General features: G+C 47.8%; 2 protein-coding genes across 2 annotated transcripts; both read left to right on the forward strand.

Annotated features, from left to right (window-relative positions):
• Positions 1 to 2,186: 2,186 nt before the first annotated feature.
• VAX2 (ventral anterior homeobox 2) lies at positions 2,187 to 28,869 on the forward strand. Its single transcript, XM_090280286.1, has 3 exons — positions 2,187 to 2,454; positions 19,415 to 19,602; positions 28,211 to 28,869. Exons 1-3 carry the CDS (start codon positions 2,217 to 2,219, stop codon positions 28,655 to 28,657), a joined length of 873 nt encoding a protein of 290 aa, XP_090136412.1. The 5' UTR covers positions 2,187 to 2,216; the 3' UTR covers positions 28,658 to 28,869.
• A 3,042-nt stretch (positions 28,870 to 31,911) lies between these two features.
• ATP6V1B1 (ATPase H+ transporting V1 subunit B1) lies at positions 31,912 to 55,008 on the forward strand. The gene is made up of 14 exons (XM_090281494.1): positions 31,912 to 32,085; positions 39,285 to 39,340; positions 47,762 to 47,860; positions 48,064 to 48,157; positions 48,750 to 48,827; positions 49,753 to 49,892; positions 50,802 to 50,903; positions 51,490 to 51,587; positions 52,538 to 52,661; positions 52,832 to 52,982; positions 53,239 to 53,321; positions 54,106 to 54,210; positions 54,390 to 54,519; positions 54,617 to 55,008. The coding sequence occupies exons 1-14, from the start codon at positions 31,968 to 31,970 to the stop codon at positions 54,778 to 54,780; spliced, it is 1,542 nt and encodes a 513-aa protein (XP_090137620.1). The 5' UTR covers positions 31,912 to 31,967; the 3' UTR covers positions 54,781 to 55,008.
• The last annotated feature ends 2,435 nt before the right edge of the window (positions 55,009 to 57,443 follow it).

A 57,443-nucleotide genomic window follows, 5' to 3' on the forward strand; every position in this document is an offset into this window, starting at 1 on the left:
CAAAACCAGGAAGGTTCAGGTGCTGTTCCATTCATTTTTCTTTGAACAGAAACCCGAGCCTGGTGTGTGGCAAGCGGAACAGGCTTGGGGGCTGCAAAATCTCGGGTGGAGTGTCTGCTTTCTGCTGAGAATTCTTCTATACTAGACATGTATTGTTGAATAATAAAAGTAAATTTGAGAAAGCCAGGGAGAAGGATTGGAGTGGGACATGAAGATGACAGGCTAGATCAGGGGACCAACATCATACTGGGCCAGGGTGGAGGGCACGCTGTTTCATGTGGAGGTCACTGAGGAGTTCTACTGCTTCTCCAGGGGCCAGGCTCCAAGGGACCACGTGCAGGGCTCACACACGCAGTTTGGGTCCTTGCAACAAAGCTGGGTCTCTCTGAGTCACTCTTCCCAGGAGGGGTTAAGAGTCCTCCTATAACTCTAAATCTCCTTTCTCCATTGCCCCCAGGGTGCCACTAATTCTCAGCATCAGCAGACTGTCCATGCTGCTCTCCCTCTGTACCACCTGCCCCATACCCTGAGCAAAATGCTGCCACTTCCTCTCCCACACCCAAATTACCTTGTGGGAAAGTTTGTTTCCTTCCTTCCTTCCTGTTAGTATGGAGCAGCAGGCCTTCTTCTCTGCCCCCTAGACTCTTCCCTTTCCAGGTTCCCAAACCCTGCACTGAGGCACAGTCGCTCAATGAAATAATTGGTGCACCCCCTTCCACCCACCTTAAGCTGGGGACATTTGAGGCTGGACACGTACACAGGTTCAAGTGCTTACATACACACTGGACACACACTAAGACACTGACCCACGCACACTCATATACCCGCTCACGTGCTCATCTGAGTCACGGAGGCAGCACCAGGAGTGCAGGCAGCCACACCACAGCCATTTACATCCGCACATCCACGGGCCCTGTCCCAGATCCTCAGACTGAAGCATCCTCACTCACCCTAGCATGAGGGCCCAAAAAGGAAAAACAAAGTCTGCTGTGATAGTGCTTTGAGGAAAAGTGTCATGGTCCCTCCTGCGCACACACATATTTTCTGGGCTCTCTCAATCTTTCTTCTAACCTCAGTTAAAGGAAGGAAAATTTGGGCCTCTCCTTTCCTGGCGCTGTCAAAGGAGAAGCTAAACTCAGGTGAGCATGGGCTCCTCAGAAAGTGCTGGGGATCTGGACATGTCTCGGAGGGCCAAGCAATGCCCAAGGTCACCCGCTGCTCAGCTCTACAGACTGGCCTGACCTCCATCCAGCCGCGCTCACGTTGACTCTTGCCTTTCTCCAGCCCAGTGATGGAGAGATCTGGGACTCAGAACTAAGGAGAGGTGGGAGAGGAGTTCAAAGGGTGGAGGTGTGATACAAGGAAATGCACACCTTCTGTGCCTGTCTGAGAGTGTGGTCCCTTGTGTGAAGGCCTCAGAGTCGAAGGAGAACCAGGCATTTGATGCCTGTCAGCCTCGTCCTCAATCGACCCTCTCGGCTCCTGGACCTTGTTATCTGTCTGCAAGTCCTTTTTCTTTCCCCGGGCCAGGAGGGTCATTCCAACAGTCCCCTTGCCTCACTCACTCCGGCTCCTTGACTACATTGTCAGCCTTGCTCTCTCTGGAGCGCCGGGAGGGGTCTTCGGTCTGAATTCAAGAATGTGGCTAGAGGTTTGAATCTTGGGGCGCGAGGGTGGAGCGCTGAACTCTAGGCGTTAAGTCCCCGCCTACAGCCCGCGACCCAGCCAAGCGTGGGAGCAAGGCCAACCTCCAGTTTTCTGTTATGTCTCCCCGGAGTCGTCTTCCTGGAGCATTTTGGTTATTGATCCAGCTGAAAAGCCTCATATCTAAGGCTGTTTGCTTCCCTGGCGACAGGGAAGTGGGGAGGGGCGTAGGCTGGCGGTTGGAAGCAAGGAGTTGATAACTCCAGGAGAAGATGTAGGGCGTTCCACAGTACCCTCGGGCAGCCCCAGCCTTCCTTTGCGGGTTGGGAGTGGGGCTAGACCAGGGGTAGAGAAGTGCCCCCCCAGCGCCCCCCCCCCCCCCCCCCCCCCAGCGTGCTGCGCCTGGGAGAAGGGACCCGGGACACAGGCCCAATCAGAAAGAGGTGGAGCAGCTGGCGGGGGCGGGGGAAGAGGAGGGTCGCAGTCGGAGCAGGGGCCCCAGCGGTGACGAGCCGCCCACTTGGCCAGCCCAGGCTGGCCAGGCAGTGGCGAAAGCAGTGGTAGCTGCCAGTATGGGCGATGGGGGCGCGGAGCGTGACCGTGGCCCAGCACGCCGGGAGTCTCGCGGAGGGCGCTGCACGGACCGCGGCGGGGTAGAGGATTCGAGTGCTGATACCGGCGGCCACAGCCCAGGGGAGATTGCCAGGACCACTGCCTCCAGCCCCGCGGGCTCCAGGGAGAGCGGCGCCGACAGCGACGGGCAGCCGGGGCTCGGAGAGACAGACCACTGCCGCCGCATCCTGGTACGAGGTAAGAGGACGGCTCGCTTCCCAGAACCATTGTACCCCCCCCATCCTACCCCAACTGGGGTCTCCGACCTTCCCGGAGGTTCCACCTCCCAAATAATATACTCATTCCGTCAGTTTTCATTGAGTCATTCTTTCAGTAAACAATATTTTGAGTGTTTATTGTGTGCAGGACATTGACATGAGCGCAAAGGACAAAGCCGCGAATGGGACCAAAGAGGTCCCCATTTTACTGTCGTACGATTCTCGATCTCTCCGGCCAGTCCCTCACCCTAGGCTCATTCCACCTGGTCACTGAGGCAGGGACAGAAGTGGGAGTATGGGTTCCCGTTCCGCGTCCCTCACAGCAAGTGCGGAGAAAAGCTTCCCGGGGTCAGGACGAGGAGAGACCAGGGCCCGGAACGGCGGGGAGGCGGAGGGGAGGCCTGGCTCCGCTCTTCGCTAGGAGAGCTTCTCCGCCTCCAGCCCAGCCATGTTTCCCATTCCCAGCGACTCACCGCGCAGGTTGCTCTCAGGAGAGGCACGGGGACACTCAGGGATGGCCCACCTGCCTGTGCTTCGCTCTTGGTTCCAACTTCCTCGGGGCGCCTGGGCCCAGCCGGTTGTCGGTGAGGCCTTCTTTCTGCCTGGACTTTCTCGTCTCCACCTTCTTCCCTGGCCATTTATTTCTCTCCGCCGAGGAAGCCTTCTCAGCTCTCTTCCTGCAAGCGCCTGTGGACTGCGCCCGAGTACCCAGTTCTCCCTGGCCTTCTCCCTGCGAGAATGAGGCTGTTCTGACCACTACACCTCCTCACCTCCCCCTGCCCCCAGCCAGCTAGCCTCAAGCAAAGCTGTAGTCTCAGCTTTCGCCAGTTCACCCCTAGCTCTGAGAGATGAGGGGAGAAGGGGGATTCTGGCGTATTGCTCTCAGCCCTTTTCTAGGCCATGGCCAAAGCATCTCAGAGCCCCCGGGCCGGGAGACCCAGAGCCCAAAAGAGGCCACTCACTGTAACGGTTCCCCTGGAATCCTTCTCCAATTCCCTCGCCCAGATTCCTCCGGCTGACTTTTTCCAGATTCTCCATTCTTAAATGCCTGTCCTGCCGGCCTCGGTCCTCTGGAGTTTCCTGTCCCAGCGCCTGGGGAAGGGGAACCAGCCCAACTGGAGTTTGCTCCAGCTCCGGGACCCTGAGTTTGTCTGACCCAAGCTGGGATACCTTGGCTTGGTTCAACATAGCCTCCCCCAAGCTGCTCGGTATGGGAGGCTCTGGAAATAGGGGACATGGCTAGGGTAAAGCATGGAGGCAGCTCAATATGAAGTTCACTGATGATTGTCTTGGACATGGATTCAGGGAACCTGGTCTTGGGAAACACTCCTGGTCAGATATGGCCACCTAGAGATGGGGTTGCCCACTGCTGCTCTGAGGGCAGGCCTGAGTTACAGAGCAGGGCATGGAGGGGTGGGTAGTCCCCACCCAGCAGGCATTCCAGCAGGTGTGTGGACCTGTTGGGCAACTGGGATTAAATTAGATGCCATTTCATAGACTGTGGGGTGTCCTGGGTGCAAGGTGATAGCAGCTAGCTTGGAGTTCCATTAAAGAAATCTGCAGGATTCACAGAAATGGCAAATCATTCTGCTAAACCCATACCACTAGATTAAGGCCCTCAAGTGCCCCATCTATGGGTGGGCATTTCCTTCTCCTGAACAATTGTGAGTTAAGAACAATCCACTGTCAGGCAAAGATAGACTTGTGTGCATTGTCAGAATGTGTACTTCTTTTATAAATGCACATACAGCGATGCTGTCACATTTGTACAATATAACGAAAATATAGCATAAAAGGTGTACTTATGCACCTAAAAGAATGAAAAGGTAAACAGGGCCCTCATAAATCTCTTTGTCCTTTCCCATTTAATAACAAGGAGGTTATTATAGGTCTTTACCACTAATCCCTCCTAGCCAGGGCCACCTGCATCACTCCAGGCCTCACAGGGGCCCAGGGTGGAGGCTCTGACAAATGAAAGTCCCCACATTGGTGAAGAGAAGTCAGCAGTGCTTTAGCCCCAAGATGGATGTCCCTTCAGTACGCTCTAAGCAGAGAGTACATTTTGTCCTTGACTTCTGAGGATACATTCTAAGTATATATGGAGGAAATTTTAAAAGGTGGAATGAAGGTGTTTGCCATCATAGCCTTCAGGATGCTAGTGAGGTGAGGATTCTGAGAAAGAGCCCCACTCTCTCTGGGTCTTTGCCCTTCTTTCTGCTTCTTTTCCACTCTGCACTTGCTCCCTTGATGGCTCCATCCCCAGGTAGCAGATCTTCTGGGGAGTCCCATGGCACAGAAGAGTAAGAGGAATGCTTGGGTGCTGAAATTAAGTGAAGTTGGTTTGGGATACTGGCCTGGCCTTACAGCCATTTGAATTTGAACTAGCTTTTTGTTTTTGGGGTTTTTGTTTGTTTGTTTTGTTTTGTTTTTTGCCTCTCTGAGCCTTAGTTTCCTCACTGTACAAAGAAGCTCATCACTCTTTTACCTTGAAGGACTGTGCTAAGGGTCATAAGTGATGTTTATAAAACTGCAAACACCCAGCAGAATCTTGGGAAACACTCCATTGAGTGAAAAAGCGGGAGCTCTGAGGTGACCACAAACCATGCAGGGAGTGGGCCTCCTTTCTCAGACGCCTTTCCCAACTCACCCCCTGTTGACAACATGGTCTCCTCTGGGCCCTGGGCCCAACAGGGTTTGGAGGTGAGCAGCCAAGGGGTCAAGAACTGGCTGATGAAAAGAGAGTTCCGAACGCCTTGCAGACCAAACTTGCAGCCTCCCCCAGTCCTCTTCAGGAACCCTCCTTCAACCCAATCACTCAAGTTTCTGACTGACTCTGCAGAAATGCGGGTCAGGGAGCCAGGGAGACGGACCTTGCCTCTTCCCCCACCTCAAAATGGAGGCTGCTTTATGCTATACATTGCACAAACAAGGCTGCTGGGGTAACAGGCGTGTGCACACGACAGGAACACTGCATGCCCCACCACGGACATAGCTAGTCTTTCCCAGGGACCAGATAGCCCGGCAGGCCGCCCCACACCTCTGTGTGCAGGGCCCTGTGGCTGGTGAGGGGTAGAGATGGGGGATCCTTTTGTTTTATATTTGTTAAGGGCTTACCAACCACGGCAGCTGGAAGGAAGAGGCTGCCTCGTTGAGGTTGCCGCAGCTTTAACTGCACTGGGCAGGTGGGGCGGGCAGTGGCGGGGCAAAGGCCTTTTTGGTGAACCCAGGATCTCCACAGTCACAAGAGGTGGGACAAGTCTCCCCCAATACTCCCTGCAACCTCACAATCTGTGCTAGCACCAGCACACGCAGATTCTCCTGCGTGATTCCCAGATCAATCCTAACTCGGATTCAACAGCACATCTGGATAGAGCCTGGAATGGCTGTCCGCCAGCAACACCCAAACAATGAGCATGGTGTTGGTCCCTACATACCTGAAGTGGTCCTTTGGGCCTGTGGTCTCAAAAACCCATTCAGGCAGCCCCCTCTGCCCCCAAAACTGTGCTGCCACCTTGGCTCAGATTGGGTAGGACTCAGAGGCTGCTCTCAGAGTGCACACCTGGCATAAGGACTGTGTCTCTCCCCACTTGGCCCAGCACCCCATCTGGAGGCAGGAGTACAGGAAAACTGCTGGATCCTTTGAATGAGTGAATGTTGGGATCCCCTTCAAACGCCACCATCCACTACCTGATCCGCTTTCACCTGGGAGCTTTCCATGGCTGGGGACACGTGAGGACAGAGGAAGGCCAGGGCCTCTGGCTTTGGCTGAACGATTCCTTCTGCGGATGTGAGTGTGGGGCAAGGGGGCATTGAATTTAGTAGGGTCTGGCTCCCCTGAGAATCTGGGGACAGTGCTGGACCCACGTTCCAGAAACGCACACATGGAAACTTTTATGGATAGCAGGATGGTGGGCACCTGGCAGGGTCCTGCCTGCCACAAATGCCACTGAGGATGCCTGGCAAGGTGCCACCACTTCAGGGAGTGGCCTGTGGGAACAGGCTCCCCCCTCCAGCAGCCCAGTGCCTGGCATCCCCTCGATTTCTGCTTAGATTTATAGCAGCCACTGGACCTAGGAGGACTCAGCCCAGACTTCACAGGCCTCGTCCTGCAGGTCGCAGTGGCCTAAACAAGGGTGCACCCGGCGGGCATGTTGGCAACAGAGGAGGCAGGCACAGTGTTGTATAGGAATGAGCACTGGATTGAGAGCTTCTGCCCTCAGCCATCAGCAAGATGATAGCTTTACTGTCTGAGTTTGTTAACAGTCTCAATAACCTAGGGCCAGCTCCCCAGGCAGCAGCTGAAAGGTTTAAATGGTTCATCCAGGGGACTGACTACACTTTGGGATTTTTGGGTTTTGTTTTAATTTTTAGTTTGGGGGGTTTGTGAGAGAATTCGGTTTCTTTTTTATTTTTCTGGGATTTTGTCCTATGTTTGTTATTTTTTTCCTTTTGCTTTGTTTGCTTTTGGCAGAAGGGCACAAGTTCTCATTGCTGGTCTATGATGGGCCCTATCATTTCAGTCTTTATTTTCCCCTTTATATACATACTCTCATGCCCCCCCAATACACGAGAGAAGCAGACCAGCTACCAAAGGGGTCATCTTGTGTAATGTGTCTGTGTGGAGTATTTTCATTTTCAAGGAAGTGTGCAGAGCGTTCAGCGGCTCCTTGTATTCTCAAGCTAGTTCTGCTGCCTTGGGTGGACAGAACCATGGCCAAATATCTCTCTCACACACACATACACACAATTGCAGGATTGGAGCTTACAGGTGTGGCCCACAGGCGACCTGGCAGGCTGGGAGACTGAGTGTCCCAACTGTGGAGACAATGAGTACTTGGGACTAGAGAGGACCACAGGCAACGTGTGTCCCTGTGCCTAAACTGGCAAACAAATGAGTCTTCACCCACAGCGCAACACCTGCAGGAAGAGAAGGGGTCTAAGGGCTTTAATGCGATTTCTTCAATTACCCTTTACTGGAACCTGGGGCCTTAGTAACTCTAAGCTCCCCACACTGTTTGCCAAGTTTTCTTGATTTGTATTTTAAATGGGTGGGAGCGTAGGAAGCATATGAATTTTGCATTTTATTTCCTGTTTGCTTAACGTAAAATAATGATTGACCTGGCTCTCCTCGGAAAGCCTGTAAGAGGGCTACTTGTCAATTTGTCAGGTGACTTTACACCCCAATTTGAGAAACTCGGAGAGGATACCAGAGCAAGTGGGCCTGCCCAGGAATCCCTGGGACTCAGGGTGGTCTAGGTGCCCGGTGTGCCCTCTCCTCCCCAATCCGGGCGGGAGGTTGGAGGATCTCAAATGGGGTACCAAGGTAGGATCCTACGCGGCTGAAAGAGCTGGCAGCGTCGGGAAGGGATCTGGCCTACAAAGCCGAGCGGTGGGCCCACCCAGAACTGCAGCAGCGGCATAGCGGCGGGCCGGGTAGGGGGAGCTGGGGTTGGCTATAAGGTGCACGCCGAGGCGCGCAAAGCTCTTCCAATCCTCTTGCCCACGTTCGGCCCCCCTTCCGCCCCCCCACCCTTCGCCCCACCGCCTTGCCCTTCGCTTGCTCGCTTGCTCTTTGATTCATTCCACAAACATTAGCGGGTACGTAATATATGCCGGAAAGAACCGGCTGCAGATGCTGGCGCTCGGCTTACCAACCCAGAGACTGACTCGTATCCGGGGACCTGCGGGGTTCCTGGGCAGCCCCTGCAGCCGGACCCGGGTGACCTGGGAGCCCTGTGGGCACGAAGTTCAAGGGAGGCGGGTGCCGGGAGCCGGGAACCACTGATGTCGCGCGGAGACCACGTAAGAGGTTGTCACCTCGCCCGCCAAATCTATCCAATCGTTCAGGTGCTTTTCTAGCACACAGTGGGCACTCAGTAAATATTTGTGGACTGAATGAAAGGAGACCACGCCAGCAACATCGTAATATCACTAAGTAGAAAGCTGCAACGCCTTTCCCCAGGAGAAAAGTCTGTTTATTCTAAAATGACCGCCTTATGTTTAACATCAAAATGTCGTTCCTAATGAAATTGTGATAATGCCAGAACACAGAATAATTGTTAAGATATGAAGTTTATAACGCCATATTTTTGAAATTTTCTGCAATCTCCAGCTTTTGGAAACCACTGAAATATAAAATCCGAAAAACGTCAAATATTGTTCTTTTACTGGTAGCTGGATCCCTAGGGAGGCGCCGGGTAACAAGGCCGGTAGTGAGTCTCCCGGCTCTCTGGGGTTGGTTAGTGTGCGGTGAGAGAAAAACCAGATAAATCTGCATCCCTCCTCCCCGCCGAATTCACAAGCCTCCAGTCCTTCGCTGAAACTTGAAGTTACCGGGCTAATTATAGCCAGGGTCTGTTCTGAATTTTGCTACTACCGCCGCCCACCACGTCCAAGCCGGAGCTGCGGGGAGACGAGGCTGGGCGGATGAGGAGGCGTCGAAGGACCCTGCCTCCCGCAGAGCCACACTTACAGGTAGAAAGAGGATTTAAAAACAAAAAGCAGCCTTGGCTCCGGTAGCTCACTGGGTTGCAGTGGGTACCGTGCTGGAAAAAGTTTAGGGTTCTACCCCTGGTCGGGAGTGTACGGGAGACGGACCCGATCGAAGTTTCTGGCTCCGTCTCTCTGTCTCTCTCTGAAATCAGCAAATATATCCTCCAATGAGGATTTGCAAACAGAAAGGAAAACCCGAAGTGCGACCGAGCGGAAGAAGGCTCCTAGAAATAGCACACCCTGCCCCCCTTCCCAAGTTTCAGGGGTGCTCTTCCAGGCATTTCCCATTTTAAGATACAAACATTAGCAAAAGCGGAATCATTTCATATAATCTGTTTTGCCGTTTACCTTTTTAAAAAAATGTAATCTGCAGAGGCCATCTTTTCAGGCTCAACTATTTCATACTATTATTTGGCTGGAAAAGCCAAATTCTCCTTGTCTCTCGTGGATGTTTCAGTTGTTTTCCCAAATGTAAACAATGTAAAATTAATTCGCAAGGAAGAGGTCTCTACGCACTTCTTTGAGTATTTCCTAGCAGTGGAATTACTGTTTGAAAACGTTTACACACACTAAAATTTTTTAAATTAAAAACATGTTTTCTTTAATTTTAAAATAGTGATTTATATAAATCAAATATCAAAAAGTTGTTAAGTACACGGTGAAAAATCTCTCTCCCAGCCTTGTCTCCCATCCTCAGGTTCTCAGGCTCAAAAGCAGCTTTACTTTTTTTAATGCTTTCTGAAAAGTCCTTTCAAATAGTTATTACACTTATGCAAGCCAGTGCAGCTATAGCCTTTTCTGTTGCTTTTATTTTTAACTCATATGGTGGCATCTCTATATTTTTCTGCACCCTGCTATTTTCACTTACCAGTATATCTTGCGAGGTAAATAATTTCTTGTTCATTTTTTTGTTTGTTCATTTGTTTTTACAGATGCATAGTATTCCATTTATATGGATTGGATGGACCATGATGTATGTTATAGAACTAATACTTTATTGGTAGACATATAGCTTTTTTCTTATCTGTTGCTGTTCTATACAATGCTGCAATAAATAAATTTGTTCCTTGGTCATTTCCACCTGTAGAGGTATATCTGTCAGAGAAGTTCCTAAAAGTATCCAGGTCTAAGAGTATCTATATTTATAATTTGAAAGATAATGCCAAATTGCCCTCCATAGATAGTACACCCCACCTCCCACAAGCAGTGTTTGTATCTCCAAATCTGGCCATCACAGTTTATACTTTATATCTTAATAGTTATTGTCAAATTGTTCTTAAAAAAATGTTTAGCAATTTATACCCCCACTTTAGCCCTCTCCCCACATGGGACATATATATAACCTTTGTCAATCTTATAGGTGATAAGTAATACCTTGCTGCCGTTTTAATTTTAATTTTGTTGAATATTAATGAGATTTTTATTTTACTTATTTTAAAATTATTTTTTATTGTTTATGCTATTACAGCTGTCCCCATTTTTCCTCTTTAGTTTCTTTTCATGTTTATTGGCCAGTTGTATTTCTTCTGCTGTTATCTATTAATTCATTTCTTTCAACCACTTTTAATTTTCAAATATCCCTTTCTTTTTTGATTTGTAGGAACTCTGTATTATGTATAGTAGCTCATTGCTTTCAATATGTGTTGAAATTTTTTTTAGTTTATAATTTGTCTTTTAATTTTGTTTTTGATGTCTTCTGTTTTCTGAAGTATAAAGTACTTCAGAACCAATCCATGCTGTTTTGTTGTATCGTGTAAAAGTTGAAAGTTCTTTATTTTCCCCATATAAGGCACTTTCATTCCCAAGATGTAATCTCCTCAACTTTCCCTAGTAACTGAAAAAAAATAAATATGAAAGTTATATGTTACAAAAGTGGGATTTTTTTTTTTTGCAAAGTGCTTTTTTCCACACAAAGCGCTTTTTTTCACTTAATAAACATTTGTGGAAATTTTTCTACATAGAAAAGTATTCCATTATGCATATGTAATACATTTATTTAAACAATTCCCTTTTGATAGATATTTAGCTTGGTTCTACTCTTTCACTATTACAAACAGTGCTTCAGTTAACATCTTTGTATCTCAATTTGAACAGATGATTGTTAAAAGTCTCATTTATAAGACAATCTGAAAAATGTGAGAATAGGTATTATATTTTATATTAAGGAATTATTGTTAATTTAGGGTTTGTGATAATAGTATTGCCATTTCTTCTTTAGGAAACTTATTTTTAAGAGATACATATAGAAAATTTCTGGATAATGTGATATGATGTCTGGGATCTGCTTAAAATTATGAGTTAGAGAAGAAATAGGATTTTTCCATGGTTTATCATTGTTGAAGTCAAGAGATAGGTATATCAGGGTTCATCATACTGTTATAATTTTGGATATGTTTAAAATTTCTAAAAATAAAACATCATTTTACATACATCTGGTATCAGTATAATCACATGATAAATTTCTAGAAGTAAAAAACTGAAATCCAAGTACATATAGTTAAAATTGTGATAGACACATCCAAATGCCAAAAATGTACTAATTTATACTCCCAGCAATTGTGTATAAATGTGTCACTTCTTCACATCCTCCCATCCCAGGATATACTCAATCTTTCAGAGTAAAACCTTTCAAGTGAAAAAATCTTATTTTTATTAGAATTATAAATTACTAGTGAGGTCAAACATTTTCATATGCTTATTCTTCGTTTTTATTTTCTATTCTGTGAAATTTTTATTCATGAACATAGCCATTTCTGTAGTGGTTTGCTCATTGTTTTCTTATAGTTGTAAACACTATTTATATACTAAGGAAATGATCCCTTTTACTGTGATGTTTTGCATATCTCTTTTTAAAAAAAGTTTCTATGAATTATTTCTCTTTTCTTAAACTTTGCTATGAGTTTTTTCCTGAATTAAAGTTTAAACTGTAATCACATCTATTTGTCATTTCCTTTTTAGTTCTCAGTTAGAAAGTTCTTCTCCAAGCAAAGATAAATAGATATCTTAAAATTTTTGTTACAAAAATATTTTTGTTAGTCTTTGAAACAAACCAAATAATAAAGAAATACGCAAAATAAGAAGGGAGAAACCTTCCCTTTCTGACTAGCATCCACTCCCTAGCGCAAACAGAAGAGAGAAGTGTTTATTCTGCCTGACTTGATCCTAAGTAGGTATAAACACACACACACACACACACACACACACACACACACTAGTTTTACCTTTTGTTCTTCATAAAAATTTGCTGTTCTCATGTAGCAGTATATAACGAACACTGGTTCAGGTCTGGATATGGAAATGTACCTCTTTTTGTCTACATAATAGCTGATTATACTGTGATTTAATCAACATATTTCTGCTGATAAACATCTAACTTTTTCTTCTTTATTCTCTTACAAACTATGCTACAAACAGTGGGTCTGTCTTCATCAAAGTATACCAATGTCTAAAGGGGGGAGAAACCTCTACAAAGTTTCTAGGACAAAGAATTTATGAATTTCAATTGTGCTAGGCATTGTGAAATTGCCCTCCCAAAGAACCTCATATTGTATTAAATTGTATTCTTACTAATGGAGCTTGAGAGGACCTACATTTTTCCTTATTCATCTTTGCCAGCACAATTTTCCCAGCCTGATAAATCAAATATGGCATCTGCATATAAATTGTATCTCATTGCTCTTCTTCATTTTCTCTGATTCCCTCTGAGCTTGAGTATTTTTTACATTTCTTAGCTGCTTACATTTTTCTTCTCTGAATAGCCCATCATATAATTTTCTCAGTTTCTCACTGGGCTGCTTGGCTTTACTCGGTGGTCTATAGAGACTGTGTGTGTACTAGAAATTAAAACTCTGTTATGCATATTTTATCCCAAGCTGTTATTTGTCTTTTAACCATCTCTCATCCTGCAGAAGCTTTTATTTCTAGGTACACAAAACTGTTAGTGGCTTTCCTTTTTAAAAATTATTTTAAGGTATTTTTCTATTTTTAGAATTTTATATTTTACATTTAAAATTTTAATCCATTTGTGTTTATTTTTGTATGCAGTGTGAGACAAATTACTTCATTTCAAATAATGAGCTAATTGTCCAGAAGCCACATCTTTAATTCTGCCTTTTCTCCAACTAATTTGAAATGTCACCTTTATAACATACCAAATCCTCATTTATGTATGGATTTGGTTCATAATCTTATACTAGCATCATACTGTTTTAGTTGCTTTAGAAATGTGACATATTTTGCTATGTCATAAGCAAGTATTTTCTCCCTATTCTTTAACTTTTTTAAAAAAGTATCTTTCATTTTCAATTTTCCCAATAAACTTGGAAATTAGTTTTTCATAAGGAATATTTATACTTACATAAATATTGTATTTGCAGATTAAGGCTGGAAGGACCATGTGAAGAAACTTCCTCGGTGCTAGGGGATGTAGTCAGGTAGGGTTCTGTGGAGGTCTCTTGGGAGGGGGTCCGGAAGGGAGTATCATTTTGATCCTAGAAGTCAGGAGCATTAATTATTATGAGGCAGGGGTCAGCACCTCTCCCAGGTCAAATACTCCTTGGACAAAATCACCCTTGCTGGCACCCCTAGGGCTCACCCCTCTTTGAGGAGAGCTGAACGTCAGCAAATCTCAGGACTCATTCCATTTAGACTCATGCATTTCACCCTAACAAGCGCCTGCCTGCAAAGAGGCCCCTGAAATTAAAGCTGTTCCTACTTCCTGGTGCTTCCCCCAAACTCTACCCAGAAAAGGAATGATTCTGGGAAGGAGTCTGTGTCACTATGGATGGACTAGATTTTGCTGCAGAGACAACCCAAAGTCTCAGAGGTTTAACAAAACACAGTTGTATTTCTCACTCTTATGATAAATCCATCACAAGTGAGCAAGGGCTCATCTTCATATGCAGAAACCCAGGCTGATGAAGCTCCATCTGGGCTCATGCTTCAAGGACCACCACAGTAGAGGAAGGGGATGTGGCATGTTAAAAAACTTTTTTTTATTTATTGATTCTAGAGAAAGGGGAAGGGAGGGAGAGAATCATCTATGTAAGAGGGAAATATCATTCGGGACCACACCTGCAACCTGGACACGTGCCCTGATCAGGAATCAGATTGGCAACCTTTCAGTTTGCCAGATAATGCCCAACCAACTGAACCACACCGGTCAGTGCTAAACCAGATTTTAAAGTGTTCACTTAAAAGTGCCTGCATCCATTTTTCTTGGCTAAAACAAGTCATATAATAATATCTCATTTCAAAGGGCAGAAAATCAGTGCAACCCTACCTTGTGCCAGGAAGAAGTTAGAAACACTGATGAACAGCATTCTTGGTTTACCCACTAAATTGACTTTCATGAGTGACCTTCTCTGACTGTCCTATCTAAAATAGCAAACATACGCATCACACATGCATGCATATGCACATGCACATGCACAAACATACATAAACACTATGGTTATTGAGTTTTAGTTATTTGGTGACGGTCAGTAGTATCTTCTAATCTTGTTTTATTGTCTTCCCAGCATTTGTCATTGCCTTACATATTAGTTTTTAAAATATATTATCTGTTTTTTTCCCCAATACAAGACCTATGGGAACACAGACCTTGTTTATTTTGCTCTCATTTCTATATCCTTAGATCCTATAATAGAATTCGGCACATAGTAGGTGCTTATGAAATACACATTGAATGGTTGAATGTATATACTTAAAAATATTATTTAATAACCTTTTTCACTTAATGTCAGTTTATATAGACATTGCCTCTTTTTTTAAATTACATGGTATTTGATAGTATGAATTACCATAATTTGTTCAGCCATTTGTCATGTGGGGAAGATTGAGGATGCTTTCAAATTTTTAATATTTTGAACAGTGCTGCAGCAGATATCCTTGGAGCACATGAACCTGTGATTTTCTCAATAAGTACTTACTAAAATAAAATTTCCAGGGAAAACATTAGGTGCATTTTTAATCTTAACAAATGCAGCCTTAAAAGTCCTGAAAATTTATGGTGCTACCAACAGTGAATGGGAGTGTGGATTTTCTTACCATACATCACTGCTTTATTGATATTCTTTTAATGTCTTTCCAATCTTATAGGAGACAAATGATTTTTCCATTGTTGCTTGAACTTTAATTACCTAATTTCTGTGAAGCTGTGCTTATTTTTCCATATGTTTATAGGCCATTTGGCATCTTTTTCTGTGAATGGCCAAGATAAATCACTTGAGCATTTTTTCTACTAGACTATTTCCCTTTTTAAAAAACCATTTGTTTGTCATTGCATTTTATATATTCTGAATATTATTTCTTTGCATTTTTAAAAAGGTATTTTCTTCAATTCTATTTTCTTTTTTGTATTTTACCTTGGTTTTGGTGCTTTTGTCGTACAAAAAGTTTTTAGCTTTAATATAGTCAAATGCATCCTTTGTTTTCCCTTTTCAGCTCCAGATTTGCATCTTGCTGACAAAGCTCTTCTCAAGTTTAGAATTATAAAAATACTCTCCAACATTTCTTTTAGTGTCTTTAACACTTCATAGTCTATGATTTGCTCTCTAATTCATCTGAAACTTATTGTTATTTATGATATCAGACAGGAATATAATTTAATGTTATTCCAAACAGATAATTTATAGACATTAGTCTACTTAACTCCACTTATTAACTAGATGTAATTTCCCCATTTAGAATGCTCTCTTGATCATAAACTTCATCATATTCTGTACTTTTGATCCCATTGTTTCCCAGTATCTAGTCATTTGAATGCTATCTTCATCAATTCTGTTATATTCTTGTTCCATTTATTTAATATTGTAGCATAATGCATTTTAAAGTTAAATATCCACTTTAGCTTCATCCTGAGCTCATAAAATCATAGCTTTACCCTTTTTTCTAGTAAACATTAAAATAAGTGCTTAACCATTGAAATGACATTGCCATTTTAAATTATCTTACAAACCACAGTGGAATGCAGAAAAACTGGGGAAACACCACCATTGCATTCTTTCCACTAATGTATTTGTCCATTTCTGTGACAGAACATCATTCTAGCCTCATGGCATTCTTTGTTGTTGTTGTTGTTGTTGTTATTGTTGTTAATGTCTTAATCTGAAATAATTTCAGGCTCACAAGATCGTAAAAATAGTACCTAGAGTTCTTGTGTATCCATCACCTAGCTTCTCCCTGTGGTGACATCTCACATATCTGTAATCATTATCAAACTTGGGAAATTGACACTGGCGCAATATAATGGATGAGTCTACAGACCTACAGATATTATTTATTTTTGCATGCACTTATATTTTGTTTTTATATATAGTCCTATGACACTTTGTCACATTTATAGATTCACGTAACCACCACCACAATCAAGATGCAGAGCCATTCTGTCATTATCAAGGAACTTCCTCATACTACCCCTTTATTGTCACACAGTCACTCCCCAATCCCTGATAACCACGATCTATGCTTCACCTCAATACTTTGTCATTTTGATAATGTTGTATAAATGAGATCAATCATATAGCACAGAATCTTGGGAACTGACTTTTTTTTCACTTAGCATAATGACTTGGAGATTTGTCCAAACTGTATGTCTATCTATAGTCGTTCCTTTGTTCTGTAGTGTCATAGTGTAGCTATACCACAGCTTGTTTACACACTCACCTGTTGAAGGACATGTGGGTGTTTTCCATTTGGGAACCATGACAACAACTAAAGCTGCTATGAACATTCATGCGCAGGTTTTGTTTTGTTTTTTTAATTGTGTGTGCAGGTTTTGATGTGAACCTAAGATCTTGTTTCTCTAGGGTACATGCCCAGCGGTGTGATCATGGGGTTCTATGGGAAGTATATGTTAAACTCTTTAAGAAACTGCTGGGTCAGTTTTCAGAGTGGCTGAACTAGTTACATTCCTATTAACAATGTCTGAGAGATCCGGTTTCTCTGCCACGTCACCAGCATTTTGCACCCTCAGTGTTCTTTATTCTAGCTATTCTAATATGTTTCCCATGGTTTTGATTTGTCTTTTCCTAATGGCTAGTGATGCTGAGCATCTTTTCATGTGCTTATCTATATGGCATGTTTTGATATCTGGTGGGCAAGCATGAGATTGCCTTCCTTACACGGTCCCTGCCTCCCCTGAGCCTGAGAGGAACAGCTGACCTTGGCTGCTCCCCAGATGGCACTGCTCCACTCAGCTCTGCCACAAGGAGGAGAGGGCGGGTGCTGGTGGTGGTGGATGGTTTGGCCTCTGCGGTTGGGAGCACAGGCTCAGAGCTTCAGGTAAGCCCTGGGAAGCTTACTGGGGAGTGAATGTGAAGCTTTCCACACCATACCCCCAAGACACTGTTAATAAAAATCAGTGCCTCTGGAGATGGAGTCACTTGAGGGTTGGGAGGACATTCTCAGACTGGGCTCACAATTGGAAAGAATGGGATCTGAGCAAAGGGGACCTAGTCACAAAGGTTCACAGACATTACCCCACCTTTCTGGAATGTAGAAAGAATTGGAGGGGGAAGCTTGAGTTGTCCCAAACGGCCCGTGGGTCCCACCAACACTCAAGAGCAGGGTCCATTTGTCATGCTCTGCCCGGCACTGCTGTGCAAGACCTGCACAGTGGTGGGGGGAGAGCCACCTCTGAGCAGTGACTGTGTCCCCCCACGCAGACTCACCTTCTCCTGGAGGGTTCGCTGTGAACACAAAGTGCTTGAGGACCTCTGAGATCCAGGCCAGGACCTGTGAACCAGAGCCCATGATGAGCTAAAGTGTCCCCTGGAGGGGTGAAGGAACCCTAGCAGTAAGCAGGAGGAGCCAGTCTCAGATACTGGGGCCTGGGGGTGGGGGCGGGGGGCATTGAAGGGAGAGGTCTCAGATTCACCCTCTAGAGCAGGTTCTCAAGGTAGGCTCTACAGTCCCCTGGCTCACAAAAAGCATTCAGAGGTAGACATTCCAAATGTAGGTCCTTTCCCATGTCTTCCAGGACAATGATGAACCCATCTAGAAGGTTCCATTTTACCCCATGACCAAGGTTGTCTTCATTATAACTTATCAATTGGTCATTAAGGCTGGCTAAAAGAAGGTACTTATAAAGTAAAATGAGGGATTTTCTAGAATTTCCTGAACAATGTCAGTGTGACATCAGATACATTACTTAATATTTGTTTCTTTCTTTCCCTATCTGTAAAATGGGGATAATAATAGTCCCAACTTCACTGAGACACTGAAAGGATTAAAGTGCCTAAAACAGTGCCTGGCTCAGAGCAAGCACTGCAGAGGGGTCAGCTGTTATACGGTAAAACACAAGTGGGGGCTGCCACGCCCCCTGCAGAGGGTTGGAGTTCCTGCACCTGTGGAGAGTGTCTTGATCAGGGCTGCCTTGAGTTGGTTAAGGTTTCCCATTGATGCTAATCTTCCTAAGCAATGGTAAATGTCTGTTAGTTTAGCTTTATTATTATTGACATCATGTGTTGGGAGTGAGTGGTTCGATAAATTCTACAGAATACAATGCTGCATGTTTCCGCACTCTAACTTTTGACATAAAATTTTCTTATAACTAGATTTTAAGCCATCCATGTGTATGGTTCAAATATGGATCACCTTTGTCCCTGTCATTAAAGCTAATATATACATAAATAACAGCCCCTGCCCCAGACATTTGACTTTTACTGAACACACTGTTGCTGTTGCTGTTGCTGTTACAGAGTTCTTTAAGCGGGGCCATCTGGTGCATGTGGGCTGCAGGGTTTTCAACCTCTCTTAGTAGGCTCTGGAATACCGGAGACCCCATGCATGAGGGGCCCAGGAGGGTGGCCCTGCTATTCAGAACTAGGTAAACTAGTAAGCAGTAAGTACCCTCTGGAAGGCACCCCAGCTTGATGTAAGGCAAAGGCCCTTGGGCTCCTCCTGGGGACCCCAACTTCCCAGGCTGTCCTCTCCCTCACACCAGCTGGTCTCTTCATGGACCTCAGGAGCATCTGCGCAGAGTACTCACCTGTGTGTACACACGAGCCTGCGCGCGCACACACACGCACACACATAGGGCTTAGGACCCAGCTTGGAACATCTCCTCCAGTAAGCCTTACCTAACTGATCCTACCCGATGCTAACCCATCTTTTCCTCTGCACTTGAAGACTTGGTATATCTCTTTCCATTTGTTCCTTACTCTGCTGAGAGAACAGAATCCTGGCTGAGCCAGAGTGAATCACTTCTGCCCAGGCTATGATAGTAGACCTGATATTTGTACTAAAGCCCATTCACATACATACATCCATTAGATGCAACGCATTGCATGGAATGATTAGGAAGCTCGGTCCAGAGACGGTAAGCAGCTTGTCAGAGGTCGTACAGTCAGGTCCACGCTCAAGGATTCCCCATGTAATTAAGATGTTTGTTGGTGGCCTAACTCCCTAACTAGAGAACTAACCTGCCTCCTTAATGACCCCTGCAGATGCCAAAGGCACCATCCGGGAAATTGTCCTTCCCAAGGGCCTGGACCTGGACCGGCCCAAGCGGACCCGCACATCCTTCACAGCGGAGCAGCTGTACCGCCTGGAGATGGAGTTCCAGCGCTGCCAGTACGTCGTGGGCCGGGAACGCACTGAGCTGGCCCGCCAGCTGAACCTCTCAGAGACCCAGGTAAGAGGGCATCCGGGTGCTCCACCACTGCCCTGGTGGCCTGGGAGCTCCCTGGGTGTGGGAACCAACTTTGGAGGAGCTCAGACATGCACTAGGGACAGGCATAAAGCTACAGGGAAGCCAGAGAAAGCAGACGCAGTGCTGGCAAGAGAGAGCTGGTGTGTGCTGACTTTGGGGTGCATCAGGCAATTTGGAAGAAATAGGGGGAAAGGCCAGAGAAACCTGGAGTGAGGGACACTCGCAATGCAATGAGTGGCTCAGGGGGATGTTGGCACATGAGAGAAACTGTAGAAAGGGATGGTGAGGGGTTGGGTTAGGGGACAGATGAGATTTTACACAACAGGGACCTTATTTCCCCATTCTCACATTCTCCTACCCTCTGTCACCTTCCCTTCATCCCAGTGTGGCTCAGAACCTCTTATTCGAGAGAAGGGTCTGAGTACCCACTTCACCCAAGGAGGGCTTAGCATTTTAACAATAATGTGCTTAACCCAAAGGAAAAACTTCTGTAAACCGAGTACCTACTCTGTGTGAATGGAGGCATTTCAAGCTGGCAGTAGAGCTACATCATGATAACAACAACAACAATAATACTCACTTGGTACTTACTTGTGCCAACAACTTTTATTGTTGTTGTTGGGGTTTTGTTTTCTAACCAAGAAAGTAAAGATTTATTAAGGAGAGAGCACCATGCCTAGAGTCACAGGTAGCACATGCTCAGAGACATGGCTCCCCAATGACTTCTGGGAGGATGGATTATGTAGGGAAAAATCACTAGTCATGATGACTCATAGAGTTAGGGTGGTGGTGTCTACTGACTGGTTGGTGCTAGGGTAGAGGGTAATTGATCGTGGCATCTAGTCCTCATGTCAGCCATGGAGTTGTTCTGTCCAATTCACAAGGAATTGTTCTGTGGGATCAGTTCACTTTCTTGGATCCAGAGCTAAAACACACCTGAGGCCAAGATTTTATTTTGAGTTTGATTGAAAACTCTGTCTCAGTAGTCAGTAGACTCAGGACCTTGTTCTTAAAACTACTGGTTGTTGACCAGAACCTTGTCGTCCTGAGGGCTTAATTATTAAACAGGGGAGACAGAGGTGGGTGAGCCAGGGCACTAGGTGAGGCCAGTTTGAGTCAAAAGAAAAGATCAAAATAAAAGGCCAGATTAAAGAAAATTAGGTTTCTGCTCAGTTACAATTCTGGATATGTCGATGACTAATCCCTACCAACCACCCTTTGACGTAGCTACCAGTATTATTTTATTTTACAGATGAGGAAAGATTATACCCAGAGTCACACAACCAGTAAGTTCCAGAGCCGGGCTTTGGAGAAGTCTGGCATCTTCATGCTGCCTGTAAACTGGGCAGTCAATCTGGAGCTTGTCAAAGAGTAACTCAAGAGACCCTTCGTTAACTACAGCTCTACTAGTTTAACCTCATCTATGAGGGAGATCAGTCAACAGATGTATTGCAAGCAACGCCAAAGAAGGACTTATAAAGAGAAGAGAGGGAAGAGAAGAGTAAGGAAACCAGGAAGCCGGAAGGTGCACTTCCTGGGGAAGGATGTGGGAAGATGGCTGAGGCTTCTCCCTGAGCTGCAGGCTGCTGTCCTCCCCCTGGCACTCCGTGCACTGCAGTGAAGTCAGGCTCATCCAGCGCCCTCATCAGAATTCCTTCAGCTCTCCCAGTCACATTGACAAAGTGCTGTCTGGTCCACCCCTTGTGGTGGGGTAGTCAGATGCGCCTGGGCTTCCTCATCCTCCTGGGGTAAACCTCAAGTGGGGCAGAGAGAGAGGTGGGAAGGGGCGAGAGGAGGAGGAAGGAAAGGCAGGGAGGATGGGACCTGCTGGACAAGGCCAGATGTCCTGCAGGCTCAGGCTGACCCTCCCTGCCTGGACCTGTTTTCCTCCAGACGCCTCTGTAGAGTCCCAAACAACCCAGCAGAGGGCCCCTGGCAGCTGGGCCCTCCCTCCTGCGGAGCTGCGCACCTGGGGCTGTGCTCACCGAAGCAGCTGCTTTGGCTGAGCCAGACCAGTGCTCCTGGGGGACTTAAGGGAGACACCTTCAAATCCTGAAGTCTGGGCACAGAGTTGCTCCTCATTACCTGCCCACTTTCTTTGTCCTAACTACCCTCTGCCTCCCCTAATGTTGTCCCAAACTCTCCCCTGAAGCTTTGCTCTCCAAGGGCACCTCAGATGCCTAGGCGAGCAGCTCCTTTATGGTTCTCCTCATCCCCCTGCCCTGCCCCCCATACACCTACACTGACCTGCCTTTGAAGGCCAAAGCCAAGCCCCTCCTCTTCTAGGAAGCCTTCCCTCCTCCCAAGAAACCTTTTCCACGTGGCCTGAACTGTAAAGTGTGTGTGTGTGTGTGTGTGTGTGTGTGTGTGTGTGTGTGTGTGTGTTGTGTTGTTACTGTTGCGTGTGCGGTGTGGTGTGGTGGGCACCAACCAGTATGTACTTCCCAAGGATGAGAATGTGTTTGGAGGCCATGTCTCTTCACACCTCCTTGAACAGCCCGGCACAGAGCTGGGCATACAGTGAACCCTCAAGGAATCCTTACCTTGTTGATTATTGCTTACCATCCCCCTTCTCTTTCCCCAATCCCGGAATTTTGCAGGTAATATAAAGTATAGCTAACCTTTATTGAGAGCATCCTGTGCACCAAGCACTGTTCCGAGGGTTTGCCATCGTCTAACTCCTTTAGTCCTCAGCACAAACTTGTGGGATACATGTGAGGTTTCTCTCCTGTCACCACTTCTGATACTAAAGGTGTGGCATTTTCCAACACCAACAGCAACCAAGTCTCCAACACCAGCTGGGTGTCCAGTTCAATTCAACTGAATTCTTACACTAACTCCTGGAGTTTGCACAGACCCTACAGGTTAAGGGCTCAGTCTTACAGGACAGTCCCACGTCAGAATCCAGTCACAAATCCCAGGGCCCTCCCCCACCCCACCCACTTCTGACCAGCTATAAATCTGGGGGTAACCTCACCCTCCTCTTTATGTTTGATCATTCACTAGAATGACTCACAGAACTAATTTCACTTACATTTACAAGTTTCTTATAAGGCAGTGGTTCTCAACCTTCCTAATGCCGTGACCCTTTAATACAGTTCCTCATGTTGTGGTGACCCCCAACCGTAAAACTATTTTCATTGCTACTTCATAACTATAATTTTGCTACTGTTATGAATCGTAATGTAAATCTCTGATATGCAAGATGTATTTTCATTGTTACAAATTGAACATAATTAAAGCATAGTGATGAATCACAAAAACAATATGTAATTATATATGTGTTTTCCGATGGTATTAGGCGACCCCTGTGAAAGGGTCATTCGACCCCTAAAGGGGTCTCGACCCACGGTTGAGAACCACTGTTATAAAGGATACCACTTGAAATTTACTTAAAAAGATGCAATTCTAAACAGCCACATGGAAAAGATACATAGAGCAACGGGAGGAGGAGTTCAAGGAGCTTCTGTACCCTTTCTGGGCGTGCCTCCTTCCCAACATTTCCATGTTTTTGTGTTCACCCACCCAGAAACTCTCTAGATCTCATTGTTTAAGAGTTTCTATAACCTAATCTCCAGGCCCCCACCCCCAGAGATCAGGGGGGGGGCTGAAATTTCACCTGTCTAATCACATGTCTGGTTTTTCTGTAATCAGCTCCATCTTGAAACTATGAGTCACCTCACTAGCATAAACTCAGGTATGCTCACAAGGGGCTTGCTATGACCAATGGGAAGACAATCCTGTCACTCAGGAAGTTCCAAAGGTTTGAGGAGCTCTGTGCTAAGAACCAGGGACAAAGACCAAATATATTTTTTATTATACGAGAATGGGTCTTTATTATTGCTACTTTAGAGAGAAGGAAACTGACGCACAAAGAAATTAATGTAGGCACGTTCATTGGCTCATCTAATTTTTATAAAAATGGCCTTATGGATAATATTATTCCCATTTCAGAACACTGAGCCTCAGAGAGGTTAATTAACTTACCCAAGGTTATAGAGCTAAAATTGTGTGAAATTTTCGGTATATTCATCCATACTTTTGTTCAAAAATATTATTGAAGCCCTGGCCAGGTTTCTGAGTTGGTTAGAGCATTGTCCATACACCAAAAGGTTGTGGGTTCAATTCCTGGTTGGGGCACATGCCTAGGTTGCGAGTTTGATTCCCGGTAGGGGCACGTTCAATAGGCAGCTGAGCGAAGTTTCCCTTACATTGTTGCTTCTGTCTCTCTCTCTCTCTCCCTGCCCACCACCAAAATCAACAAAATATATCCTTGGTTGAGAATTAAAATAAATAGATACAAATAAGTAAGTAAATAAATTAATTAAATATTATTGAATATGTAACAGATACTGTTCCAGGCATTGGGGATATAGCAGAGAACAAAACAGACCAGGGGCCTGCCTTCACACAGTTTATATTCTGCATAAGAAAGACAAACAGTATTTAAAAGTGACAAGTGCTGTTAAATAACAAAAATTAAGCTGAGTAAAATTTAAAGATCTTATTGGCTTTATTGAATAATTCTTGAATTTGGTAGCATCCTATCTGGCAAGTAGAAGAATCTTTCAGGAGCTGTGCAAAATGGAAGGTTTTTATAAGCAGGAGGGGGTTGTTTCAGGCATAGGTTACCTACCTATGGGGAGTGTAAGGAGGTTATCAAGTGTATTATCTCATTAGCGGTGACCAGGAAATTCCATCCAGACTAACTGATTAAGGTTATATTCCTGGGAGAGAATGAAATTGCAGTTAGGTTAGGTGTTGAGTCGCAGTTTGCTGTTGTGTGCTTTGCACAAGTGAGTTCATTTGGTGCCTGGCGTCTCTTTTTTAACAATACTATGAGGGAGATAAAACATGATATGATAGAGACTAGAAACAAAATCTTTTATTGGGGTGGTCAGGAAAAGCCTCTTGAGGAAATGACATGGAGCTGAGATGTGAATGATAGGAAGAAGTAGACAGCTAGATGAGGAGCCACAAGAAGAGAAGTCAAGACACAGGCTAACTGAAGATCTGATGATGGGAACTGGCATAGAATGTTCTAGAAGTGTCAGAAAGTCAGTGTGGCTAGAGTTGGAGGGTAACAGGGTAGGTAGGTCGGGCAGATCACAGCATGCTTAGAGGTGGTAAGGTGTTGAATGAAGAGTGGCATGAGATGATTGGCAGCTTCAGAAGCTGCTCTGGCTGCTATCTGGAGAAAGGGAATAAGAGTGGACCAGTTGGGAGCTATTGTATGTTGTCTTGAACAGAGTGGTGGCAGTGGGGAGAAGTGAACTGCTCTGAGATGTACTCGCATTTGGAGGTAGGACCTGCTATGATGTGCTCATGGATAATGTGCACAGGACAAGGGATAGGGAAGTGGTTTGGGCTTGAATAACTGAATGAATGCTGAGAAATGGTCAATGATGCTACTTAACAAGTTGAGAAAGTTGGAAAGGAACAAGATAGTGGGAGAGGAATCTAGAGTTTTGTCTTAGATCAGTGAAGTTTGAGATCCAAGTTGAGCTATCTGGAGGGTATGTCAGCTCTTTCTCTGGGGGCTGGCTGGTTTTTCCCTGATTTACCTGAGGGTCTTGGTCAGGACTCTTTGGGAGAAAAGATAGGAGATTTCTTCAAGCATGCTCAGATAATGGATAGACTCCCAAGGGATACAAAAGGAGGCAGAGTTATGTGGAAATCCACAAGCAGGAACCACGGAATAACCAGGTCTGGTAGAGACTGGAAGCCAAAGGTCACTGTGGACCCAAGACTTCAGCTCCAGGCGCACAGACCTCCTCTCTGGTGCCTCACTGAATCCACAGCCCCACTGCTCTCCAAGTGCCTGCTTCTCTCTGTGCCCATTCACTTCTCTTCTCTTCCTGCTGCCAACCAGAATCTTGACCCTCTTCCCTGGATACGAGGAGGCCCCAGGAGTGGTCCTAATTCAAGCAGAGAAAACATAGGGCTTTCTCAGGACTCATTCAAATTTCTAGTCTCTTCCTTAACGTCTTTGTGCCCAATTAAGTTGAGTTGTCTGAACATTTAAATGAGAAGCCTATGGACAGGACAGGGTGGACAGAACAGTGAAGCCCTTTCCTCCCCTCCCCACCACCCACAGAGCTCTGCAGGCTGAAGGGTCTTTCTGTTGTGGGAACAGTGAACATGACACAGCATGGCTGATTTCCACCTTGGACTTGCCCAGCACCTGCAATTGTGCAATGAAGGAAGGCCCTGGAGAGCACGAGGTTGGCTCACAGGGATCTCTCTCAGACCCATCAAAAGCACTCTCCACCCACCCCCACCCCGCTGGGTGCATGCGCTAAAAGCACTTCTCCTATCGGAGATAAGAAGGGTCCTACCTAGTCCAGTTCCCCTTGTTTGTTCCCCTTGTTTTTAGAACCCCCCAGTACACTTGGTCACCATGTTTTGTTTCAAGGAGAATGTCTTGGTGTTTGATTAAAGCAGTGTTTCTCAAGGTATGGTCTTCAAACCAACTATAGGTAGAACCCCTTGGGTTTCCCATTAAAATATAGATTCCTGGCTCAGATTCTACACTCAGCCCACAGGTTTCAAGTCAGAATGTCTAGGGAAGACCCAACACCTTACAAAATTTTCAGCTGATGTGGTCACCACGCTGCTTAGAAGACTTCATATCTGCCAGCACTATACTGAGTCCATATTGTTAGCTTAGTGAGTCTTCACAACAAACTGATGAGGAGGCATTGTTATGATCCCCACTTTACAAATGGGGAAACCAAGGCACAGAGAGGTTAGTTAACTTGCCCCATGTCATCTAACTAATTAAGGGAAGAACCAGAACTGAATCCAGACTGTCTGACCTCGAGGTCTTCTTCACTTATATCATTTGCTACTCTCCCAAAATACTAAGTCTATCATAGCACTTGCTGGCCTGTCCACCTCTCCCACTACTGGTGTCTGAGCCCCAAGTGGGTAGAGAAGGAGTTTTACTTATTCTTGTTGTCTCGGCACTTGGCACTGCTGGCATGTATTAGATGCCTGCTATTTATATGTTGTATGAATGAGTGACCAGAGTGCCAGGGTCAGAGCAGGAAACAAGAAAAGAGGATGTGGCTGTGGAGTAAAGGCTGGCTCCAGGATTTCCCTCACTTGGCTGGCCTAAGGGACTTTTGCCGGACCAGGAACCAGGTGCCAGACTAAGGACAAACTGCCAAGTCCCAATTCTGACATGATCACCACTTAGTTTGGGTAAGAGCAGCTCTGGCCCTCCAGCACTTGTCCTCATCCCTGTTCCCATCCCCTCTGCCCCAGATGGCTTCTTCCAGAACAGCAGAACAGGTGGTCTCTTCCTGGTCCATGTTACAACAACCAGGGCCACCCAGATATACAGGCACCGCTTACCTCAGATTAAGTGTGTGCCCACAGTTACAGGAAGCATTCTCTTAAATATTCATGTCATTTCCAAATCAACAATGAGTCTTGGAATTAACAGTGACCATGCATGAGCCTGAAGAAGGGGATGGATGCTCTTCCAGAAAATGCCTCCCCAGTCTAGGCAGCCAAGTGGAAACCACCTCCTCCTCTGGTGTGCAGCCTTGGGTCACACTGTGGTACCACAAAGGATCAGGGTGAAGTCACCAAGCATTCACTGAGTTCCAGAGAGGGAGGAGGCAGGATGGCAGGAAAGACCACAGCAGGCAGGGAAAGACGAGGGGAAGGCCACAGCCCCGGAAGTGCGTTGCGCTTCAGGATAGGACCTGTGTCCGCTGGAGGAGTGCCGCTAAATTGAGCAGGTCAGAGTCTGGGCAGGCGATAAGCCAGAGCCTTCCAACTTCCTCTGGCTCCCAGCCCTGCAAATGTTAAGGTTTGGATGTGAGGCACAGAGATCCTTGAACAGTGGTTCTCTCACCTTGGGATCACCTGGGGAGCTTCAAAGCTCCTGGTGCCAGGGTCTCAGACACCCCCATTCTGTGTGGACCAGTCTGAGGTTAGGAGTGAGTTTGGCTCCCCAGGTGGACAGAGTTGAGAAGCACAGCTGGAGAGGTGCTGCCACAGCCCAGGGGAGAGGACCTGGGGAGCTCTCTGGAGGTGCGGTTTTCTGCTTGGGTAAATGGAGGTGTCCTCATGGAAGAAGCAAGGTGGGGAGAGGCCCCTCTGTGGGGCAGTGGATCGGAGTGGGATCTGTACATGTGGGGTTTAACAGGCAGTGGGACAGTGGCCTGGAGCCGGAGCAGGAGTTACCAGCACATAAAAATGGTGGCTGCAACCCTTAACTCGGCTGAGGGGGAAAGATATGTTGAGCCAAGAAGGACGCTTCATTTGTGCCCTCGCAACTCCACCCTCCATCTGCATATTCATTCCTCCATCCTAGGTCAGAGTCAGCAGTGAGGGGGTGGGGGGTCCATGATTTGGGGGACCAGGGTCCCCTTGAATTTTACCCAGGGCAGGCTGGTTGGGAAGACCTTAATGACAATCTGAATGCTCTTCTTTCCCCTCTCCCTCCACCTTTGCTCCCCCACTCCCTACACCCTTGCACTCCCCGGCCCCTCCTCTCCTTCTCCCCTCCCACCTGACCCCTTGGCTTTGATTGCCCCCTCTCCCTTCCTGACACCCTTGCCCCCACCATGCCAAGGTGAAGGTCTGGTTCCAGAACCGCCGCACCAAACAGAAGAAAGACCAGAGCAGAGACCTGGAGAAGCAGGCATCCTCCGTGTCCCAAGCCTTCGTCACTTCCAACATCCTGCGGCTGCTGGAGCAGGACCGGCTGCTGTCCGTGCCCCGGGCCACCAGCCTCCTGGCCCTGACCCCCCGCCTGTCAGGCCTGCCTGCCGGCCACAGGGGCACCTGCTTGGTTGACACCAGGAACTCCTCCCCACATGTCACCCCGCTGACCTCAGCCTCCACGTCCCCTCCGCTGCCGCCCCCTCCTCCTGCACTCTGCTTCTCCACTCCACCGCTCCTGGACCTGCCCACAGGCTACGAACTGGGCTGCTCAGCCTTCGAGCCCTACAGCAGGAGCGACAGCCAGCTAGAGTGGAGAGTGGGCAGCCCTGGTGGCGCCAAGAAAGCTAACGCTTAAGCCTCCACCCTGTGTGGCACTTTGTCCCCAGCACAGCACCACCCCCACCTCCCAGCCAGACCCAGTGGAGGTGGGCAGCCACATGCCCTGATCCACCTGCCCCCCAGCTCAGCGACTCTCGACCAGGACCAGACAGCCTTGGTCCCGCAGTTTGCGTGTGAGAGCATGGTGTGTGCGTGCGTGTGCGTGCCTCTCACTGAAATAAAAGGAAAGCAATGACGAAGGGAAACCGAGTCCCCGCAGCACCACCACTGCCCCTCAACCCACTCTCGTCCTTCTCCTGGCTGGGAAGGGGTAGACCTCAAGAAAAGGGGGCAGAAACTGGGGCAGTGTTCACAGCTGAGGAGGGTGGGGATGGGGCTACCTGGCTCCCACTTGTGAGAAACACTCACAATAAAACCCCGGGACACAGGACTTCAACAGCAAAGCGAGGCGTTTATTCACGAGTCTGCAGAAATGGGTGTGCAGCCAGAGACAGGCACACCGTTGTCAAGACAGACAGGAGTATTTAAGCTCTAACGCAGGGTGCCCTCCCCCGTTTCCCCACTAGCTGGGTAGTCCAGAGTTACAGTCTAAGCACGAGGTGTCTATAACCAATTGGTTCTACTGAGTCACCATGGTTCTATCTGAGTCACCATGGTTCCATAACAATGCCCTCGGGTTAGGAATGGTTCCTGTGGGAACATTAAGTCCAGGAGATCTATGGCCCTTGCTCCTGGGAAATGCTTAAGAGGGGAGAAGCCAGGTCTTAGCGGGGTGCTGGCAGCTATACCTCAGTTGCCTCTGACAAAAGGGAACTTCATGATCAGGTACACGGCCAGTGATGGATACTCTGTTTTAGCACAGGTGTTGGCTCAGGGCCTGCGAGGCTGCAGGCCGTGCTTGTTTGATGGCTTCCTAACTCCAGTTCCATCTGGGGCATGTAACTCTTGGGGCAGGTGACAGCTAGCTCAGGAGGGGTGCTCAGTAATTTTCTACTCTAAGTTTGAGAGGCACTTTGTTCTTTTTCTACTTATCACACACTCCCATTTAGAACGTCTACCTGGACATTCCCAGGCCCCTGATAGCACTATCGCTTTTGTGGGTTAAGCATTGTCCTTCACAAGCTCCTTTTTCAAATGTAAAAATACTTGAGAGGGGAGATGTTAAATCCTTCAAGAGGGTGGATGCAGAGAGCCTGAGACAGAGCATCAAAGATAAACCCAGGTGAGACCCATCCGCTTTAGAAGGCCCAACCACCACAGACACAGTGATGAGAAGCACTTAAAACAATTTTTTTGTTCAAATAAAAAACTTTTATTTAACTTATTTTGCAATAATTGTAGATTTATAGGAAGTTGCCAAGATAGAAAAAAAAATTCTTGTACTCGTCACTCAGTTTCCCCCAATGGTCACATCTCCTGTAACAATGGTGTAATCTCAAAACCAGGAAGCTGACATTGGTGCTGTGTGGGTGTGGGTCCCTGTCATTTCATCCCTGTGTGAGATTCACTGACAAGCACTGCAGTCAAGAATCAGAACTGCCCATCATCACAACGTTTCCCATGCTAGCCTGTCACTGTCACACCCAAGAGAGCTCTTTGAAAGAATGGAAGCTGTGAGAGAGGAACTGGAGACCTGAAATGGGTCCTTCGGCCAGAGGATGTGGGGTAAGATTTGGACTCTGTGGGGAGTGACAATCTGCTCCAGGCTTCTCTGGGAAACACACATTCCGTTAAACTGGCTGCCCTGAGTCACCCAGAATTGGGTGCTGGGAAGGAAATCCTGAGTCTGGAATGAGACATCGGTGACTGGCACGGAGCTTGAGTTGGGAGCACCTAGCCGCCACCCAGCACCCACCCTGCCTTGCCCAGCAGACCTGGGTCGCTCTCCGCTGGCCCAGGGGAAAACATAGCTCCTTTAGCCACTGGGCACAAAAATTTGTTCCTCCCTTTGTACTTTCTGCCCTGGGCTAAAAATGTCTGGGGAATCCAGCTGCATGGGACCCTGGAGGTGAAATAGAAAAATATGAGACAGGGTTCTCTGATCAGATGGAGAGAGACCTGCCCTGGTTCTCAGGGAGCTATCAGTGCTGTGAGACAGAAAGGCTTAAAGAACCCAGGTCTGGGAGGAAACAGAGGCTCAACTCTGGGGGCTCAGAGACCAGTGATGGCAGCAAAAAAGAACTGTCCAAAAGCATGTGGGGGCTAAAAAAATAATAATAATACTTTTTTCCCCACCTTGTATGTTCTTGTAGTTGGGCTATTAATCAAATTACCAAAGATTAACAGGAGAAAATAGAACAACACATGCACAGCAGGAATTCATATAAGCATGAATATTGCAAAGGCAATGAGGCAAAATTGGGTGCATATGTCATTGTGGATAACTGCGAAAGGGGAGACCAGGGTCTTAGATTTTAAAAGTAAAAATGGGTGATTTGCAGGTAGTTGGGAAAGAGTACAACACACGTGGCAGGTGCATTTTGTTAGGCAACCCAGAAAACAATGGGACGAAGGCCGTGTAGGTAGGCTCCAGCTTGGAATCTTCCTTTCTAACGCTGAGCTGATTATGCTAAGGTTCCTTTCCTGAAGCAGGTTTTCCATTTTTCCATCTCATTTCTTAGGCAGGAAAATGGAGAGGGTCAAAGGTTCTTTTTGAGTCTTGTTTTTAAAAAACCAGCTTAAAATTAATATCCCAAAAGGCAGCTTTAGGGTGGCAGAGCTTTGGTCCCCTTCAAGGGCATGACAGAGGAAAGAGACCAGATGTGTGGTGAGTCCAGGGAGCTGAAGGATCAGGGAAGGCTTCCTGTAGGAGATGGCACTGAAGCTGACTCAAGAATGATCCTCCATAGATGTTCAAAAGAAGATGATAATGGGATTGTGCAAGGGAAGAAGAACTCCGGATGGTCAGGGCAAAAGGTGTAGGGTGAGGGCAGGTTATGAGAAGATCTGAGTGGGAAGGTCAGGAAGAGATGTAAGGGGCCTGGGGCTGTGAGAGCGCCTGAAGTTCCAGGGGGAGGAAATGAGTTCGCCCTGGCTGCAGTTTGGGGGCAGAGGAACAGCCAAGGACAGGAGTAAGAGAAGCCAGCCAGACCCCTCTGCCCCTCCCATCCCCCATCCTCCTGCTTCAGGTGGCCTAGGGCACCTCCCATATCTGGAAATGCTCCAGGAAACCAAGTTTCCCTGTTTACAGTTGACTAGGGGGAGGAGAGGTGGGGAGAGGGGAGGGGTGACTGCAGGGGCAGGCTGGTCAGCTCTCTCCAGCTCCAGCTGAGTCTGGAGCGCTGGAGCTGCCTCTGCAGGCTCAGGCACTCTGCTCCCAGCTCACCATGGCCACAGAGGTAGACAGAAGGCCTGGGGGGCTCCCCAGCAGTGCTTGTGACCTGGGCACAGCTCGTGAGCACATGCAGGCGGTCACCCGAAACTACATCACCCACCCCCGTGTCAGTGAGTATGACCCCCAGTGGGTGGGGTTAGGGTGGGCTGCTGGGTCTGCAGGTACTGCTTCTTAGCCTCAGGGAAAGAGGAGGACCAGAAAGCCGGGGAGGCCTAGGGGGCTTTTGGTCCTGTGGAGTGATGCCACAGGCTGCCTGAGCAAGGGGCCACCTCTGCAGGTGGAGAGAGGGGTCCCCAGCCCAGGCTACCCCAGAGGAGAGGTTAGGCAAGTAGTTATAGGAACTTCCCTGTCATCACTCTGATCCTGCATGGAACCCCAAGTCCAGAGACAGCTCCCAGCTGCCCCCAAGAGTGTGTGTCTGAGTGTGTGTATATGTGAATAGGTGTGTGTTTGGGGTATGTGCATGTGTACACCAAAACACTCAGCATGAAGAAATGTATGATCAAGCCTTCTTGGGGCATGTGTAGCAATGCAGTTTGTGTGCATTCTCAGGGTGGGGAAATATGTGACACTGTGTGTCATATCAATGCGTGCCTTGTGTGTATGTTCTGGAGGAGGATGTCTGTGCCTGAGTGTGCGTGTTTCCATCTTCACTTGGGTGAGGATATGTGTGACAGCTCGAGTGTGTGTGTGATCAGAGTGAGGAAATGTGGGTATATATGTCATTTGGACAAAGGGGAAGGGGGAAACTGTGCACACTTGCACACTCAGGTGCAGGTGTGTGTATGTGCATGTATGCCCAAGTCTGCGTGCTCACGGGGAGAACACAGTGAGTGTGTGATCAGGTGATGTCACGTCTGTATGTATATAGTTGGGGGGAAGGCAAGTGCCTGGCATCTGGGTGTACAGGTGTGTGTGCTGGAGTGCACGAGAAAGCACAGGGAGTTTGCCTGTCCTGCAGGGATGGGCCAAGCTCAGAAGTCTAGGACAGAGAACTGGTAAGGCCCCCAGAACCAAAGGGAGCCCTTTGCCCCTGCCATCTCTCCTAGTCCAAGGTCACCCTTCCTGGCCTGGCAAATTCTAGAATTCTCAGCCAGCCCAGCTTGCCGGAGTAAACCAGCCTGTCCAGAGGCTGCTACTGGGGTGTGTATGGGGAGAAGCTGGCCAGGCACAGCCACCCTCCCTCCCTCACCACTTACATAGTGGGGGGGGGGGGGGGCAGAGCAGGGTGGCCTGATCGGGCAGCTGAGAGCTTAGCCTACACTTGGGAGTGGAGCTCCAAGAGGAGCCCAGGAGGTGTGAGGCACCTCCTTAGGCCCAAGGGGCCTTGAGGGGTGGAATATATTCCAGCAATGGAGAAACTGAGAGGGATGTTCCTGCCACCCTGTCCTGTGGAGGTGCAGAGAGGATGGAGGCCCAGATTCTCCCCTGGGGCAAAGGCGAGGTCACCAAGGCCCAGAAATATGCAGTGACTGCCCTCCTTTGGGGTCAGGAGCCCAGGCCTGGAGAGCTGTGAGGGGTTGGCTGACTCTTGCCCAGCCCTGCAGGCTTCTCCTTGGCTCCCTCCTCCCCGTGGGACAGTAGAGCTGCCAGAGTCTTGAGTGGGGCGTGGGGTCTGGAGCCTGCACCCACATGCTTTGTTTTCCTTCTCCTTGGAATGTGCCCTCCCAGGAACCTGCAGGTTGCACCCCCACTCCCCCAGCCAGTTCCCATCCAGCCAGCTCCTTATTTATCGTCAATAAGCCTTGGGTCAAGTTTGACCCCGGCTGGAACCCAGGGGTGGCAGTAAACCTACCCCCCAGCCAGGTTTGCAAGTGTTTGCTCCATGTGGCCCCCACCCAGACAAATGTGTTTACACACAACAGCTGACCCAGTGGCGAGGTCAGTGCAGCAGTGCAGGGGAAGTCCCTTCGGTCTCCACTGTGTTATTTCAGTGACAGAGGCTGCACACCACTGTCCTCAGGATACACGCAGGAACCAGCCCCAGCCCAGCCTTGACACCCACCCACCCCCAGGGCAGGTGGGGCGCCTGCAACTCTCACCAATTCCCCTTCTTTCCTCCTCCTGAACCTGAGGCGCAGAACCCAGAGCTCGCAGGGCTCCTGTGTCCCTCTCTGCCCTCCTCCCCCAGTCTGGCCTTCTACCTGGGACCTCTAAGCACTTCCAGGCAGGAGAACTTTTTAAAATAAATTAATTCTTACCTGAGGATATGTTTATTGATTTGAGAGAGAGAGAGAGAAACACCTGTGAGAGAGAAACATCCATATGTTGCTGGTTGCCTCCCATATACTCCTGGACCAGGGATCGAACCCACAGCCTTTTGGTGTACAGGATGATGCTCCAACCCACAGAGCCACCTAGTCAGGGCTGACAGGAGAACTTTATGTAGAGACAGAAAGAGCGTAGGAGGAGGGCAGCTGGCTCCCAGCCCCAGGGCTCACTGGGCTAGTGGGTAGGGTGAGTCCAGGAGGCCTCCTGGAGGAGGAGGAGGCCTGAGACACTGCAATGGCTGGGGAAGGAGTGGACCAGAAAGGAGGGGACAGTGTGGAGTGGAAATGGAGAGTGAACCCCAACAATATCCACTCCAGGAAATAAGGGACCCCTTTGCCGCCCTCAGAGCTAGAGTTATTCCCCAAGGAAAGGAGGTGGCATGGCTTTATCTGGTCTCCTGGGGAAGAAGTTGCTAGGCTGATAGGGGGAAAGGGGAGGCGGGAGGGGTACAGCATGAGCAAATGCTATGAGGGACAGGCCGGCAGCCTGGCTGGAGGGATGGAGCCCAGTCAGGTTGCCCAGGGGCTTGAGTACCACAGCAATGGCTGCCTCCATTTCCTCAACTGAAAGGCCAAGGAGGCTACACTGAGAGTTCCACAAGGGTCTTGGGCTAATTTTAAGAACCATCAGATTCCAGCCCCTCCCCGCCCCTTCCCCAATTCCTCCAGCAGATCAGGGAGGAGGTGAGGAACCTGCTGCCCCGGGCTTGCCCCTACCCTGGCCTCACGCATGGGCGCCTGCCTCAGGCCCCCTCCCAGGACGCTGCGGGTGTGTGGCTGGGCTGTCCTAATTAGTGGGCTGCCAGAGGCCCCCGCTGAGCTTTTGACAGGGAAGGCGGTGGGGAGTCAGGGTCAAGGAGGGGCTCCACTAGCCTGCAGCTCGAAGTGCAACCCGAAGTGTCAGCTAGGACAATGGAGAGGGGGTGGGTGGGCAGAGCAGCTGCAGGGAGAGTCTGCAAAGTCTCAGGAATGCGTATTGAGAAAGTGGCCCTCCAAGGTCTTCTGGTTCAGAACTCTGCCTGAGTACTAACCCCAGCCTTTACCTCTCAGGGTCAAGGGTGTGTCCTGGGGCTGGGGTAGTGTCCATTTCCGTGGGTGTCACAGGATGCTGTCCTGATTTGTGATGTGCCCCAGGAGAAATCAGCTGACCTTTGGGCCTCAGTTTGCTACTCCATGCTAGGGATGCAGTGGGCAGAGTTGGGGGTGGGTACACACAATAGGCCTGGCTTTCAGTCAAGGACACCAATGTTGTGTTCAGCCACCACCTTGGCTGTGTCCAAACCAGATGGCCTCTAAGAAGAGCTATAGACTAGTCTGACGGGGGATACCCTAGTCTGCGGGGAGAGATTGTCTTGTCAAGGAACAGACAAACTGGAGAACAGGATGCCCCTGAGGGTAACAGCCTGGAGCACTGTGGAACTTCAAAGGGGGAGAGGGCCCAGTTGGCCACAGTCAAGGGCAAAGCCTTAAAGGATGTGAGTAGCCAGGTGCTGAGCAGAAAGAGCCACAGAACTGATTATCTGCAGTGAAGGGCCGGGCTGCAGAGACATGTATTCACCCAGCAACTATTTATGAGTCCCACCTAGAGCCAGGCACCATGCCTGCTGGTGAATAGATGAGGGTCTTAGAGGCTGTGTGCTGGTCACCCATGTGGCCTGGGCTGGGGGAGGCACAGAACTGAGAAGCTGGAAGCCACAGGGCCTGGCTCTGCTGCAAGCAGGCACTTGCCCCAGTTCCTAGGCTCCCCCCAAACCAGCCCCTCCTCCTAGGGGGCTGAGGGTAGGGCAGCAGATTCCCTCTTTGTATCCTTTACCATCACCACTTCCCCCTCCTTGGACGCCCCACTCCCAAGAGAGAGTTTTTGGATGCAGGGTTAATGAGGATTTTGCGTGACAGAAGCTGTGAAGTGGGGGGAACCGACTGTGGACACGGGGAGGAAGCTGAAAGGCTTGTCTCCCTGGCAGAATCGGAAATGGTTCCTCCGGGCTTTCTGAACCTCAGGCCTTGGCCCCTCTCTCACCTCGCCTCCCTGTAAGGCCCACCCACCCTGCCTCTTCCTTCTGCCATCTCAGTCCTTTTGGCTGCCCTGGTATTTTCCCTACAGGGCCAGCCAGCAAGATGCCAACTGTTCTGGGGCATTTTGAAATGCAATGGTCTCCCCGCCCTCATGCTTCTGCTGGCGTCCTCACAACCCTCACAACCCATCCCCTCCTCCCTGCTTCTCCATCCTTCCCCTGCTGGACTCACCTGCTCTGCTCTGCCTCCCACAGCTCTGGCAATCCAGAGAATTTCATCAAAGTGCCAGGTGGGCCAGAGGGTCACTGTGTGGCTGTTGGCAAATTTCCTTCTTGGCTGGGAGGGCGATGCCGCAGCCTCTGCCCTGCCCCCTGCATCAGTGTCTTCCTCTGCCCCCCTTAGCTCAGTGCATTCCCTCTCTCATCCCCTCCACCCTCTGTCTTCACAGGAGCAGCAGGGACTGAGGAGCAAACTCTTAGACTCTGTGACAGGACCCTCATCTGGTTCGGGGTTGAGAAAGTGGCCATGGGGGCACACATGGGCTTTGATGTGGGAGATATGGGGATGAGCTGGTGGGACCAGGTAACACCTTTCATAATTCACCCAATGATTCTTCACTGAGTGTCTACCTTATGTCCACACTCTTCTAAGACATGGGGACTCAGCAGTGACCACTGCAGACATCCCTGGTCTCATCTCTCATGGGACTAAGTCTTGCACCCGGGAAGTGAGCCTGTGCGAGCCAGCCACACCGCCCTGCTCTCTGTTCCCAAAGGCAGCGAGTTCTCTCCTGCCTCTCTGCCGTATGTGCCCTTCGCCCAGCTCTCTGGGCTGATGACTCCCCCTGACCTAGAAGCCTCAGCTCAGGTGGCCCTTCCTGAAAGGTGCTTTTGCTTCCTCTTGAGCACCCAGTCTTCCCACCCACTCCCACTCACCCACCCTGTTCCTTCCCTTCATAGCACCTACCACAGTTTGTAATTCAATTGTTTTATCTTTAGCCCCTCTTTTTAGTTGGAGGCTTCCTGTTTTATTTGCCACCTGTATTCATCTAACCTAGTAGGCACAGGGCATCTGATAGACATGCTTGAAGAAAGGAAGGGAAGAGGGAAGAAAAAGAAGATCATCCAGGGCAGGACAGTGAGAAATCCAGAGCCAGGTCCCCCCTTGAGGCCCTCCAATGTCCAAAGGTCCTCCAAATAGGTTCAGGAGCAGCCAGAGAGGTGGAGGGAAGTCATAGAGGGACAGGGCCTCCCGGAGCTGTAGGGGGACAGTGCATCCAGGATCAGGTCCCCTTTGGGTTTAGCAATCCACAAGCCAGAGGTGGCCTAGAGAGCAGCCAGACTAGAGAGGCTGAGGGCTGAGTGGAAGGGAAGAGAGCACAGGGGTCCTGCCTGTGAGAAGCTGGGCTGTGAAGGCAGCAGCTGGAGAGGGACTGGGGCTGTGGGAGTGGTTTTAAATGGGAGACACCGGAACTGACTGGATGGAGAGACCACGGAGAGGGATGTTTTGGCCCTTCACTCCAAGAAGCAGTCTCCGCGAGCATCTGACCTCAGATGGAATTGGGACACCTCCTCGATGGGAAAAAAGGAAAGAGTGGCTCAGTGGATTGCTAGTTTGAGGGCAAGCCCAAGAAGAACTTATCTTCTGGTGCTCTTGTCCTGTTCTTAAGTTTTCCTAATCATTGCTGAGCTTGGAAAGGCCTTGCAATTATTCATGCAAAAACACCCTTGCCCACTTTGTCTTCCTAGCCCAAGGCCCAGTCAGAGGAACTTATATCCCACAAAAATAAGGAGTCTTACCACTGAGGAAGACTGAGGGGAGTGGGGTTGGCTTCCCTTGGCGTGGAATGGCTTGGCACCAGGCTGGCCTACAAGCAGAGAGCAAGTGGCTGGAAGCCAATGGGGTCTATTGAGAAAGACAAAGAGGGTCCCAACCCTCCCTCCCCTGCCCCAAGCATGCGTTGTGACCCTGGGCCAGGCTTCTCATCCTCTGGGCCCTGTGTTCCCCGCCTGTTAAAAGGACGGTTGGACCACTCTCCCCAGGACATCCTTCCAGCCTGTGAGTGACTCAACGACTTCACAGACACCCTGCCCATCCTACCCTGCCAACTTCCATCATCTCAGCTGTCTCACTGGCACTTTGCAAGGACCCCAGTGAAGGGCTACAGTATCCCAGGCTTATGGGTGAGGGAGGATTCCAGGGCCCCTCAGCCAGCTGCTGGAGGAACCAAATCAGGCTTCCTGCCTGGCCATGCATGGCTTCTACTGGGGGGCCCAACACTGCAGTCCGGAAGTCCTCCCTGATGTGGAACCAAATTGCTCCCTGTAAGCACAGCTTGTTTCCCCATTTGTGGATCTCTGCAGCTGCTAGGACTGGGACATTCTGCTGCTTCCCCTTCTTTGTCACTTTCTCCCCTCCCCTATGGGTACCCAGTGGGCCTGGGGAGCCAGGGAGTCTGCGTGGCAGGGCCGCGTGGCAGAGCAGGGGTGGTGGCTGGTTTTTCTCACTGATGCCTGTACCCCCTACACACACAGTGTTTGATCAGTTTGGGGTGACAGGAAGAAGTGTGGCCCTGGCGAGGGTCAGGGGAGGGCGGTTCTTCCCCACAGCTGGGGGCCAGAAGCTTCTGGAAAACACTGTGGGTCAGAGAGGAGTGAGTGGGTGAGGTGGGGGCTCAGGCCAGCAGGGAAGCAGCCTCAGTGATGAAAAAGGCCTCTGTATGGCTGAGTAGGGGAGGACTCTGAGGGGCCTTTGCCCTTGCCCTGGCCCTCCCCCAGCCTCCTGCAGGTGTCCAAGACAGCAGGGGTCCCTGCAGGCAGGGGCATGACCCTTACAGCAATGGTGGCTGGCTCTGTCACATCTAATGACTCTGATGGCCCAGTCAGGGGAGGGGATGGGGCTGGTGCTTAGAAGGAGGGAAAGGAAGGCCTGCCAAGGATGCCTCTGTGTGTATGTGTGTGTGTGTGTGTGTGTGTGTGTGTGTGTCTGGGTGTGAAACCTTCACCCACCCACCCTTCCCTCAGCCTACAGGACTGTGTGCAGTGTCAATGGGCCCCTGGTGGTGCTGGACCAGGTTAAGGTAAGACTTCCACCTCTTCCCAGGCTCCAAGGCCAAACCCCATAGGTGCAGGATTTGCAGAATTTCTTCTAAATTACCCTGTCACTAGATGGTCCCCAAGGGCCTCTCCTGTCCTGTTCCTTCTGATCCCTTCTCACTTACCCCCACATCTTCCTCCCCAGCTGTCTCCCAGCCCCTTGAGTTTCCCCTTTCCTGCCTTTTTATTGGGGACCCCACTCTGAGCCTTCAGGGATCTGCTTCTCTCACCAATGAGCTGGGGGATCCAGGCTGTTGCGCCTCTTCACAGTAGAATGGCTTTGTCTAACTTCCTCATAAGGCTAGGCTCTCCCACCTGCCACTCTCATGGCTCTTCCTTCAAAGGAAGGAGGAGGAGGTGGCAGATCATTGCCAGCTAACTTTTCTCCAGAACTTGAGGCTTTCAAAGGCCTTTGGAATCTTAGCCTGGGAACTAGCAGTGTGGGTGGGAAGTGAAGTGGGCCTCCCAGAAGGAAATGGGATGTGGGCTACTGTGTGTTCCCTGGGGACTACAGGACCATGGCAGACACTGGCAGTATTTTGAGTCCTATGGTGGGGGATTCCTGAGGCATAAGGAGCCCTGCAATGGTATGGGCCCTGTACCTACCAGTTGAACCTCCACCACAACTCCCCTCCCCCCTCCACCATCTCCTACCCCACCCCCAGGTGAGCAAACTGGAGACCTGAGTGCACCCTGACTGCTGCTTTCCCATTCTGTTGGGGCACATGTTCTATCAACAATCTCCTACCCCCACCAATACCTTAATATGGCCAGGGCCTCTGGGACCCCAGCCTGGCCCCTTCCTATCCTCCACCCCACAGCCATGCAGCACTGATTCCTTCACTCCCTGCTTCGGAACCACTCTGGGCTCCCTGGTGCCTTCATCCTGCACACCATTCCACTCTCACGTCCTCTCTCTCTCCCTTTTCCTCTCAGAAATCCACACTGTCTTTGTAGCTGCCGTCTGATGTTTCAGGGCCTTTGCACGTACTTCTCCCTCTGCCTCCTTGACTACCTTCCCTCCATGCCTTCCATCTGACTCATTCCCAGAGCCAGTTGAGAGCCTGCCTTCTCTTAGAAGCCTCTCCCAGCCCCCTTGGCAGTGAGCCTGTGCCTCATTTCAGCTTTGTGTACTGCCTTGTGGTCAGCATCCCATTCATCAAGGCAGTTGGTCGTCAGGTGGCCACGTGTTCCTTCCTGCCCTCTCCCCCCACACTGTGCCCTCCTATTGGGCATAGATGGTGTTTTATTAATCCTGAGCTCCTAGAGGCCCACACTGCACTTTCACTGAACACCCAGAGTCCATCATTGGTGCTTGGTTTGTTCAAAGGAAGGGTGAGTAAGTGAATGAGATGGATGAAAAAAGAAGTGTTAGCATGACTAAATATGGACTTGTCAAAACCCAACCAACTACATTAAAGAAATCAAACCCACTCATTTCTGGAAAACAGGTTCCACATTCCATAGACATTACTGTTTGGCCCATGAGTGTTGGGATGCCCTAGGAGGAAGTGTAGTGCAGCAGTTGTGTGTGTGCAGTGCAGTCACACAGTCTGGCTCAGGCTTCTTGACTTTTTATCCTGGTTGCCTCTCACTTTTTCTGCTAGTGGTCTGTCAGTTCTAGATTAGGAGTACCAGCCCCATCTGGGAACTGGTTAGAAATACCTGGCCTTGAGCTCCATCCCAGATGGACAGAATCAGCAGCTCTGGGTGTGAGGCCCAGGAGTCTTTGTAAAAGCCCAGCAGGTGATATGAGGTTTCCTGAAGTGTGAGAACCATCTGTCTAGGATTGAAAATCCCAGTTTCCTCAACTGTCAAATGATCGATCGTAGTGCTGTTGTGAGGGTCAGATCAGATAAATGTATAATTATGGTTCCTCCTTGGCTAGCAATAGCTCTTCCTGGCATGCAGAAGTGCTAATATGCCTGATTAAACAGTGCCATTGCCCCCTTGCCCACCTCCAGCACACTCCCCACTACACCTGTCAGTCTATAGGACTCAGTGCCATATGGAGAGTTAGTGCATACGTAGACACCCATTTTCTCAGGTGTAAAATGGGGCCAGACTAGGAAACTGAAAGATCCCCAGACCTATGGTTCTATGATGATCACATGCAACTGGTACTCTTGCAGAAGAGGATAACTGGATGATGGAGACACCCAGAGAACCCTGGGCTTTCGAGGGGAAGGAAGGGGATTGGTAGTTTTAGTCCCATAAGTTCAGAAAGCAACTTTATGCACCCTCTTCACTATCTCACACCCCTTTCCCTGTTCTAGGGTTGCTTGGGCAAAACGCCACAATTCCTCTTCTACAGCGCCACCTTCTGTCCGCATTGAATCACACAGGCAATTAACTTGCTTCCATCCTCAAACGGAAAAATATTGGAGGAAGAATTTTGTGTAAATCAGAGATTTTTAGCCCAGGGAATTAGGGCCTTGAAACTGTATGCAAACATTTGAAGGAATGCATTCATGTGCCTGGGCATTTTTCTGAGGGTTTTCACAATTTCATCTGGCTTTCCAAGATGCAAGTTACTGCCGGTCTTCCTAAGAATTTCTGAGTCCTCTGAATGTGTTCAGCAATTCCCCTGTGCTTCATTAAGGGCTGGTTGAAAACTCAGTTGAATCTCCAACAGAGGATTGGATTGCCTTGTACCACCTCCACTCCCTGCAATGCTCTTAGTAACCAACCGTGAGCGTTGAGAGAATCAGACTTGCTCAGTATGTGGCTGGGAAAAGGGGCTTCTTTGGGTCAAAGCTCATTGTTGCACACTGGAATTCTCACCCCAATTCACTGCTCTCTGAGTGGCTATGACCACCCCTCCCTGCAAACGAATACCCAACACAGAAACACAAGGAGCCTGGCATTCTCTTCCTAGAGGCTTCCAGACTACACCTTCCATGCCTGGGTGTGATGATTCTGACAGTTCTCCTTATTGTCTGACTGTAATCTCTCTGCTATAGAAAGTTCATTTGCTCTGATTTCGTTTTTCAGGGACACACAGTGTGCCACTTTCTGTCCACTCTCCTTTCCTCCCATTCTCCTTCGTCCACAAAAACCCACATTTAAAGGATGGCTTTTTAACACCCTGCTGCCTGGTTCTGTTGGGCCCATTGGCTGATTTCTTTTGGGCCCACTCTGGCCTGTGGTCTGTCCAACAACTTTCCTCCTGAAGTTAGGAGCCCACCATCAGCTCCGCAGACAATAAGGCCAGTGGCGGGTTCCGAAAGGGGGGGCCACGGAAGGAATAGAGTCGGAACTCTTAATTGAACTTCCCCTAGACACGCAGTCCTTGCTCTGGGGCTCCCTCTTGTGGTTCAGAAGCCAAAGACTGCTGGCCGTTAGCAGCTCTATCTCCCTCCAAGCATTCCTCTTGGGCCGAGCCCCTCCCCCAGGCCCCACTCCAAAGAGTCTGAGGGGTGGTTTGGAGGACAGTCAGGTGGTCTTCCAGACATCGTCTTCACAGGACGAGGAGGGACCTAAGCCAGAACTTCCCTCAGTAACGATCTGAGCTCCTGTCTTAAGTTTGGCCTCAACAGGTATGCCCTGGGTCAAGAGACCCCATGCTGGTCACACCCAGTTGGGAAATTGAGCCATTTGCCCTGATTTCCTCGCCATTAAGGTCACTAGTTTGTAGAGAGCATGGGGATATAATGATAGAAATGATGGTGAATAAACCACGTGAACATGTTCCAAATTTTTATTACAGTTTTTTTTTTGGTTTTTTTTTTTACTCATTCTTCTTGATAGCAGCCTAATAGGCAATAGTATGGATGTCCTGTTCCTTATGGAATAATAGTTTAACTATTAGTAGACTTCAGCATGTTTCCAGATCTTGCTGTTACAAATAGTACAGCAATATATATCCCTTTTATACTGATGCCTTTATTGCTATAGAATAGATGTCCTGCCATAAACTGCTGGTTCAAAGTGTATATTTTTTTTAAATACACATTGACAGTTTGGGACTTATCCCAGCAAAGTGTGCTAAGTCACATTCCTACCAAACCAGTAAGAGAGGATTCACTTCTGAACACCCTTGCCAGCCCTGAATATGTTCTCTCCTTTAATTTTGTCTGTCGAAAGATGAAAATTAGTACTGTCTGGCCTTTCCCTGATGACTAAAGGAGTTGAGCTTCATATCTGGATTTCACTCCCTTTCTGTGAGTTGTACAACTTGAGTCATGGGAGTTCTTTTTTATTGTGTATGGTATCTTTACCATACAGAATCTGCAAGTGTTTATATAATCAAATATTTCTATTTTTTCATTTATGGCTTCTGGATTTATTGTCTTAGTTCAAGACATCCCTCTTATCCTCCTTTTAGCTGGATTACCCAGAAAATAAGGAAGAAAAGCTCCTCTTCTAAGATTTTTGTTTGGTTGGTTTAGCTTTATATTTAAATCTTTTATAGGCCTGGAATGTATTTGTGTTTCTGATGTGGGCATCTTCTAAGTAGATACCCAGTTATGTTAGCACCATTTGTTCAATAACTTCTATTCCCCTGTGAACTAATATGTCCTATTTTTGTTATAATAGTCCCTAAAATCTGGCGCCTGTCTCTGGGCTCTCTAGTCTGTCCCACTTACCCATTTGTCTGCCCCACAGCAACACTTACCGCTTGCCTTCAGTAGCCTCAGAGCACATTTTAGTATCTGGTAAGGCAAGTCCTCCATCCCTGATCTTTTATATAACTGTTTTGGGATATTCTCACTTTTATGTGAATTTTAAGGTTATTATAAGTTCCAGAAGAAACAATAATCCATTGTGAATGCATTTAATTTATATACTCTTAAAGGGATTTATATTTTTATGATAGTAAGTGATTCTGTCTTGAAAAACAATGTTGTTCTCCATTTGTTCACGGCTTGTTTTATGTCCTCCTTTAAGATTTTATTATTTCATTGTACATTTCTTGTTAGGCTTATTTCTAATATTTTATGGATTTTGGTCCTATTGTGGTTGGAATGCTTTTTTTTTAAATTTCCTCTTCTGTTTATAGCTAGAATAGGAAGAAAAAGAGTTTAATTTTTATATATTTACTTTGTATACAATCAAATTCTCTTATTAATCCTGGAGTTCGTTGTTTTTGTTTTTATTTTAACTGGAGCCTCTTGGGTTTTTCTAGGTATAAAATATCATGTGCAGGTAAAGGGAATTTTTTTTTTTTCCTATTGGTATTGCATTTAATCGTTATGTCTGCTTAGCCTCCTCTAATCTGAAACATTTAAAAAGAGACTTTCTTTGACACTTTTGAAGAATACAGTCTCCTTTTCTCACCACTTTTTAAAAAGAATAAAACATTCTCCATTTCTGTTTTTGGCAAACCTTTCTTTCTTTCTTTCCTTCTTTCTTTCTTTCTTTCTTTCTTTCTTTCTTTCTTTCTTTCTTTCTTTCTTCCTTTTTTTTTCCGTCTCACTGTATAAACTAAAATTTACAAAACAAAATTAAGTAACAGTGGTGATACAGGCACCTCTGTGTTACTGATTTTATTAGAAATAAAAATGCAGTTAGAATTTCACCATTTACCAGGATGTCATTTTTGGTTTTGGAGAATAGTGTAGCGTTCAAGGAGTTGTCTTCCGCTCCTATTTTACATGAAATTGTATTAGAACTAGCTGCCAAATTTTATCAAACAACTTTCAAGTTTATTTACATAATCCCATGGAGCTTTTCTTTTAATTTATGTTGACAAACTCCCCATTATTATGAATTATGCTGTTAATTGTTGACAAATTCCCTAATGTGGATTGACCTAAGCTTACATTCTTGGAATAAACCCTACTTGATCATACTTGTTATTTATTTAATACATTGATTGATTTACTGAGCAACAATTGATAATTTCTGCATCTATCATATGTAAGAAATTGGTCAATAGTTTTTTGAGAGCTATGCTCTTTATTGGTTTAGGATTTGGGGTGTTTTTCATTTTGTAGTTTTGTTTCCTTCTCATCTTTATTATCTGTTCATCTTACTACTTTGTGTAGTTCCTCCAGTGCAGGATAATGAAAGTGGGCATTGCTGCCTTTCTCCTATTTTTAAAGGAAATGTTTTATACATTATACAGTTCAGCATATATTTTCAGAAGGTTTTTGGGATACTTTGGGGGGGGGTTACGGAATTTCCCTTTTATTCTCTGTTTTCATAGAGTAATTTTGTTCTTGTCTTTTTAAAAAATTAAATTTTATTGGGGTGACATTGGGTAATGATATCATATAAATTTGAAGTATACAAGTCTTTAAAATATCATCAGTACATTACAATGTGTGCTCACCACCCAAAGTCTGATTTCCTTTCATCATCATATATTTGACCCCTTTACCCTCTTCAACCTCTCCCAACGCCTGTTCTTGTCTTTTGTTTTTAATCATGCATAGTGTTTTTCTACTTTTTCTAAAAATTTTAAAGATAATCACAGGTTTTAAAAATCCTGTTATCAACTAATAAGGAAATTGTATAAAGAGACTTTCTAATATTAGACAACTTTGAATCCCTGGAATAATACCAGCTTGGTTTTTATTATTTTTATTTGTGTGTGTTTATCTCCATTTCTTGTGTTTAAAATTTTTTTCTTTTATTATTTTGTTTGTAACTTGCTGAACTTGGTTTGCTAAAATTTTGTTTAGGATTTTTGTATCTATATTCATGAGTGAGACTACCTATAATTTTCTCACAATTCTTATTTTGGCATTAATGTTATGCATGCCTCATAAAATGAATTAAAGGCCATACCTTTTTTCCAGTCTTTTGAAAAGCATAAATAAGTTTCAAACTATTTGCTCCCAATTGTTAGACCTCACTGGTAAAATGACCTGGGGCTAGTGTTTTCTTCATAGTAAGATTTTAACCTATTTATTTAATATTTTAAGGATTATAGGAATATTCTGACTCCATTTTGTTTTTAATTGGTTTTGGTTTGAGTTGAATTTCACTAGGACTTTATTCATTTCATCTAAGTTCTGAAATATATTGCATAAAGTAGTTCATAATTTATTTTATTGTTTTTTAAGTATTATTAGTATAGCTACTTTTGACTTTTTTATTCCAACAATTATTTATTCATGCCTTTTCTCTTTTTAAAATATCAGTGTTGTCAGAGATCAGCTTATTTTATTAGGCTTTTCAAAGAACCAATTGGCTTGTTGATCTTCCCTATTATATGTTTGTTTTCTATGTTAATAATTTCTCCTACTTTCTTGGAGTTCTAATGCTTTTTTTTTTCCTTTTAAATTTCTTCTACCTGTTTGTTTTTAATGTAAGCATAAAGTTTTACATGCATCACATATATGTTGATATATAGTTTTTCATTATTATTTAGTACTAAATGTTTTCTAATTCTAAGCTCTTCTGTATTTAGAATACTTTTAAATTTTCAAATGTATAAAGGTTTTCTGTTCTTTTGTTATTGATTTCCATCTTACTTTTACTATGATCAGAAAACATGGTGCAATTTGATGTGTTCTGTAGGTTATGGTGTGTTTTTAGTCTTTTCTATTTCATCTGTCATTTCAGTTTTGATTGTCCATTTGTCTAATGTCCAAGGAGTATTCAGAAGTGTACTTTGATTTTCCAGAATATTAGTAACTTTGTGGAGAGAGGTATTGTCTTTATTACCATTTATTTTTATTGGACTAAGATTACGCCTTACTCCCTAAATTAAGACATCGAGCTGGGAAGCAAGGGGAGGAAGCCTGGATGATGCTTTACATTCTCTCTAGTAGTTCCCTTGGGAAGAAACTGCTGGTGCAGGGCTTGGCTCTCTTGGTGCTGATGAGAGCTGAGGACCAGTGTCAGTGTGGAGAGTCTGCTCTCTCAGCCCAGCTTCCCTGACCCAGCTTGTAGCCTCCTCTGGACTTGAGTAAAGATTGGGAACCTGGTTCCTGGAGTGTACACAGTGTGTTCACCATGACTCCCAAAGGGAAGGAACAACTATGCCATCCAAGAGACGTAAACAACCATAATAACTACTGGATTGTATTGAGTTGTTACAAGGCGATGGGCATCAGTTGATAACATTACATATATTATCTCTTTTTCTCCCCACAGCAGCCCTGTGAAGTAGGTATTATTAATATTATTATTATCCCCATTTTAAAGATGAGAAAACTAAGGCTCAGAGACATTACATAACTTCCAAAGGTCACACAACTTCTAAGCAACAGAGCTCAATTCCAACTCTGGTCTTCCATCTCTAAAGTTGGTGCTCTTACCCATTCAGGTATACTGTCTCCTGAAAAGAATTCAAACTTGCACCTTCCTAGCCCCTCAAATTTGTTTCCAAGAGTGTCTGAGCACAAAAGGGGAGACAAAAGCTTGGGACTGGACCAGGGATGGGGTGGGGAAGGACAGGAACTTCACCTCTGGTCTCAGTGTTGTTCTGGGCTGCTCTCCCCTCCTGCTAGTTTGCACAGTATGCTGAGATTGTCAACTTCACCCTCTCCGATGGGACTCAGAGAAGTGGGCAAGTACTTGAGGTGTCTGGAACCAAGGCAATTGTTCAGGTAAGTGGCATAAGTGAGATGTTGGCTGGTTAAATAAATGAATAAACCCAGTAAGTTCCCACAGCATCTTATAAGCTCCCAAGACAGAAAATGTCCTCTTTCCCTGAGAGCACCTTACCCAGAGCTGGGCACAAATAGGAAAATGGAGGCCCCATTCTCTCCAGTAAGCCCCTTATTAGAGTTACTAACCTCTTGTTCCATAGGTGTTTGAAGGGACTTCTGGGATTGATGCTCGGAAGACCACCTGCGAATTCACAGGGGACATCCTACGGTCTCCAGTGTCAGAGGACATGCTGGGTGAGTGGTCAGAGTGGGACCAGGGTGGGTGGGCTCCTCTGCCAGCCATCCAACTTCCTGACCAAGCATTTAGCACACTGCACTGTCCTTGCCTGTTCACATGTCTGCTTCACCTGCAAACTCTTCGAGGTCAGGGGTTGTGTCTTCTCTCCTTGACCCTCGCCGCCAGCTCAGGGCCTGACATGCAGCAGGTGTTCCAGAACTGAGGAAAGCAGCTTCGATAAACTAGAGGCCCAGTAGGTAGACATTGGTCTAAGGTCAGCCTGAAATGGACTGCATATCCCCCGGTTTTCTCCCATGATCTGCTATACCTGGCCCTCTCCACTTTCCAGCACCCAAATCACCCCATTAGTACAGTTGTTCTGGGTTATGGCCTTGCCTATAAAGGTTTCCAAGAAAGAAAGGAAGTCTCCCAAGGAGTGAGTCACTGTAGCCAGATCTCTAGGGGTAACTGAGGGTTGAGGGGGAAGGGGACACAGGGCATTTGAAATGTGGGGGGCAGGTGGAAGCTGGTGGTGGTGTGGGGGTGAGCAGCAGTGAGGGACCCAGGGCTGGCCCTGAGCATTCTCCAACACCTCCTGCCCACCGCCAGGTCGGATTTTCAATGGTTCCGGCAAACCCATTGACAAGGGCCCAATGGTCATGGCGGAGGACTTCCTCGATATCAATGGTGAGTGACCAGAGGCTCTGGATGGCTCTCAGGATCCAGCCCCCAACCACCTTGCCCACCCCCAGTCATCACCTCTGCCACCAAACACAGGCCCTGGCAGTAGGTAGGCCAGGGCTCACTTCCAGGGCTGATCAGACTAACAACCGCTCACATGTGATATGAGCAGCAAAGGCCTCTCTGTTCCCAGAGAGTCACAGAGCCTGAAAGCCTGCCACCAGCACCCCATGCCCAGTTACAGTAAAATGCCACCACCGTTGTGCAGGGTTCCACGTGCGCCCAAGAGCATCATCTCCTGCCTTCTGGTTCCCTGTCCCAACCCCTGAAAACTGGCTTGGGTGGCTTGCACAAGCAGACACAGCCCCTCCCAGGTCCCAACCACTCAAAAGAAAGCTGTCCTGAGTCCTCCAACTCTATCGCATCTGCTTACTGAGGATGTAACAGAAGCCCATGGAGGTCCTTGCCTGGCTCAGGGCCACACAGCGAGTCGGAGGCAGAGCAAAGATCACATATCCACTCCAACAGGAGGTCTCTGAGACACCCTCAGGCCGTCCTAGCCCTGCATAGCACCTGTGGATCTTGAGGAGGGCCCTGGCTCTGATTGCAGGGCCTCAGCCTAGCCTCCCACCCACCTGCCTGCTGCTTCCAACGCACCAGGGCATCGCTGTCCAAGGGGGCACTAGACGTGTGGCTGCTTAAATACAAATTTATTCAAATGAAATAAAAGGTCATTTTGAAATCATATTTCACATGTTCAGTAGCCACATGTAGCTAGGGCTACCATATTTGTCGGTGCAGTTAGAGCCTGTTTTCTAACATGGCAGAGAATTCTGTTAACAGTGCTGCTCTGGAGTCAGAGGTAGTGTTGGGGGGGGGGGCAAGGAAGGACTTGAACCCTTGAGTATAGGACGGTTGTTTCCATCTGCAGGCCAGCCCATCAACCCTTATGACCGCGTCTACCCTGAGGAGATGATCCAGACGGGCATCTCTCCCATCGATGTCATGAACAGCATTGCCCGTGGGCAGAAGATTCCCATCTTCTCAGCAGCTGGGCTCCCCCACAATGAGGTGCGGTCTGTGGGAACCTGCAGGCACAACCAAGGGCAAGGGACAGAGCAGAGGCGGGAGAAACCTGCAGGCACAACCAAGCGTAAGGGACAGAGCAGAGGTCAGGGCTGGTGGGTGAGCAAGAAGGACTTCTGTGCTGAGTAGGCAGGGGTTGGCCAAGCTGTGTTCATCAACATCAAGACTGGCAGTTGTCCTCTGGCAGCTCAGGGACACAGGAAGGTCTTCAAGCCTCTGCTCAAGTGAGTGGGGCACTCACTGGCTCACAGGAGACCCCATGGGTAGCCCTGGTGCTGACAGTCCTGTGCAGAAGGGCTGACAGCTCTACCCACTGGTCCTTGTCATGCGGGCTTTCCTCCCTGCACTGAGTGAACCCCTCTCATGCCAGCCACATGGCCATCTGAAGCCTCCCTACCCCTGCCACCAAGTGTGCAGAGCCCTGTTCCTCTTCGAGCAGTTGGGGTAACAAGGTTTGTAGATGCTCCTCCCCCGACCACCCTCACCTGACCACTCCCAGATGTGCCCCAGCTCATCCTCAGAATGGTCTGAGTGACCAGGGCCATAAGCATCCTGGCCCTCCACCCTCTACACATACATCCTGACCTGTGCAACACTGACTCCACACACTGCAGGCCTGGGGCAGCTCTGTGCCCAGATAAACCCAGCAGACAGGGGGAGGCATGGGGTGCTGAGGCCCTTGCTCTTTGGAACTGTTATTCTGCCTACTCCCCAACAGGCACCCTCAGCCTTTTAGTAGCTGCAGAAAAGGGCAGCCCTTCCCGTGAGAAAAGCTGTAGGACCTCGGGCAGCCCACTGAGGGCCCCGGTGGCAGGACAGACTGGAGATTGCTCCTCCCACCCTCCTCAGTGTGGAGGGCTCTGACATCGTTCCTCCTAACCCTGTCCACCCCAGATTGCTGCCCAGATCTGCCGCCAGGCGGGACTTGTGAAGAAGTCCAAGGCCGTGCTGGATTATCATGATGACAACTTTGCCATCGTCTTTGCAGCCATGGGGGTAAGAGGAGCTGGCCAGGTGGGCAAGTTCTGGACGCTGTGGTGGGCAGCCTTGTCTCCTGTGTCCCCTGGCATGGCCTGACCTGATTGGGGAGGCACAATCCTTCTCCCTGAGAAGCTGTCAGAATCTTGGCCCATCCTGGGGAGAGGCAAGAACATGCTGAAGGGGAGCCCAGGGCACTGTGTCCCTCAAGGTACCCCAGAGACCATGGCAGCTATAAGATGAGCCCAGGGTAGCATGAAGGAGGGACAACTAGGAAATTTGAAGAGACAAGACAGAGAGCGTTGGGAGGAAGTACAAAGGCCTGAGGTATAGGGGTGGGCAGAATGTTAATGGGAAGTATCTGGCCAAAGAAGGGACAGGATGGCTCTGAGCAGAGCTCAACCTGAAAGCCTGAATCTCTCTTTGAGGATCTGAGGAGACTCTGCCCAGGACTAGGCAACAAGCCAGCCCTGCCCTCTCAAGCCCCAGGGTCACCCCAGTGACTATGTCACCTTTATCCCCAGTGGCTGTTATGAGAAAGAACTGGAGTGGGGCCTGGACCCCAACTCCAGCACACCCCCCCTCCACCCCGTTGTGTGTCCAGGTAAACATGGAGACAGCCAGGTTCTTCAAGTCTGACTTTGAACAGAATGGTACCATGGGGAACGTCTGCCTCTTCCTGAACTTGGCCAACGACCCCACGTGAGTCCCGTCCTAGTGCCCATACGGCCCTCAGGCAGCAGATCTCATGCCCTTCCTAGTCCCAGAATGCTGGGGCTCAGGGATTTCCCAGACCTGCAGCCATGGGCCAGGAGAGACAGAGGGAGGTGGACCAGCAGCCTGCCTGCTGCCCTCAGTCACTATGCTCTTCCCACAACCTGCGTTCAACACGTCCCAAGTCAGGGCTCCTCATCCTGGAGTCACTTCCACAAAGTCACCACTAAAGAGATCTTTCCCTAAACCATTTGTTTAGAAAAACTGCTATTTTAGAAGTTCAGAAAATGTTAGCCTAAGTCTGGGGGTCCAATGGTTGGAAAAAAACAATTCTAATAAACTATTCTGGGTATTGCTAGTACTCCAAAAACCAAGTAACAGAATTCTGGAGGCTGTGACAACATCCCTAAAGGAGAGACCCATGGGCACAGAGCCTGGGGACTCAAGAACGCTCAAAGTGGAAGGAGGCAGCCAGGGCAGAGCAGTGCACACTAAGCAGTGCTCTGAAACAGTGAGAACGGCGCCAAGTGAGTGGGAGTACTCCAGCTGGCCCCAGGTGGATGCCCCAGCGGAAGAGGGAGCTGAAGTGGAAGCCCAGACCCGCCTTTCTTGGATGTGCCAGAGTCCCTCACCTTCAAGCCACAGAAGTGGGCTGCTCTCCTCCTCATCAGACACTCCTAGTCCTGCCTGTCCCACTCTCACACAACTCACCTGCCCCAGCCTCTGTTTCTTTCCTACCTTGAACCACGGGACGAGAGTGCAGGACCTGGTTGGGTGACCCACTTCCAGGAACCACAGCCCTGACCTGGGGGCTGGGAGTGGGGGCTCATCTTATCTGCTCCTCTGCTCCTGTGCACAGTCCCAGCTTCCTCGTTCACTTTCCACCCAGTACTGGAGCTGGACAGCACAGGCACTCTAACCACTGACCATGTTTCCAGGATCGAGAGGATTATCACCCCTCGGCTGGCACTGACCACTGCGGAATTCCTCGCCTACCAGTGTGAAAAGCACGTGCTGGTCATACTGACTGACATGAGTTCCTATGCAGAGGCCTTGCGGGAGGTGAGGTGGCTGGTGAGGGGTATCAGGTTCATCCTAGCCCCTGCACCCCAGAGCTTGCCCACACAGGCCTGCCCGCACTCCATTTCTCCTAGCCACCCAGTCCACCATTCACCATTCCTTGCCCCAGCCTCTCACCTGACTTCTTACCCCAACGCCCATGGATGTTGCAGGTCTCAGCTGCCAGGGAGGAGGTGCCTGGTCGCCGAGGCTTCCCTGGATATATGTACACAGACCTGGCCACCATCTACGAGCGGGCAGGCCGTGTGATGGGCCGGGGCGGATCCATTACTCAGATCCCCATCCTCACGATGCCCAATGATGGTGAGCTCCTCACTCCCTCTGCTCCCTGCAGGCCCCCTGCCCTCTGCAGCCCCTCTGCCCTCCCTTCCCACCTGGACACTTATCGGGCTCATGCTTCTTTGCATAGATGTGCAGTAACTCTGTTCCTCCATCAGGTTAGACACTGTCCTTTCCTTGTCCCCATTAACTCCTATCACTTCCATGATGGCAAAAGAATGCCCTGAGTGAGGGGAGACCTGGGCCCCATCTACACTGAGGCCAATGAATTTCATTGTAGATATCACCCACCCAATCCCAGACCTGACAGGCTTCATCACAGAGGGACAGATCTATGTGGACAGACAGCTTCATAACAGACAGGTACTGTCCCTTCCTAACCCACTTTCTGCTCTCTTCACCACTCTCTGTGCTTCATCTCTCTGTGAATTAAGAATGGTCAGGCAAGGCTAACCCCAAACAGGACATAACGCCCCAGGAAGACTGTGTGGTTTACAGACAGAAGACAGGTCTGGGTAGAATCCAACCTACCAGCTATGGGAACTTGAGAAGATAATTTCATCTCTCTGATTCTAGGTCTCCTCTTCTCTAAAATGGGAATAATAATGCTTCACCACTCAGTTGCATTTTGGAGGATAAAATAAGTTGGCATACAGAGAGCATCTAGCAGATAGTAGATACTAAAGAAATACTATCTCTCTTCCCTGTCCAGTAACCTGCTCTGGTGAACTGAAAATAATGGGTAACTGACACGAGTAGACGGTGAATAATGTGCCAATGGGTTCAAAAATGTGTCTGTGCCATCTGAGGTTAAAGGCAACCCTTATGACTTTTTCCTCTGCTTGGCAAGTTCTTTCTTTGTAGCTATTATCTTAAGCTTCAATCTGGTTTTGTCCAAACAATCAAAAGTTTTGAAATAGTGAGACTTTCATGAACTGATGTCGTGTCATCTCCCCTCTACACATGTAGACAGCTACACATCCAGGCCCTAGACTTTTTGAGAGAAGGAAGGCGGTTGTGAACCACTTTATAGGATGAATGAGGACTAGTCCCCTGACACCTCTGTGGGGAAAGAGAGGAGACAATCAGGGTGGGAAGGCAATGAAAGTCTGGGCCATGCCTTCTGCCACACCTTCTCCTCCCCCAGATTTACCCCCCCATCAACGTGCTCCCTTCCCTGTCGCGACTGATGAAGTCTGCCATTGGTGAGGGCATGACAAGAAGGGATCATGGAGATGTCTCTAACCAGTTGGTAAGAAGAAGCGGACCCAGGGGCTAGAGGGGATGCTGGTTTCAGATGCCTAAGGCCTGAGACATGTGTAGACCATGAGCTTTTCTCCTGGCACAATCCCTCCCCCACTAAGTGATCCGCCCAACCGCCTCAGGTGAGAAGCCTGTGGTGACCGCCCACCCATTCTGCCCCTCCCCCAGTACGCCTGTTACGCCATTGGGAAGGACGTGCAGGCCATGAAGGCAGTGGTGGGAGAAGAGGCGCTCACTTCGGAGGACCTGCTCTACCTGGAGTTCCTGCAGAAGTTCGAGAAGAATTTCATCAACCAGGGTGAGGCGCGTAGGGGGCGGTCAGGCAGTAACCCTCTTACCTACACACACACACACACACACACCCGTGACACCTCACACTCGTGCTCTGTCTCTAGGCCCCTATGAGAATCGCTCAGTGTTCGAGTCGCTGGACCTGGGCTGGAAGCTGTTGCGCATCTTCCCCAAGGAGATGCTGAAGCGCATCCCGCAGAGCGTGATCGATGAGTTCTACTCCCGCGAGGGGGCGCCGCAGGACACTACGACCGACACTGCGTTCTAGCCCCGTCTGCAACCGGCCCGCAGCACGGTTCTGGGACACCTGCCTTCTGCATTATGTCTTCGCACCTCCCCATCTTCCATGGTTCCATGCACCTGAGCCAACCGCTTCTGTGACCCCCCCTCAGCCCCTGCCGGCTATAGGGGCCCGGATGCTCCATCCCTCTCCCTGGCTTCCTGGCACTGGGAAAGAACAGATAGTCAAACATGTATTCTACATCTTGTTCTGATAGCAGCATTTGTATTTTTATTTTTAAAGCCCCCTAGATGCGAAGAAACTGAAATTTAAATCTTATCTTGTGTGAAAACAAGACTGGCAAAACATTGGTAATTGTTAAAGCTGGGGATGATAGGTACATGGGGTTCATTAAACTATTCTCTCCATTTAAAACAAAACAAACAAAAACAGCTACATTAGTGTCTTAACAGCGGACAACAGAATTTCTCTTTGGGAGATTGTTTATCATTGTTAAGAAATATCTTGGTACATCTCTTGGGTGGAAGATGAGCTCAGGGGCCATGTAAAGGACAATCTAGGCCACAAAAATTTGTCTGACGCTAACCAGCTCTGTCTGAGAGAGGCCAGGGAGGAATTTGGTGTGTTCCAGACAGAAAGAGAGGGGAGTTACTGGAGAGAGAGCCTGAGGGACATGGGGTGAGGTGGAAGACGGAGGAGAAGCCCCTAACTAAAACTAAGTGAAGAGAATCCTAAAACCCAGGATGCTGGATGTTGCTTTGAATGTTATTTGCTCTTCTGTAATATCCCCCCGACTGTCTCCTCTGCCCCTTCTACAACGAAGTCATGAATGCTTCCTAAGAGGCAGGGCAAGTTGAAGGATGGAACTTCAGCAAAGGTCTGAGTTCCATTTCTGGGTCAATGTTGTGGAATCACCCAGAATTCTTGGATCAAGGATGGACACCAAAGAAGGACTTGAGAATGAAAGTCCCATCACTGTGACAGTTCACAGCCATTTGGGGAAAGCTTTTGGGTGTTCACATGGCATAGGGTTGTTTTTATTTAATAGCAGTTTTATTGAGATATCACTTACATACTCTATGATTTACCTATTTATAACTGTAAATTCAACAATTTTTAGTACAATATATTCACAGTTGTGCAGCCATCGCCACATTCAACTTTAGAACATTTTCACTGCCTCAGAAAGAAACCCTGCACTGCTAGCCATCACCCCTCAAACCCCTCATCTGCCCCTTCCTCAGCCCTAGGCTTTGCCTATCCTGAATATTTCATATACATGGGATCATACAATATGTGGCCTTTTGTGATTGGCTTCTTCCAGTTACCATATTTTCAATGTTCATTCAAATTGTAGCATATATCAGTACTTCATTTCTTTTTGTTGCCATATAATATTCCACAGCATGGATATACCACCTATTGTTTATCCATTTATAGGTTTTATGGACATGTGGTTGTTTCCACTTTTGGCTATTATAAGTAAAATGCTGCTGTGAACACTCATGTACAAGTTTTTGCATGGGCGTATATTTTCATTTCTCTTTGGTATATACCTGGGAGTGAAATGACTGGGTGTCAGATGGTGACTTTATGTGTAACATTTTAAGGGACTGCCGGATTGCAGATCCACTTCCGAAATGGCTATACCATTTTACATTCCCACCAGAAGTGTATGAGGGTTCTAATTTCTCCACATCCTTGACAACACTTATTAGCTGTGTTTTTATTATAGCTATCCTAGTGAGTGTATCTCACTGTGATTTTGATTTTCATTTCCCTTATGATTAATGTTGAGCTTCTTTTCATGTGTTTATTGGACATTTGGATATCTTCTTTGGAGTAGTGTCATTCAGGTTATTTGCCCATTTTTAACTGAGAAGGGGTGAGAATAGAAATTGTTCAGTAACAACCCTGATTCAAACAACACTGATTGGTTGACTACTATATATTATAAAAAGTTAAAAGGCAAACTGAGGAAAATATTGACAACAAAAATATACAAATGATGACTAGGTTCATAAGTATGGGAAGCCGGGGTACTTGGTGGTGGCAAATGTAGCTCAGCCCCAGAGTGAAAAACCACTGGGAGCGTGGTGACACGCAGACCCACTCCACACACTGGTTTTCCCACGGGGGACCAGGCCTGCGTTTATATAATAGTTAAAAAGCTTGCTTTCTGCTAAAGGACCCCCTCATCCTGGGCTGAGAACAACAGATGTTCAGTGTGTAACCTTGAACCAGTCTCTTAGAGCCTATTCTGGGCCAATTTCTAAGAACAGAATCTGGCTAGACAAGTTATCCTTATCAGCCATGCATGTGTAACATTCTTTTCTCTAATATGTAAAAGTTATAATTATATAAGGCAATGATTGGCACTATGATTCACAATTTTCTTGGATGTAATCCACCTAAGAAATCAATAAAAGCCTGTTAAGGCAGGGGAAAACTGCACTTTCTCCTCTAGAAAGTGGCCAATTCTGTCCCCTCTTCTCCACAGGATTCTTGCAGTCGCTGTGCATTTATTCCCTCATCCATAATACCATGGACTCTGCTGGTCAGAGGTCCACAACACATAAGTTTTACAAATCAATAAGAGACACATTAAGCCCCTCAAATAACAATGTGAATGAACAGATAATTCCCAGAAGAGACAAACACTGATAATCAAATGTTTAACCCATGCTGGT

The sequence above is a fragment of the Furipterus horrens genome, unplaced genomic scaffold (genome assembly GCF_987537825.1).
Source record: "Furipterus horrens unplaced genomic scaffold, mFurHor1.1.pri manual_scaffold_6, whole genome shotgun sequence".
NCBI classification, from domain to species: domain Eukaryota; kingdom Metazoa; phylum Chordata; class Mammalia; order Chiroptera; family Furipteridae; genus Furipterus; species Furipterus horrens.

What these genes read in the sequence shown, in the direction of transcription:
- VAX2 (XM_090280286.1), top strand. Translation starts at nt 2,217, where the DNA reads ATGGGCGATGGGGGCGCGGAGCGTGACCGTGGCCCAGCACGCCGGGAG. An exon ending in CCGCCGCATCCTGGTACGAG is followed by an intron (nt 2,455 to 19,414) that starts GTAAGAGGACGG and finishes TGACCCCTGCAG; the next exon opens with ATGCCAAAGGCACCATCCGG. An exon ending in TGAACCTCTCAGAGACCCAG is followed by an intron (nt 19,603 to 28,210) that starts GTAAGAGGGCAT and finishes CACCATGCCAAG; the next exon opens with GTGAAGGTCTGGTTCCAGAA.
- ATP6V1B1 (XM_090281494.1), top strand. Translation starts at nt 31,968, where the DNA reads ATGGCCACAGAGGTAGACAGAAGGCCTGGGGGGCTCCCCAGCAGTGCT. An exon ending in TGGTGCTGGACCAGGTTAAG is followed by an intron (nt 39,341 to 47,761) that starts GTAAGACTTCCA and finishes CCCTCCTGCTAG; the next exon opens with TTTGCACAGTATGCTGAGAT. An exon ending in GGACTTCCTCGATATCAATG is followed by an intron (nt 48,828 to 49,752) that starts GTGAGTGACCAG and finishes TTCCATCTGCAG; the next exon opens with GCCAGCCCATCAACCCTTAT.